This window comes from Cryptomeria japonica, chromosome 3 (genome assembly GCF_030272615.1).
Source record: "Cryptomeria japonica chromosome 3, Sugi_1.0, whole genome shotgun sequence".
Lineage (NCBI taxonomy): Eukaryota > Viridiplantae > Streptophyta > Pinopsida > Cupressales > Cupressaceae > Cryptomeria > Cryptomeria japonica.
In genome coordinates this window covers 306,243,517-306,315,605 of record NC_081407.1, presented here as the reverse complement: position 1 = coordinate 306,315,605, position 72,089 = coordinate 306,243,517, and positions in this window count along the sequence as shown.

Sequence of the window (72,089 nt, the reverse complement as noted above, 5' to 3'; positions counted from 1 at the left end):
CTATAAAAACTGATTTGGTCTTTAAAGAATCAACATCATCTGCTCCATCATTTGACAAATCAGACTGGAAAGCCTTTTATGCAAGAGAACTTGAAGAAACCAAGAAGGAAAATGAAGAGCTTGAAGAACTTGAAGCACTATTTGCAAGAAAAATGCCAAAAGGTCCAGTTGGAAGTAAGTATGAAGGTAAAGCACCCTTTAAATGTTTTAACTGCAATAAGATTGGTCATATGGCTTCAAGATGCCCTGATAGACATGCTAGACTAAGAGAAGAAGCTAGAAGAACATACAAGCCTAATCCTAAATATCAGAGATACAGATTTAAGAAGAACAAAGACAAATCCTGTTACATTGTTGATGAAGGTGTGACTGATGATTCTGATGAGGATTGAGCAGACAATGGATGGGTTTTTGTTGCTATAACAGAAGATCAACCGACACCTACTGCTCAACCAGTAGAACAAGCCCTAGCAGCCAAAGTTGAAGCAAAGGATGAATGGATCATTGACTCAGGATGCTCACATCACATGACAAGAGACAAAGGTAAATTCTTGAACTTTCAAGAATACAATGGAGGTTTAGTAAGATTTGGAGATGACAAAGCCTATTCAATCAAAGGCAAGGGTTCAATATCTCTTGATGGTAAGCATAACACTGAAAATGTCTACTATGTTGAAGGATTAAAGCATAATCTTTTAAGTGTTGGTCAATTAGTTGAGAAAGGATTTCAGTTACAATTTAAAAATGGAAAATGCAAAATCATGAATAGAACTAGTTTGGAAATTGCAACCGGTAATCAGACTAGAGGTAATATCTTTCATTTGAATAACAGTGAAAAGGCATGCTTAATTGCACATATAGATGAAAGTTGGTTATGGCATAAGAGACTATGTCATGTAAACTTTGATTGCATGGTAAAGATCAGTACTTCTAAGGCAGTTAGAGATCTACCTAAAATTGTGAAACCTCATAATACAATTTGTAAGGAATGTCAATTTGGAAAACAAGTTAGAGCTAGTTTCAAAAGTATTCCAGAAAAATCCAATAATGCTCTTGATTTGATTCACATTGATTTATGTGGTCCAGCTAGAACTAAAAGCTTACAAGGTGATAGATATTTCATGCTAATTATTGATGATTATTCTAGAATGTGTTGGGTTACTTTTCTCAAAGAAAAATCATAAGCACTTGGAAAGTTCAAACTGTTCAAAGCAATGGTTGAGAATGAAACCGGTAAGAAAATCAAATGTCTAAGATCAGATCAAGGAGGATAATTCACATCTAAGGATTTTAATACATTCTGTGAAGTGAATGGAATTAGAAGACAGCTATTAGCACCTCAGACACCACAGCAGAATAGAGTTGTTGAAAGGAAAAATAGAACTATCTTGGATGCAGCAAGAAGTATGTTATCTGAAGCAAATCTACCACATGTGTATTGGAGAGAAGCAATTAGCACTGTTGTCTATACATTCAACAAAGTTCACATCAAAGGTGAAACTGGTAAGACCCCTCATGAACTATGGTTTGGTAATACTCCTACTCTTAAGTATTTCAGATTTTTTGGAAGTAAATGTTATATTAGAAGAGATGAGTATATTGGCAAATTTGATCCTAGAAATGAAGAAGGAATATTTCTTGGTTATTCATCTAAGAGCAAGGCATATAGATGTTTTAATAAGAGATTGCAGAAAATTGTTGAGAGTACAAATGTAAAGATTGATGAACAATTTAGAGGAACTTCAAGGTATATAAACTCTGAACCGGTAACAGAAATTGTGACAAATGAACCTACACCAAATCCACCAGTACAGAATGAAGATCCAGTTACCCCGGTATCATCAGAGGATTCCACAATAATTGAAGAACAACAACAAACTAGGACACCCCGGTATGTAAGATTGAATCATTTTGAAGATCAGATAATTGGAAACCAATTTAAAGGAGTTATGACAAGAGGAAGATTGGCAAATGAAGAGGTATGTCTTATTTCTCAAATTGAACCATCATCTATCAATGAGGCATGTGAAGATAAATTTTGGATTAAAGCTATGGAAGAAGAATTAGGACAAATTGAGAAAAATAATACTTGGACATTAGTTCCCCGGCCTAAAGATAAAAATGTAATTGGAACCAATGGGTATTTAGAAACAAACTTAATGAAGATGGTAAGGTTGTCAAAAATAAAGCAAGACTAGTGTGTAAGGGATATTCTCAAAAAGAAGGAGTTGATTACAATGAAACCTTTGCACCGGTAGCCAGAATTGAGGCAGTCAGATTATTCTTGGCTTTTGCAGCTCACAAGGACTACAAAGTTTATCAGATGGATATTAAATGTGCATTTTTGAATGGAGATCTTGAAGAGGAAGTATATATTGAACAACCTGATGGATTTTCTTTGACAGATGACAATGATATGGTTTGCAGGTTAAGAAAATCTCTATATGGATTAAAACAAGCCCTAAGAGCTTGGTATGCAAGGTTGGATAAGTATCTTTTAAAGATTGGTTTTACTAAAGGAAATGCAGATAGCAATTTATATTACAAAATAACTAATGATGACATCTTGATTATTGAAGTATTTGTTGATGATATAATATTTGGAGGAGAAGATGGATTATGTAAGGAATTTTCTATTAAAATGCAACAAGAATTTGAAATGTCTATGATTGGAGAAATAAAATTATTTTTAGGATTGCAAATTTCACAGACTAATAAAGGTATATTTTTGAGTCAATCCAAGTACTTGAAAGAATTACTAAAGAAATTTGGGATGGAGAACTCTAAACCAGTAAGCACACCTATGACTACAAATGACAAATTATCTCAAAGGGATGAATCTACACCTGTAAATCCAACTAGATACAAATCTATGATAGGAGGTTTACTGTATTTAACACAAACCAGACCTGATATTATGAATGCAGTATGTATTGTTTCTAGATTTCAAATTAATCCTAGGGAAAATCATGAATCAGCAGTAAAAAGGATTTTCCGGTACTTACAAGGCACAACAAATCTTGGATTATGGTATCCTAGAGATGAAAATTTTGACCTATGTGCATACACAGATGCAAATTGGGCAGGAGATGTGGATGATAGAAAAAGAACCACTGAAGGGGCATTCTTTCTTGGAAAAAGATTAGTTTCTTGGTTGAGTAAGAAATAGAGTTGTACATCTTTATCAACAACAGAATCAGAATATGTTGCAGCAACAACTAACTGTACACATGTACTATGGCTTAAGCAAATGTTGAAAGACATAAAGGTAAAATGCAAGGAACCCATTACTATATATTGTGATAACACTGTAGCAATTGATATATCTAAGAATCCGGTATTATATTCTAAAACAAAACATGTTTCTATCAAACTGAATTTTCTAAGGGAAAAAGTTGAAGAAAAAGAGATAAAATTGGTTTATGTGAATACTAAAGAACAGCTTGCAGATATTTTCACAAAACCTTTGCCTAAGGAGACCTTTGAATATCTCAAAGATCAGCTTGGAGTCATACCACCACTGGTAGAGACTTAGATAGTTGATAATTATCATCAACCAGCAGAATAGAAAGACAAATCTTTTACTTTGGTCTTTGATGAGGAAGCTACTTCTCAGGGGGAGTAGTTGGTATTTTGTATGAACTTGATTTTTGTAACTTTGGCATTTGATGTCAAAGGGGGAGAGATATCTATGGAAAAACACATTATCTTTTGAGGAGAGATTGGTATTAAAGATCAATCTTTGGATAAACACATGTTGCTCCCAGGGGGAGAAATTGTTGTTTAAAGGAGATTGTTGGTTTTTGGTATTTGGCATTTCTGTTTTGGCACTTTGATGGTTTTTCCATCTTGTGTTGCCATCAATGCCAAAGGGGGAGATTGTTGGTATTTTGGTATGGTTTTGTCATTGATGTCAACACCTACTAAAACACTAGCACTTTGGAGATCCAGCAACATTCACCGACAAGCAAGTAACTATTGCACAGTTACTGGTATATGGTTCACCGGCAGGATATAATGTTCACCGGCACCTGGAGTGATATGGAAGACACTTGATAATGTTGAAGACATCGTATGGACACTTTGTTTTGAAGAATTGATCATTGGTATATTCATATTTGCATATTTGCTTTTACCAGCAAATAGGTCCAGGGTTATCTAGGGTTACACCGGTAGGTTTATCTTTTCCAGATCAGCGTGGCACGCTATGGAGATGATTTATTATTGTTGTAAATGCATTAAGCTGACATGTTTAATCGGTTATTGCATCGGATATTATATTGCATGTAAAATGTTTTTATTGTAATATCTTGTAGAGCTGACCTACTAAAATTGGTCTTAGGTTATGGTATAAATGTAAGATCTTATTTGTAAGATCAAATGTGGAATGCGGAAAAGAATTGTGTGAAGGTATATGCAAGATTAAGCAGAGGAATACACGAAGACATCATTTGAAAGTGAAGCATGGTTTTTGTAGAAGCATATCAGCATTACACCGGTACTGAATCCAGCATATGAAGATGCTATTTTGTGTAGTACATTCTTATTGGATTTAACCATCCAACTGTAGTCAGAGTGACTCCCATTTTGTGATTGAGCAGTGAGCTCTAGGCTATTGGCCTTTCTGCATGTGCAGACCCCATTTATGTACACTTACTATCTGCAGTAGTATCATCTAATTGTGGGTAAGGTTTCCCATCGTGGTTTTTCCCCTTACAGGGTTTCAACGTACAAAATATTGGTGTTATGTGTTGTGGATGACTCTATGTTTATGTTTCATGCATTAATCTCTACCGGTATAGCAATTTACTGTTAACATTGTCTACCGGTACACTTAACGGGTTTACCGGTATTAAGCATTAAGTTGGTTAATTGGTTTTTGGTTTAAGTTCATTAGACAACTGATTCACCCCCCCCCCCCCTCTCAGTTGTCTCTGGGACCTAACAATGAATACTAAGAAGGGGGGGTGAATTAGTATACCAATAAACACTGCACTTAAACACTTAAACAGTCTAAAGATAAACCGGTAAAATAGTTTAACAGACAAACCGGTTATCACACATGCAAACCAAAATGCAAATAACACATTCACCCACAAAAGAAATACAACCATAACACAAGATATTTGGTGTGGAAACCCAAATGGGAAAAACCACGGTGAGATGGAACTCACAAGTCACTATCTGCAGAATAGAAACCAGTCCGGTTAAGGTCTTACAATGTTCTTCATCAGAATAGATCCTGTTAGGAATCTCAATCTCTATTAGGAGATAAGTCTAATTAAAGACTACCTTGCTAGAGGATTTTAGATTCACAGAGGTGAACCACCTTGTTAGAGGGTTTTACAAAAGGCTTTTGGGCATACCCGGTTAAGGGCTACAGACTTGTCAAAGATGTGAGTAATCAACAAGTGTTTGATCTATCTAATAGCACAAACTGCTTGGTTAGATCCACTATAGCTCACAACTAATCCATTCCAGCATTACTTCAGTCTTCTCTATCTCTCACTCAGTTACAACTTGATCTTCTCAGATAAGATCACTCTTACAACAACTCATCAACCACCTTAAACCCTAGTCACAACATAAACCCTTTTAGCAACAACTTAAAACCCTAGACATGATGTCTTTTTAAAGGAGTTCTGATTTCATATCGGTCCAATAGGATTACATTTCAATTTCCTAGGTTCAATGAATCTAGACATACTCAGTAACACGACACAAGAAGCACCGCCAGTGTGTCGGCACCGTCAAACAGTTGGTGGATCGGTAACTCATCACAGAGTATTACCGGTTCATACAAAATACCAGTTGTCGGTTTGACAAAAATGAAGACTGGTAAGAATGTGTTATGTTGCTTTTCTCCCTCATACCACTTGAGATCTACGAACCACTTGGGGTCGACATGCCGCTTCAGACCAGGAAACACATTCTGCAAAATCACCAATAGTCTAAAGACTAGAATACAACATACCGGTTGGAATAGATACCGGTTGAGCTCTAGCTCATACATGTAAAGGGGATCTCAATGCAAGTGTGTGTCCATCAATGACAATCACAACATAAACATCAAAAATGCCAACAGTCTGGAATATCTACGATGAAGAGTTATTTGTTGATTTTGTAGTTGTTCTATTGGTTGTTCTAGAAGTGCTTGGTTCCAGAATCTATTGTTGGTGTTGAGTGTTGTTGTTATCTTCATTGGATATAGTTTTGGTATTATGAATATGATGGTTATGTGGTCTAAAAACATCTTTGTGTTCTTTGTGTGTTGTGGCAATGATTGTTGTTGGTTGTGAGATTCTATGTTAGACCTATCCTTAGGTTCGGATATGATTTGTGGAAGCATATCTAATATATAATGGACCTCACCATAGCATGTGGAGATATGGATTTGAGTCATTTGCATTGGAAAGTATGTTGTTGATTGTTAACTTCTTATATGGATGTGTAGCGTGTCGATATATTGTTGGTTATGTTGAACTAGTGATTGCGGATAGGTGAATTGATCTTTGGAAGTTGTGTTTTGGCCCCATCTTTCTCCTGGAGTGGATCAATGTGTGTATTTTTGGTTCGAAAAGTGTATTTTGATTCAAGACAACTTAGTTTAAGCTTTGATGATCTATTTTTTATATAAGGATGTGTATGATTGAGTTGTGTAAGAGGCAGTGGAAGGAAAGTGTGATGAATATAGATGTGAGGACAATCAATGAGGTTCGGTAAAGAGAAGAAGAAGAGTTGTGTTCGAATGATATGCAAGTTGTGTTGAGACTACCACAAATATTTGAGACAAAGTGTTGGCAATTGAGATTATAGTTGTATGTCATGATGTTGGTTGCTTGATGCAGAGTTCAAGGACAACTTCATGATCAGGAGTTCCTTCTTTTCATATCATTTATGTATCTTGCCCTGAGTGCAATTAACTTCAAGTTTTGCAAGTCCTATGTGTATCTTGCCCCATGAGCAGTTAACCTTAGTGTGCAAGTTCGGAGTAGTTATCTCTTTTCTTTGTAATCTAATAAACATAGTGGATATATTTTGTGGGTAGGTGCTCACCATGGTTTTTCCCTATTTGGGTTTTCCACGTATAAATCTTGGTGTTCATGTGTTGGATGAGTGTTGTTGATTATTTGTTTATGTCCTACATTTAATTTTTGTTTTCGACTGATTCACCCCCCCTCTCAATCATGCTTTGGGTTCAACAATTGGATCCATGGAAACACTTTCCCAAGGAAGGGTAAAAATATGAAAGGAATGATCAAGTCCAATTTCCTATTAGTGGGTTTGGAACAATAAAAATTTGAACATTTTAAAAAATGAATAACATAATGCCTTGTGTGAGACTACTAGTAGAATTATTGTAGATAATGAATGGCCTTTTACTCGCCAAAATGACCACCATAAAGAAAATAGTGAGCTTCATTCAGAAGAGCATTATGATGATTACAAAGAACACATAAATTGTTAATCTTTACAATAGTCCTTCCTTGGTATGTAAATCATTAATGATGCTAAGTTTGAGTTTATATTTGAATACTTGTGTAGACTTGATCAAAACCAACACCATCTACATATTAATAAGTCCAATTAAAAAAATCAATATCTAAAGTAGTGATAATGAATTAGGTGGAGTTAAAAGAGGATGAATAAAACAAATAACAATAATATTGATAGTTCCCTTTTTGTAATTGATGAATGTGGTATAAAGCTCATTAAATTTAGACAAAATATATATTATCTATGTTGTGGAATGAAAATTATCAAGAGAGAAGAAAATTTGAAAATTAGGTGAAAATTGAATCTAAAATGTATATTTCACCATGTAGTTCTATGAATGATCTTTACAATGACCATAGAAGTCAAAAAGAAAATAAATAATTATTTCTATAAAATCACTTTTAGAAGTATAGAAAAATGAGCTATATTAGCATTATTGTGGTGGCACTCTCATGGAGTGAAGTTTGTGGCAACATTTTAGTGGTGTGCTAGTAGTTGAAAAGTAGTGTTCTAGTTAAGGTAGTTAAAGTGTAATGGTAGGGTGATTATTAGTCAATCACTAGAACAATGACTACCAATAATCAATTGATGTTATTAGTTCCTGCCCCGCATGGAACTTTTGGTAAGGGTTTGCATTAAACAATTATTAAGCATATATTTGAATGACCAATAGCATAGCTTGTTTTGTGTTGTGTTAAGGCTATGCTAAGTCTAATTCACTGTTTCCCAAATAAATGTGATCGGACTTTAGCCATTGCCTGTAAAGTTGGAACATTGGCATGTTGTTGTTGGTGGACGCAGAGGTATCTCAGACCCCATCGCAAAATAATGCACCAAAAACAATGCTTTGTCAGTGCATTGCAAGGCATTTATTCAACAACCTAGACGTGGCGAATGTCGTGGATATAAGGAGTTGCGTTTTAGACTCTTCAAGGACTTTGTTCTTTGTAATGGAATTTCTGGCAAGAAATTTGAGCCTACATTAGACAAGACAAGGAGTAGGTAGGTGGAATTTGAAGGGGACGACATCTTCGAAGGTAAAAATTTAAATGCTTTGATAAGGTTTTTGGTTTAGTTAGTTGTTTGTGGAGAGAGGGTAAACAACAAGCAAAGTTCTCGACAAGAACATTTGTTGTTATTTTTATTAGATGTGAAATCCCTTACAACATTTTTTGTTGCCATTAGCAGAGGAGAGAAAACATAGTGGGTGTGGTGTGAGCAAATAACATAATTTAGGGTTCATGCACAACCAACTTCGTTTGGACATGGGTGTAGGGTGTGTGGAGGGCAGCATCAATTATGGAACGATATCATGTATGTATATAAGGAGTTACGTGTTAACTCTTTAGGGAATTTGTGCTTTGTAAGTAAAATGTATAGCACATCCTTAAACTCACCTTGCCCACAAAATGCCTCAGATTGAGAAGGGCAATAGATGTTATTGGCATTGTGTCATGAAAAACTGGAAAATTGCATTGTTGGTCAATCTATTTCTACCATAATTACAATTTTTAAATTTTCACATGTATTTCATATAAAATTCATAGATTTCAAAGTTTAGAATATCATGCATTCCGATATGATTGTGTAACGTTCCTCCTTCTGATCATAGGATTTTCCTCAAAACCCTTCTCTAGGAAAATTAGAAAATCAGTAATGTAACTGCAATCTCAATCAAAATTAAACACAAACACTTTGCTCATTCTCTCAAGTGATGTTGTGGCCATTTGTCTATTTTGTGGATGACAGTGAAATGGCACTTTCTCTCTTCAGGAGCATTTCACTAGCTTTCCAGTACTAAATTCTAGACAGAGTAATGGTGTTGAAGCAAAATCATACAATACAATTGATATGCTAATCAAAGAGGTGGAATAGTTTAACTAGATAAAAATTCCATACACATGTCAAAATAAAACCCATCACAATGTTGTGAAGCTTGAGCATGTTAATCCAAATTTGGATTTTTGCAATGTTCTATCATTTTAAGTGGGTGTATCAACATTCTAAGCTTCCCGAGTAATCACTAACCATCACATTTTCTGTGCAATTTTTGGAGTTTTCATAGTAGTTTTAATTTTTTATATATAGCTTTTCTTGGCTCATTTTTACAATTACTTACTTAAAAAAATGGACCAAAGTCATGCTTGGCATTTTTGGTATAGGGAACGATTAAGGATAGGGTGTTTTAAATCTTCTTTAATCTTTACTTTGAATGGGTTTTTTCTCATAAATCATTTTTAAACCATAATGAAGGTTTAGGTAAAACATACAGGGCTACCCCTAAAATAGTAGACCATGCTTATTGACATAATAACATATTGGGATAGCCATATGCTTTTAGGATAAAATCCCTTAAGTGAAAGTAAAATGGAGATTTTAAGTTTTGTGCAATTTTTATGAGTACATCTTATTTTTTATTTATACAAACTACATTTTACATGAAATAACAAGATAACTTTTTTTTTTCTGTTTTCATAACTAGTAAATCGTTGTTTACTTACAAAGTTTTTTGAAGCTTTTCCCATTTTAAACCCAGGCAATCAAGGTCAACACAACGCAGGACATTAATTCTCTTCCCTATTAGCAAATTCTTCAGAGCAAGATTAAGGACATTCTTGAGATGGTTCACATCTTCAGGTACAACTTAAATGCTCTACTTCATTTTTTCTTCTCCCTGCTGGGTTTGAAACCAGTTTTTCTTTCAAGCTTCGGCATGGCGAAAGAATAGAAAAAATCCCATGCAAACTTGTTCCACCATTGTATTGTCCTCTGGGACTGTGCATGCATTGGGCAGGTTCTACGTTGAAGACATGAATGCTCAAACAGGACTACATCAATAATTATTTAGAGTTTTGCACATGTAAGCTCACTCAAGAATGCAAAATAAAATCAGATGTTTTCACTTCTATCTACTGAAATTTCAGGCTCATATCAAAAAAGTTATTTTACACTTGATGAGTTTACAACTCGAGGTTTTCCAAATGTAAAAACTTCATAACAGATATCATTACAGATCATTCCCAAGCTAGAAATCTCACATAACTAAAGCATCATCTTAAAGATGAGAATACCTACAACTTTTCATAAGACCTCCTTTGCTTCAACTAGAAATCCAAGACCATTTTTATTATGACAAAGGAACATGATAGTATACATAGTTGGTTTATCAATATTTGAAAATTAGACATGCTAAAAAATGTGTATGCATGTACATCCTCTAAGAATCCACTGTTGTCATTTAACATGCCACGACCACCTTTGCACTATTGGGCAGGAACTACGTTGCCCTTGCAGCCCTGGTTAATAAAGTGAAGGTGGTCCCAATAGTTATTGACATTAACAATATCAAAGGCAAATGGTGTGGTAGTAGGCAGCACCAATAAGGAAAGCTTTTGAAAGTGACTAATAGAAGCCATAGTAAGGATAGTAATAGGGATATGATATGGTGAGTATGTGAGGGTATTAATGAACATATAAATACATGTAAGCATATGGAATATAAACCTTGAATTATGTGTCTTAAAAACCAAAATGGGGTTTTTTGTTCTATGCAAATTAGATACAATGATTGTTGATTTGTACAATTATTCTATCAAAGCATTCAAATGCAATGATGTTATCACAACCTTCAAATACAATAGTGCTAGCAAAAATAGTCATCGATTCTCTATTTTTTTTAACAAAATAAATTTATCAAAAATAAAACCTAACCAAGTAGTATGAAACCAAGCAAGCAACATTGTAGTCAAAAGTCTACACAAAAATATATCATAGGAAAATATTTAAAAGAAAAAACTATAAACGTCATTCCACAGCTTAAAAAATTAAAAAATACATATTATAAAATTATAATTACGTCCAATTACTATGAAGCTTGACAAAAAAATTAGTTATATATTAAGCTTGAAAAACATGGGTATAATTTAAGAGCCCAAACTAGAAACAACCTCAAGTATCACCTAATATGATGACTATTGTGATGACTCAACTATCCTACATTGTGCCTCAAATTGGGAGACTACAACTAAGGTGGAATATAGAATATCCAATATTTATACTCACAATTACAAGAAATAGGGAAATGAAAGTATTCTAAGTATTATAATATATGTTATGTACTATGTATCATTTATAAATTCGTATCACCCTATCTTATCGTGGTATTCTTAACTAGAGGTGATAGAAGAGTGCAACCATATGTCTATGATTTACTCCCCCCCTCTCTACACAAATGGAGTTTAGTTGTGGAAGTTTGATACTTATCTAGTTTGTGATTTTATGAGAGATTGTTTTGTAGTTATACATCCATCACATTGTCTCACTTGCTCGTGTGGCTCAAGTATCACTTTCTAGTGTCTTTTGTCATATATTTCTAATATTGTTCTTCAATGTTTTCTTTTTCTATAGAACATATATTCCTTGTTTTCTTTTCAAATGTGGTGTTTCCTTTTCCCTTCAATTACAATTTGGTGCCTATTGAGAACTATCTATTTCCTATTAAGTTGATTTTTTTCAATTTTCATAACATAGTAGCAGCAAAATCACAAGGTTCTAACAACTTGGAATATCATCTCCACTCATACATTGAAAATGAAGGATAATAAAGTATTTTAAAATCTCAGTGTTTATTAAACTCCTAATGCAAGATAGTAGATAGGGAAGGAAACACAATGTTACAGTCTTACACTAATTAGTCCTTTTGACATAATCATTATCAGTACATGAAACTTTATTTGTATGCATCCTTTATAAAGGATTATCCCATAATTGTCTTACATGAAATATTCCTCCACATGAAGTTATCCTTCCTCTCAAAGATGGAAACTTCTCGTATCTCCCCTTCTATAAAGCAAGCCTTATAAGATTTTTGAATGTAAGGATTATCTTTCAAAAGGGTCATTGAGAAACAATTTAAAAGAAATATGTTTTTGAAATGCAAAATCCAAATAATAAGTCCATTAAATAAAAAAAATTATCATGTATGAATATCACAATTTACTTAAACTTTGAGAATAATTGACCAATTAAATGGCCTCCATGTTTGGGTTTATGATGTATTTGAGGTTTATTGGAGGACTCACACAAACTAGATCATAATATCAACCCTTTTCTTTTTTAGATGTATCTCAAATAAAACCTAAACATGTGTGAAGAGTCAACTTCTTGTTATTTGATTTGCAACCACTTGCATCTATTACAAATGTAATTAGATGGACCTCTCATTTTCAACATAAGTTCATGAGGTCATAATTGTGTTTAATAAAAAATTGATGGAAAAAATATGCTCTAATACCACTAATGTACATTAGTGGTTACAATTTGAGAAAAAACACGCTATGGATATAATAAGTTTGATATAATTCATGAAATGTGAATCCCACAAGCCCAATTATCTTTTGCAAGAATACCTATCACACAAACAGAGAAAATTGAATAGCAAAATAATTTAAGACAATAACAATGAAATTGATTGAATTGCTTAAGTTACAATGAAGGATATGACATTCTTATAAAGAAATCTAACTCTAAAGATAGAAACCCTAAATGGTGGAGTTTATAAGATAGACTGAGAGTTAAACTAGAATGCATGAATTAGTCATGTATGCACAAATAGTATAATAGACAAATTAAATTCATGAAACTCTCGAAACCTAAACATAGTTTTCTTTTCCTAGTTTGCATTATGCATGGAGATAAATATTAATTAATTAACTAAATAATAAATGTCAATAATTAATTACTAATTAAGGCATAGATTATTTAGTGAATTAATGCAATTAAGTGAATAAAAAATGTATGAATTATTTACACCAACACCCCCCCCCTTAATGCACAACTGGGAAGAGAGGCAAAAAAGATGTAGGAAAAAAAGCATACAAAGATGAATGCAAGATGGGTCTCGACATAAAGCCTAATGAGGTACCCATGAAAAAACATGCAAGTTTCTCACAAATGGAGTAAAGGAGAAAAACCAGTGGGAACAAAACGCATCTCCAAAAGAGAAACAAAAGATGACCAAGATCAAGAAGACTTGAATCTGCATGAGTGCCTTCAATGACACTACTCGAATCTGAATCAGATGGCAAACACAAGCAAAACATCTGGAACCTAAAGATACAGATGACACAAGTACCAATAGTCTGAACAATTTATCAAGTGAAAAAAATGGAAGGTCGCCTCCAAAAATAGGAATGCAAGAGTGTCCATATGGTAAGTGTTCCTTCTCATCGAAATGCATGGGTAACCAGCCGTTGCATCTGCCTAGTACATAGGAACAAATACGTAAGTGTTCCATCTCACTGAGATGCATGGGTTACCAATTGATGCATCTTCCTAGTACATAGGAACAAATATTGAATACATAGCTCACTACAACAAAACCAAGGAAGCATTAGCACTAACATTACTAGAAACCCCCCCATAATGTTGACAAGGGAGAGGTATGACAAGTACATTGAATCTGAATGCTTTTCTCCATGATGATGGAAAAAGTATAGATCCGAAATAAGAAAAATATAGTAATATAGCCCAAAAAAAATTCCTCTGAGAACAAGAATTGTGGAGCTCGGATCATAGGAAGGCAGAATAGGACCAAAAAACACATTTTTGACTTTGGAAGGAAAAGACAACAATCTAGTAAACAATTTGCAAAAATGGACCTGAAATCTAGATAGAGATCTGAATTAGTTTTTCGACAATATCTCGTTTGTGAAAAACGGAGTCCAAATGCACAAGATATGCCCCTGGGAGTGCAAACAACAACTTCTGACTTCAACTGGAAAAAAAGGCCTACAAACTGAAAAAATCAAAAAAAAAAAAAAACCTAGAAAAATAGCTTTGTCTCGGAAAGAGCTTTCCAATGATATATGGTTTGCACGTTTTCGCCTCTGTATGCTCAAGATATCGCAAAAAAACCAACCCCCTGTCAAAAAATTTCAAAGTGGAGCTGGGTGGTAGGTTGGTGAAGGTGGGGCAACAACTCAGCGGCTGGTGAAGCTGAGGAATGTAGTTGGCAGTGGGCTAGGGAGTCGATGGTGGTTTACGGTTAGGTGGCGGCGATTTGAAACAAGTCGCTAGCAGCTAGCACTGTGGCCGTTGCGATGACTACTGCTGCTGGTGGAACCGCAAGCGGTTTTCCTAACTGCTCGGCCCCGACAAGCCATTAAACCGCCTACAAATTTTATTTTATTTTTTTGACGAAATTTCATAGGGTACAGTGGAGAAAGAGCACAAAATTGCGTCAGAGGTCCCTGTCACCCAAAATAGTCAAATTATATATCAAAATTCGTTTGAAAGGCCTTCTGAAACCAATTGCGATGTCCATTTGGGCCCAAAATGCTCTAAATTTTTTAGTACTCTCTGGAACAAAGAAAGCGCTAGAACTTCAAACCCTAGCAAAATGGACTCCATGAATCCGATTTCAGCAAAACAAAAGGCGATTCTAACTTTCTCGAGCCTTTTGGAACTGATGGTGTGCTCGAAATTAACCCAAGATGAATGATTTTTTGTATATGCAAATAATCTCTAAAAAAAGGGAACAAGAATCTTCAAATCTGGAGCTCTGATACCATGTTATAATTCGTGAAGTGTGAATCCCACAAGCCTAGTTATCTTCTGCAAGAATACCTATCACACAAACAGAGAAAATTGAACAACAAAATAATTGAAGACAATAACAATGAAGTTGATTGAATTGCTTAAGCTACAATGAAGGATATGACATCCTTATAAAGAAATCTAACTCTAAAGATAGAAACCCCAAATGGTGGAGTTTATAAAATAGACTGAGAGTTAAAATAGAATGCATGAATTAGTCATGTATGCACAAATAGCATAATAGACTAATTAAATGCATGAAACTCTCGAAATCTAAACATAGTTTTCTTTTCCTAGTTTGCATTATGCATGGAGATAAATATTAATTAATTATCCCTTATTAATTAATTAATCAATACCAATAATTAATTACTAATTAAGACATAGATTAGTTAGCGAATTAATGCAATTAAGTGAATAATTAATGTATGAATTATTTACTCCAATAACATTATATACAAAAAGGTAAAATAATACGAAAAAAAAAATTCAATACTAAATTTGTTTTGCAATAGAAATTTATTGCAAAATAAATATTATAGAATCCATTATTTTATAATTAATTTTAAAAAAATGTTGTAAAAAATGGTATATAATTGGTTATTCTTGAATATAGAGATTGTCCTTAACGAGACCAAGATGTTTTTTTTTTAAGTAAAATAAAAATGTTTTTCTTAAGGAAATGACTTGGAAACTAAAACTTGCATTTGAATTAAGATGTCAATTCAAAGGACAATATACTATTTAAGGAAATTAATGTATTACAAATAGGAATTGAATTAAAAATTATCGAGTTAAATATATAGTTTTTTCAATTGAATTCTTACACAAAACTAGGAAAGTACATTAGAAAGATGTATGCCCTTTCCTTTACTTACATGATTTGATTTTAGTTATTATATAGCTTATAAGATAAATGGAAATCTTATGAAAAATAGTAAATTATAGAACCAAGAATCAAAACTTTGATAATGATTTATATTCTTCTTGGAAGATGAAATGAAAAATAAGATATTGTCAAACTCATTAGAAAACTAATATTTTTTATTTAAATTGATTAAAATATTTGGTGCCACTACTTATTGGGGTTATAACTTTTAGTTTGTTATTTTGAATTCAAAGTTAATATGTACATTGAAAAACTTAGTTCACATGCTAATTAATTCAAGTTAGATCATAACATAAACAAGGTCTAATTGTTGCATCACCCAATTCTACTTTCAAGAGCCTCGAGAATGAAATAAAATATGTAAAAATACCAAAAAGATGTGGTTTTGAAAAACTTCATTTTTTTTCTTAAGCAATTGCTTAAATGACATGAGATGTTCTCTAAATTAATCTAATCATTGGAGTGGTCTTATTATGCTGATAATACATAACTCCTTGAGTATAGCTTTGAAGTCAAAATTCAAATATGTATTTGAGCTTAGGTTGTGAACTTGTTTTGATGTCTCAAAAAGATAGTTCCACCACTCTTCAGGGACATTTGGGCGAATTCCTGAAAAAAAATTTCATTCTAAAGGACATTAAAAATACAAGTTAGAAAGTGTACAAAATATACAAAAAAATCATTGTCTACAATGTTCAATCTTCTATATGAAATAGTAACTTAGTAGAGCCAAAAAAATCCACACATTATCTCTAGAAAAAAAAAAAAAAAAAAAAGCATAATAAAAGATTCTTTTATTATATTAAGCAAAAAAAATCAATAATAGTTGAAGAGACCAATTGCAAAAACAAGAAGGGAAAGGAAAGAAAGATTTAGCAACACCACTACCCAAAAAAAATAAGGAGAATTAACACGGGCAACTATAAAAAACAACCAACCAAACTACCAAGCACATCATAAAAGGACCAATGGATAGCAAACTAAACATCTTGACATCTTCACTTTACAAACAATCAAAAAGCCATAATAAAAAGTATTAGTGCTAGAGTCAATAAAAAATTATACAATAGTAGTAAACATAGCCAATAAAATCATAATATAGTACAAATTGAATCTCCAATTGGAAACCTCCAAAGTAGCAGGCAAGTGGTGCAAAACCTCTTCAAGGGGTTGTTGAAGAAAACTATATGAAAGAATTATGAGAATTATAAAATTAAAACCACCTTATTGAAACTAAAAGTTTATAGTCTTGTCAAACATTTGTCCTTCAATGAACTAGAGTTGTGCTTTAAGATTAAGAATAATTCTTTTAAGATCATGTTTGGTTTGAAAATATTCTTGAAGGATTATTGACAAATTCATAATTTGTAGCAATAGATTTTAAAAATCATTTGAATTTTGATTTGGAGGGACAAGGAGGTGCCAAAGAAAACAATAGAGCAACTTTACTTCCAAATGAATTTGAGGATAACCTACCTACACAATTCAATGAGAATATTGTAAAGATGGGAGATACCAAGAAATGTAGTTTTTAATGACCAATAATGTCAAAGGAGAGTAAGAAGCAAGGAGAAAATAAAACACCAAAGATTGTGAGCATGAGGGAAAAGCTAGAAAGCATGTTTTATGGATTGAAATTTAGCATAAAAAAGACATCATGGCAGTGGATGAAGGAATTTGAGACAATTATCAATGAGTAGCTTGACATGAAGGATTTTCCATGCCATAAGTTGAGATTGAGTATTAGCTTTGGACTTTCAAATTTGTAGGCTAAACTCACTCCATTTTGTTCGACTAAATTTGCAATCCCACTTAACATTGAGATGAGGCAAGAGCAAGATTGAAGGGAGAAGTTGTTTATAAATAGTTTTAAGAGGAAAGTAGTGGATGTTGCACTTATTAGGCCATCTCCAATCTTTCAAAAAGTTAGAATGGCAAGGGGATGATATTAGGTAATAGAGTTCAAGAGGAACAAGCTATTGGATTTTGAGAAGAGGTTGTTAGAAGAGGCAAGGTTGAACTAGGATTGAAGTTGTTACCAAGAATTCTAGTTGAAGGTGATTGGGCCCCACAAATCTTAAAACACTTGAATATCTTTCAAAAAGGGTGTTTTTCTTGAAAACTCTTAATAGAGCCAAAGGGTTTTCTCTCTTGCCAAATTAGGTGGTTCCACCAAATGGAGGTCACAAAATTAATACCATGACTAAAAACTATCATACAAAATCAACTTCTTAAAATCCATTTGTGAGGCTTTTCAAATAGATTAAATGGCATGGACCCATGAGTTTTAAAAAAAGGAGCCACAAGTATTTTATCATTCGAATTGATCGTGTCTTATTAGTGGCCAACAACATCAAATTGAATGTGGAATCATACAAAACTTTTCCAAGGGGCCTCATCTTCCAATGCATGCACAATCCATTTAGTGGCAAGGTAAATTCCCTAGGTGTACGAGTCAATCATCCACAAGCCTCCTTAGTCCTTTGGCTAACAACAATGTAACCAAGATGTGGAAGGAATACATTTCTTGTTTCCCCATTTGGCCCAAATATAGCTCCTAGTTAATTCATTTATTTATTTATTTAGGTGGATCATTTTATGGAGGGAAACCAGCATGGTGAAATGTAGACATGGCTACCTAGGAGGAATTTATCAACTTAACCTAGATGCATCCAATCATGGGTAGGAACTAATTGATCCATCTCATAAGTTTACCTTGAAATTTGTCACGAACCAAAGGGTATACCAAGATATATGGTTATTGTGGCATGCTCAACTTTGCACCATTTACTAGGTATCCAAGGGGGATATGGATTAGGGTGAATCATGATGAATTCAATTTTGTGTGTGACAAGCTCAGACCTTGAGATAGTATAAAAAAATTCTAAAATATGTAGATTATGAGTCACTTCATGAGTTGAATTTTGAATAAACAACATGCTATCATCAACAAAGTGTGAATTAAGTGCCTTAGCATTACTAGGCAATGAAATACCATGTATAAGTTTAGAAGAGAGCATGTTCAAAGAGGTAACCAAGGGCATTAGCTACTAAAACAAATAGAAATGGTGCAAGTGGTCAACATTGTCGAATACATTTTTGTGAGGAGAATTGGGGAGAAAGGGATCCATTGATAACAACTTTAAAATTAGTATTCAATGAATAACATTTTAATTTTCTCACAAAATTTGGGTCTTAATCCTAGCCATTTAACTTATTGAGAATGAAGGGCTAACAGATGTAGCTATATGCTTTATCAAAATCAATTTTGATATTTAGAGTATCTTGGGTAGATTGTTGTGCATATTGTACAATCTCCCAAGCAAGAACCAAGTTATCTAGGATAAATCTGCCATGCCCAAGAAACATATTTGTTTTGGCCACACAATCTCTTGGGTTATATATTTTATTCGACAAACCAAGGCTTTAACAATGATTTTGTAAAAGGTATTAGGTAATAGGCCATCATCCATTCATAGTGACTTCATATTTCCTTTGAGGATAAGCTTAATGAATCCTTGGTATATGGTTGCCCTCAAGGATACCATTTTAGCACATTCAAGGTAAACATGATAGAAGTCTTCACAAATGTGATGCCAAAGAGTTCTATAAAATTTAATTAGAATCCCATCAATTTCTAGACTCTTTTTAAAGGTGATACAATAAAGAGCCTCATCTATCTCTTTGATGGAAAGGAGGTAATTAAAGTAATTACTACATTTGAGGTCTATTTTATAAGGGATATAACTTGCAACACATTCTTCAATGATGAGAAGATGGGAATCTCCCATAGTTTCATCAATAAAAATATATTTGAAGTGCTCATAAAATGTTTGCAAAATGGTAGATTGGTTGGTTTTCAAGGAACCATCAATGGGTTTTATACTAGAAATTTTCTCCTTTTTATGTGTGTTGTAGGAATTGAAAGAAAAAATTTATATGCTCTATCCCCATCCTTGATTCATTACTTGGGGTCCTTTTCCTTTGTATGCAACCAGTTTTTAAAGTAAGTTCTTAAACTAGCTTTCAAAGTAAGTTTTTTAATTTTAGCTATTGATTATTGGCATGATACATTACGTGGCTTAGAAACTATAAGAGAATTACCATGTTTTAGTTGACCTTTAAGGGATTTGTCATCTCGTGGTGTTTGGAAGGAGTTCTTCATCCATAATCACAAATAAATAACATACAACATGAGATGATTCTCTCCCACCAACTAATTTACCTAAATTGTTGGGGCTTTGGATTAGCTTTCCATATTACTAGATGGCCATCAATGCAATCCTATTGATTTAAGTGGGAAACATTCAACTTGTAGGAAATATCATTCAAAAGAGGAAGGTAATTAGTTAAGACAAGGGTGATAAAGATGGGAAGATGATCAAAGAGATTAGCCAATAGATCAAGGTCAACCAAAAGACAAACATGGGAGGGTACAATATGATAATTAGGGGAAATAAGGAAGTGGTCCAAATGACTCATTTTCCTTAAAAAGTGTTCATGACAAGTGTTCCAAGTAAACTAGTGTGGCATTTCAATGCTAACTTTACCCAAGAGGGGGTGAGAAACTCTTAAGGAATTTCAAGCCAATGTCCAAGATTCAACTTTGATATGGAATAAGGAGGAATATTTGTCCTAGCTATGGCTAAATAGGTATTCAACCATGTTGAAGTCACTCCTTGAAATCCACTCAATAGTTGGAAGATGAAGATGAAGCCACTTCCAAAGAAATGTTCTCTTTAAGGGGGAATTTAGAGCATAAATTGAACAAAATCCATATAAAGTGCCTTGAAAAATAATAGTAATCTAAACACAACAATCATGTATTTGTTGGCCATTTAGAGGAATTGATTATGTGTTGAATTGATGTTTTGTCATTGATGTCAACACTAGCTATTTTGGTTGCTTTACTGGTATCCTTTTGGTCCTGCTAGGTTGTTTGGTTTCTGGTTAGATTGGATCATCACAATCTGGTATGCTTCGGTATGTTTGGGTTATGAAATTCGCTTATTCATGCTACTCAGACTCATGTTCAGTCAGTTGGTTTGATCTGGTGATCGAATGCCATCCTGCTTGTTGGCTAGCTTGGTTTGTTGTTCCGACGAGGGTTTCACTGGCAGAGCTTTGTTGAAGATATTTGATGATGTGCATGTGGTGTTGGTGCAGCTTCTAGTGGAGATTCAGGATGTTGATGGTGATCATGTTCAAGACTTAGTTGATTGGGATCATTGCGCTAGCATGTGTGGACCTATATTGGGTCTCGGTATTGTCTAGGTTGTTGACCGGCTTAATGTAACGTGTGGATTGGACCTCTCGATGTGTTTCTGGGATGTCTTATGGGTTGGATATTATTTGTTTGGTCTCAGACCGACATGTTTTGTAATTATCTAATTGCTTTATTGTTTGGTGGCCAACCTTATTGTTTATGGTTGAGGGTTTGTATATATATATGATGTAAGATCTCATTGTAGATCATGTGGTATGGGATATGTGAGGATGTGTATGAGCGAATAATGTAATAATCATTCAGGCAAATGATTTGGTCGATCATTGGTGATCAAGTTGGGTTTATGTAAGAGGATTTAGTCCTCCGGTGTTGAGCTTAACCGGAACTGTATTCAGGCATAGGAGATGCTATCTTTGCGGTTCATTCTTTCCTCTGGATTGTAGTCTGGATTTCTATATAGTCTGTCAGACTCCTTTTGTGATGAGCAGTGTGCTCTAGGCTATTGGCCTTCCTACAAGTGCAGGCCCCTCAATTGTAATTCACATACTTACTGCAAAATTATTACATGATTGTGGGTAGGCTTCCCACCACGGGTTTTCCACGTGTAAATCTTGGTGTCATATGGATGGTATTTATTCTCTGATTATTGTTTATGCTTAATTGGTTTATCTTCTATTTTGGTATTTAGTTTATGCATTTCGGTATTGATATTTTGGGTTTCGGTATTAAAGTTTTAATTGCTTAAGGTTCCGGTAATCTGGTGACAACTGATTCACCCCCCCCCCCCCCCCTCTCAGTTGTCTTCTGGTTATTTGAATTGTCTAACAATTAGTATTAGAGCTCTGGTCCTCTCTGCAGAAGCTTACCTGCTTGAGGAAGATCCTATGGTGACTAACAGTTCAAGTTCATCTAGTTCATATGTTGCTATCTTTCGGAGAGATATTCCTAGGCTTGATGAAACAAATTACAGAGTATGGAAGATACAGATGGAGACTCATCTGAGTTGTCTCGGTAAGGAGATTTGGGAGATCACAGAGAATGGTGTTACACCTCATAATATGATATCTAGCAATCCTCCTCTGGAAAACTTAGATAAGGAGCTTGAGAATGATTGTAGAGATAGAGAAGCCCTCTTGTGTGTACTTTCTAATCAACAAATAATGGGATTATCTGACAAATCATCTGCAAAGGCTATATGGGACAAGTTGGAGACTCTTAATGAAGGTGACCCTACTATGAAGATTCCTAAACTTGATGGTTACCGGGTGAGATATGAAAACTTGAAGATGGAAGAAGATGAAAGAATTACTACATTCATGGAAAGGGTAAATGAGATTGTTATGGGAATTCAATATTGTCGTGGAACTTAGAGTGAAGATGAAATTGTTTCTAAATTTCTGAGAGCTTTACCACTGGCTTACAAGATGAAGGCTACTACAATTAATGAATTGAGAACAATGGCTAACACCTCTATCAATAGAGAAACCTTGGTTGGGAAATTATCTGCTTTTGAGCTTGAAGAATTTGGACCTTCTGGAGCTGTGAAGTCTAAACCTGCTTTTCATGCATCTACATCATCAACTAGAAAGAAAGATTGGAAAGCTTTATATGCAAGGGAATTGGATGATATGAAGAGAGAGGATGAATAATTTGAGGAACTTGAAGCCCTATTTGCTAGAAGAGTACCTAAAGGACCAGTAGGAAGTAAGTATGAAGGAAAAGAACCTTTTAAATGTTTTGCATGTAATAAGATAGGTCATTTTGCATCTAGATGTCCTGAAAGGAATTCAAGATTTGAAGAGAGAGCTAAAAGATCTTTTAAGCCTAACCCCGGATATCATAACAAGTATAAGTATAGGAAAAATAGAGATAAATCATTCTAGATAGCGGATGAGAAAGGTGTGACTGATTTTGATGATGAATCGGCATAAGATTCTGCTAGTGGTTCTGACAGTGGAAAGGAATGGGTGTTCTTGGCTATCAAGGAAGATGTTTCAGCACTGAAAGAGAATGTACTTGAAGAGAAGGCACTTGCTACTAAAATTGAAGATAAGGATGAATGGGTAATTGACAGTGGATTTTCACATCATATGACTGGAGATAAAAGGAAGTTTCTATCTTTGTAAGAATTTGATGGCGGTCTTGTTAGATTTGGAGATGACAAAGCATGTATGATCAAGGGAAAAGGAACTATATCATTGGATGGTAAGCACAATATTGACAATGTTTATTATGTTTAAGGTTTAAGGCATAATATTTTGAGTGTAGGACAATCGGTGGATAAGGGATTTCAATTACAGTTCAAGGATGGAAAATGCAAATTCATTAATAGATCTGGTTTGGAGATTGCAACCGGTACACAGACAAAAGGTAATATATTTCATTTGAACTCTGGTGAGAAGACATGTTTGATTGAACAAATTGATGAGAGTTGGCTATGGCATAAAAGGCTATGTCATGTGAATTTTGATTGCATTGTAAAGTTCAGTTCAACTAAGGCAGTTAGAGATATACCTAAGATTGTGAAGCCCTATAATCTGGTATGTAAAGAATGTCAAATAGGAAAACATGTCAGAACCTTTTTTAAGAATAGACAAGACAAATCTAATGATGCTCTTGATCTTATTCATACTGATTTGTGTGGTAGTGCTAGAGTTAAAAAATTTCAAGGTGATATATATTTTATGCTAATCATTGATGATTATTCTAGAATGATGTGGGTTACTTTTCTAAGGGAGAAATCTGAGGCTTTTGAAAAGTTTAAAATCTTTAAGGCTAAAGTTGAGATAGAGATGAGATTGAAGATTAAATGTTTAAGGTCAGATCATGGTGGAGGATTGACATCTGGTGAGTTAAACTTTTTTGAGAAGCATGGCATAAGGAGACAATTTTCTGCTCACCGGACACCTCAACAGAATGGAGTTGTGGAAAGGAAGAACAAAACTATCTTGGATGCTACTAGAACAATGATGATGGAACCTAGTCTACCTCATATCTACTGGAGAGAAGCAGTGAGAACATAGGTTTATACATTCAACAAAGTACATATCAAAGGAGAAACCAATAAGACACCTTATGAATTATGGTTTGGCAATACACCTACAGTTAAGTATTTCAGAATCTTTGATAGTAAATGTTATATCAAGAGAGATGATATCATTGAAAAAATTTATCCTAGATGTGATGAAGGCATATTTCTTGGTTATTCTAATGAAAGAAAACCATATAGATATTATAACAAGAGATTGCAGAGAATTGTGGAGAGTGCTAATGTCAAAGTAGATGAGCTGAACAAGAGTCAAATCAGAGTTTATGAGAAGGAACCAGCAGTGGAAATGCTTATATCTAAACCAGTAGCACCTTTACCTGAATAGAATGTTGAGCCAGTTACTCTAATAGTATCAGAGAATTCTACAATAACTGAAGAACAAGGAAGAGGAACAGAGAATGAAAGCAAAGCATATAGATGTTATAACAAGAGATTGCAGAGAATTGTGGAGAGTGTAATGTCAAGGTGGATGAGCTAAATAGAAGTCAAATCAAAGTTTATGAGCAAGAACAGACACTAGAAATGAGTATAACTGAACCGGTAACACCTTTACCAAAATAGAATGTTGAACCAGTTACTCCTGCAGTATCAGAAAATTCAACAGTAACTGAAGAACCGAGAAGAGGAACATAGAATTAGAAGACTCCTAGGTATGTAAGGATGAATCATTCAAAAGATCAGATCATTGGGGATAAGAACAATGGAGTGATGACAAGAAGGAGATTGGCATCTAATGAGGTATGTTTAATTTCTCAATTTGAACCGGTATCAGTAATTGAAGCATGTAAAGATGAATGTTGGATGAAAGCTATGGAAGAAGAATTAGATCAAATTGAGAAGAATAACACGTGGACTTTAGTTCCCCGACCTAAAAATAAGAATGTTATTGGAACTAAATGGGCTTTTAGGAATAAACTAAATGAAGATGGACAAATTGTAAGGAATATAGCTAGATTGGTCTATAAAGGATACTCTCAGAAGGAAGGAATTGATTATGCTGAAACTTTTGCACCTGTAGCTAGGATTGAAGATGTAATATTATTTCTTGCCTACGCTGCACATAAGAACTACAAGGTTTATCAAATGGATGTTAAGTGTGCATTTTTAAATGGGGATCTTGATGAGGAAGTTTATATTGAGCAACTTGATGGTTTTTCACTTTTAGATGATAAAAACATGGTTTGTAGGTTAAAGAAAGCTTTATATGGACTGAAACAGACACCTAGAGCTTGGTATGCAAGGTTAGATAAATATATTTTGAAGCTTGGTTTCACTAAAGGTAATGTTGACAATAATCTATATTATAAATTCATTGATGATGATATACTGATTATTGAAGTTTTTTTTATGACATCATTTTTGGAGGTGAAGATAAGTTGTGCATGGAATTTTCTAAGAATATGGAGAAAGAATTTGAAATGTCTATGATTGGGGAAATGAAATTTTTCTTAGGTTTGCAAATTACTTAAACTAATAAAGGTATTTTCATCTGTCGAACTAAGTATGCTAGGGAATTGTTGAAGAAATTTGGTATGGTAGACTCTAAACCGATAAGTACTCCTATGGTTACAAGTGAGAAATTGACAAGGAAAGATGAATCTACACCGATAAATCCTACAAGATACAAGTCTATGATTTTAGGTCTGCTATATTTGACTCGGACTAGGCCTAATATAATGAATGTTATTTATATTGCATCTAGATATCAAAGTGATCCTAGAGAAAATCATGAGAGTGTGATGAAAAGAATTTTTAGATACTTACAAGGTACATCTGAATATGGTTTGAGGTACCTGAGGATGATGACTTTACTCAATGTGCATATACAGATGCAGATTGGGTAGGTAATATTGATGATAGGAAAAGTACTTTTGGTGGAACTTTCTTTCTTGGAAAGAAGTTGGTTTCATGGATCAGCAAGAAACAATCATGTACTTCTTTATCTACTGTTGAAGCTAGGTATGTTGCTACTACTAACTGTACACAAGTTCTATGGATGAAGCAAATGTTGAAGGATATTAAAGTGCATTGCATTGGACCGATAGTTATTCACTGTGATAACTCTATTGCTATAGACATATCAAAGAATTTGGTATTTCACTCTAAGACAAAGCGAATATCTATCAAGTATAACTTTTTGAAGGAGAAGGTGGAAGAAAATGAAGTTAGACTAGTTTATGTGAACATTAAAGAGAAGATTGCAGATATTTTGACTAAACCTTTTCCTAAAGAATCATTTGAGTACCTGAGAGACAGATTAGGGGGTTCTGCCCCTCCGTTAGAGAACTGATTGATGTTATTTAGCATCAGTCTGGTATGGGTTATCAGAGATATCATTCATTCTGGATTGATGTGGGGATGCTACTGCTCAGGGGGAGTAGTTAGCCTTGTGATTCAGTGGTTTTTTGTTTTTGCTTTGATATTTTTGTCATATTTCTAATATAGATGTCAAAGGGGGAGAGATATAAGTGAAAAATAGATCTTTATAGAGATCATTCACAGGGGAATTTTGGTCTTTGTTTCAAAACTTCATTGCTATATCTTGGTATGGGAGATTGTTGGTTGTCTTCCACTGGGGGAGACTTGTTTGGCATTTCTTGGCACTTGGATGTTTTTTACATATAGTGTTTCCATCAATGCCAAAGGGGGAGATTGTTGTCCATTTGGAGGAATTGATTATGTGTTGCATTGATGTTTTGTCATTGATGTCAACACTCGTTGGTTTGGTTGCTTTATCGGTATCCTTCTAGTGCTAGTAGGTTGTTTGGTTTTTGGTTGGATTGGATCATCATGATCCGGTATGCTCTGTTATGTTTGGGTTATGGAATTTTCTTATTCATGCTACTTAGACTCATGTTCAGTTAGTTGGTTTTGATCTGGTGATCAAATGCTATCCTGCTTGCTCTCTAGCTTGGTTTGTTGTTCCAGCGAGGGTTTCACGGCAAAGATTTGTTGAAGATCTTTGATGATATGCATAAGTGGTGTTGGTGCGGCTTCTAGTGGGGATTCAAGATACTGATGGTGATCATGCTCGAGACTTGGTTGATTGGGATCATTTATTTAGCGTGTGTGGACCTATATTGGGTCTCGATATTGTCTAGGTTGTGGACCGGCTTAATGTAACGTGTGGATTGAACCTCTCGATGTGTTTCTGGGATGTCTTATGGGTTGTATATTATTTGTTTGGTCTCAGGATGACATGTTTTGTAATTATGTAATTTCTTTATTGTCTGGTGGTCAACCTTATTGTTTATGGTCGAGGGTTTGTATATATATATATATGATGTAAGATCCCATTGTAGATCATATGGTATGGGATGTGTGAGGATGTGTATAAGCGAATAATTTAATAATTATTCAGGTAGAGGAATTGGTTGATTATTGGTGATCGAGTTGGGTTTATGTAAGAGGATTTAGTCCTCCTGTATTGAGCTTGACCAGAACTATATTTAGGCATAGGAGATGCTATCTTTGTAGTTTATTCTTTCCTCTGGATTGAAGTATGGATTCTATGTAGTCAGTAAGACTCTTTTTGTGATTAACAATGTTCTCTAGGTTGTTGGCCTTCCTGCAAGTGTAGGCCCCTCAATTGTAATTCGCATACTTACTGCATAAGTATTATCTGACTGTGGGTAGGCTTCCCACCGTGGTTTTTCCCTTTACTGGGTTTTCCACATATAAATCTTGGTGTCATGTGGATGGTATTTATTCTCTTATTATTGTTTATGCTTAATTGGTTTATCTTCTATTTCAGTATTTGGTTTATGCATTCTGGTATTGATCTTTTGGATTCCAGTATTAAAGTTTTAATTGCTTAAGGTTTTGGTAATCCAGTGACAACTGAGAACTGATTCACCCCCCCCCCCACCCTCTCAGTTGTCTTCCAGTTATTTGAATTGTCTAACAGTAGTTTCAATTCAAAATTGACAACGTGATTGGTGAGCCAAGGGGCAAGACCAAAAATACTACCACTACCATCAATGTGGTTTGTGTGAAAGAAAAGAGCCTCTTGCCAAATAAAGGCAAGAATGGCATCCGATCACAACACATTTACTTTCACTTCTTAAAGCATGATCATATTAGCTTGATTATTCTAGACAGAGTGCTTCAAATGAAACTTCCAAGCAAGAATTTATAATCCTTGAACATTCTAAGATTGAATGTATGGCATTGCATTATCAAGAATTAGGAAGAGCTTATTCATCCATCATCAACACAGTGAACCGATTCGAGCTAAAGTGTAGGTGTATACCTGAAAAGATGTTAGTGATCAATTAAGAACTAAGTGAACAAGCATACCAATGAAACATTACATATGAAGGATAAAACAAGTTAAACCAATATCCTCTCAAAATAGTTACATTGTTCTCTATCTCATAGGATTCCTTGAATCATGATTGCTCTCAAATCATTGAGAAATTGACTCTTGGAATGATAACTCCAAGAACGAGTGATGTGTGATAAGATGATATATATGCAAAGCAATTAAGATCTATATGATGATTAACAAAGCTTGCTAATATGAGATATTATGCTATGATAATGAAACTAACTATGGTATGGTATGGATATTAAGCTATAATAACATGAATATACTATGATAATGATATGAAATGCTTCTAAATGTTAAAGATTATGATTAAACAAAGAGAGGCAAATCTTAAGACTTGATGAAATAGACTATAATATGGATTCATGAAACTTGGATGATTGATAAAGAGGTAAATGAGGTCTATTTATAGAAGAAATGGGAAAATGGATGGTTAAGATTGAGTAATGTTAGCAAGGGCTAGGATTGAATAAGCTTCAATCCATATTTACAATTTTTACCAATGAAATGGTGACAATTGTCAACAAGAGATGGCCTAAGAGGAGAGAGAAGAGGCATTAAATGCCTAAGAAGACATGATGGTTACCCTAGGGGGGTATGGTTAGAGTTGACTTAGTGAATAATCCTTTTATCCAAAGGATAAACTCTTGTGCAAGGGTTAAAGGGATAATTATGGTCAAAGCAATGAATGCTTGAAGAGACCCATGGGTTAAAGGATGGTTAAGTTAGAGAGAAAGTCTTTAACCAAGGGTTGAGTTTGAGTTGACCATTAACGGTTATTGAAGACTTTAGAGTTTAACTTGTTGAAGACATAAACCCTTTAATGGTTTATGAAGACTTTGGAGGCTTTTGAGAAGTAACCCTTTTCTTAAGGAATGTACAAATGTTTAAGGGGTAATTAGGCTAAAATGGAAGTGATTAGAAGAATCTAGAACGAGTTTAGGCATGCAAGTGGATTTTGTAGGAGAATGCAAGTGGGATGATTTTTAGGATTTAATTGAAATAAAATTTATTTATTTCAAAAAGTGGGTTGCAACTTGCATTGGGTTGATTTAAATAAATATTAATTTATTTATATGTCAAAAGGGGTTTTAATTGTAATTAATTAAATGGAAAAGGTGTATTTAGTTAAATAAATAAGATTTATTTAATTAAAAGTTAGAATTTGTCCAAATCAAATAAATTGAATAATTTATTTAATCACTAGAGGAAGGGGGTGAACTAATTAGATATTAATTTAATTAATAGAAGAATTGTTAGTGAATTAAATAAACATTAAATATTTATTTAATTTGGTGGTCAGATTTATGTGTCTACATTTTGCCCCTCTTTGAAGTGATGTGTGTGCATATGTTGATTCAAAGAAAAATCGCCTTATGATGTTGATTAAAAAAAAAATCGATTTGCCCCAGATGATTACCAATTAATGGTACGCTGGTTATCGAATGATGGTATGATTGATGTCTCCTCGGGAGATTAATTGAGAAAAATGATGTTTCTTGGATTTTTTAAAAATTTCAATTTTTTTTTTAATTTTTCGATATTGATCTCCTGAAAAAAAATGATTTAATTTTTGAAAATACAATGTGAGCACAATGCCCACATGCCCCACACATCCACCTATGTGGCATGTCCCGCTTGCATCACCACTTTGCTATATAAACCCCTAGGGCTCACCTTCCAGCTCATTTGTGCATTTGTCATTTGGTGATTGGAGCTTGGAGAGAAGAGGAGAGCTTGGAGAAAATGTTACCACCTTACCACACTCACCGATTTGAGAGGGTTTGTCGATTTGAGAGACTAGCAGCATATGGACCTTCGGTAAGTGGATTCTTAACCTCCCTTGTGTGATTTCAAAATGATTTTGTTACGTTTTTGTCATTTTTTGTGTGTTTTGGCATGTGTCCTAGGTTTTTTTTTGTTTTGGCGCATTTGATTTTTAAATAGAACTTTTGATTTTTTGTTTAGTGCATACGATAACTATCAGTGTGCATTTGATATTTATTATAGCACTTTTGATGTTTAGTTTAGCACATTTGGTGAGGGTGTATGTTGTTAAACAGTTCAAATAACCGAAAGATAACTGAGAGGGGGGGTGAATCAGTTGTCACAGATTATTGGAACCATTAGCAATTAAAAATTTAATACCAGAACCCAAAACATTAATACCGGAATAGCAGTTAAAACAATTAAGTGTAAACAATAATCATAGAATAAATACCATCCACATGACACCAAGATTTATACGTGGAAAACCTGATAAAGGGAAAAACCATGGTGGGAAGCCTACCCACAGTCAAATAATACTTCTGTAGTAAGTATGTGAATTAAAATTGAGGGGCCTGCACTTGGAGGAAGGCCAAAAACCTAGAGCGCACTGCTCATCACAAAAGGAGTCTCACTGACTACATAGAAATCCACACTACAATTAGGAGAAGTGTTGAACTGCAAAAGATAGCATCTCCTATGCATGAGTACAGTTCTGGTTAAGCTCAATACCAAAGGACTAAATCCTCTTACATAAACCTAATTCTATCTCCAATGATCGACCAAATCCTCTACCTAAATGATATTACATTATTCGCACATTATATTCCTTGACCATGACCTCTAACATAACCATGATGATCTACAATGAGATCTCACATCTATATATCCAAATCCTCGACCATAAACAATTAGGTCGGCCACCAAATAATAAACCAATTACATAATTACAAACCATGTCGGCCTTGGACCAAACAAATAATATCCAACACATAAGACATCTCGGAAACACATCGAGAGGTCCAATCCACACACTACATTAAAGTCGGTCCATAACCTAGATCAACCGAGACCCAGTATAGGTCCACATGCTACAACAATGATCTCCATTTGCCAAGTCTCAAACATGATCACCAACAACATCCTTAAACTCCACCAGAAGTTGCACCAACACCACTTATGCAATTCATCAAAGATCTTCATCAAAAGCTCTGTCAATGAAACCCTCACCAGAACCAGAAACCAAGCTTATAAGCAAATAGGATAGCATTCGATCACCAGACCAAAACCAGCTCACTGAATATGAGCATGGGTATCATGAACAAGCCAATTCCATCACCAGACTATAATGGAGCCTATCGGATCATGTCGGATCCAAATCAACCAGAAACCATTCAACCTACTAGGACCAGAAGGGTGCTAGTAAAGCATCCAAACAGCTAGTGTTGGCATCAATTACAAAACATCAATGCAACACATAATCAATTCCACCAAATGGCCAACAATCTCCCCCTTTGGCATTGATGGCAACACTAGATCTGAAAAACATCTAAGTACCAAGAAATACCAAACAAGTCTCCCCCAATGGAAGACAACCAACAATCTCCCACATACAAATCTAAAATAAAGACCAAACTCCCCCTGTACATAATATCTTTGTAAAGCTCAGAATCTCTCCCTTTTCTTATTCTTTTTCACTTCCTTTTTCACATCAATATCACTCCCCCTTTGACATCAATGTCATAAATCTAACAAAAAATATCAAAGCAAAAACATAAACCACTGAGTCACAAAGTTGACTACTCTCTTTGAGCAGTAGCATCCCCACATCAGTGTCAGAATGAATAGTATCTCTGATAATGCATACCAAACTGATGCCAATCTGCATCAGTCAAGTCTCTATCAAAGGGGCAGAAACTCCCAATCTGTCTCTTAGGTACTCAAATCATTCCTTAGGTAAAGGTTTAGTGAAAATATATGTAATCTGTTCTTTAGTGTTTACATAAACTAATCTAACTTCAATTGCTTCCACCTTTTCCTTCAAAAAGTTGTACTTGGAAGATATGTGTTTTGTCTTAGAATGAAATATCAGATTCTTTGATATATCAATAGCAACAGAGTTATCATAGTGACTAACTATCAGTGCATCACAATCCACCTTTATATCTTTCAACATTTGCTTCATCCATAAATCTTGTGTATAGTTAGTAGCAACAACAACATACTCAACTTCAGCAGTAGATAAAGAAGTACATGACTATTTCTTGCCGATCCATGAAACCAACTTCTTTCCAAGAAAGAAAGCTCCACCGGAAGTACTTTTTCGATCATCAACATCTTCGGCCCAATTAGCATCTGTATATGCATATAAAGTAAAGTTACCATCCTTAGGATACCACAAACCATATTTTGATGTACCTTGTAAATATCTAAAAATGCATTTCACCGCACTCTCATGATTCTCTCTAGGATCACTCTGAAATCTTGAAACAATACAGACAACATTCATTATGTCAGGCCTAGTCTGAGTCAAATAAAGCAAACCTCCAATCATATATTTGTATCTTGTAGGATTTACCAGTGCAGAAACATCTTTTCTTGTCAATTTCTCACTTGTAACCATAGGAGTACTTACCAGTTTAGAATCTCCCATACCAAATTTCTTCAACAATTCCTTAGCATACTTAGTTTGATAGATAAAAATACCTTTTTCAGTCTGAATAATCTGCAAACCTAAGAAAATTTTCATCTCACCAATCATAGACATCTCAAATTCTTTCTCCATATTCTTAGAAAATTCTATGCATAACTTATCTTCACCTCCAAAAATAATGTCATCAAAAAATACTTCAATAATCAATATATCATCATCAGTGATCTTATAATATAAATTATTATTAGCACTGCCCTTAGTAAACCCAAGTTTAAAAAGATGTTTATCCAACCTTGCATACCAAGCTCTGAGTGCTTGTTTCAATCCATATAGAGCTTTCCTTAACCTGCAAACCATATTTGTATCATTTGATAGTGAAAAACCATTAGGTTTCTCAATATAAACTTCCTCATCAAGATCCCCATTCAAAAATGCACATTTAACATCCATTTGATAAACCTTGTAGTTTTTATAAGAAGCATAGGCAATAAATAATCTTACAGCTTCAATCCTAGCTACAAGTGCAAAAATCTCTCCATAATCAATTCCTTCCTTCTGAGAATATCCTTTACAAACCAATCTATCCTTATTTCTTATAACTTGACCATCCGCATTCAGTTTATTCCTAAAAACCCATTTAGTTCCAACAAAAATTTTATTTTTAGGTCGGGGAACCAAAGTCCATGTGTAATTTTTCTTAATCTAATCTAATTCTTCTTCCATAGCTTTCAACCAATATTCATCTGTACATGCCTCAATTACTGATACTAGTTCAACTTGTGAAATTAAACATACCTCATTAGTTGTCAATTATCTCCTTGTCATCACTCCATTTCTCTTATCCCCAATGATCTGGTCTTCTGAATGATTCAATCGTACATACCTAGGAGTCCTTTGATTCTTTGTTCCTCTTCCTTGTTCTTCACTTACTATAGAATTCTCTGATACTATCAAATTAACTGGCTCAACATTTTGTTCCGGTAAAGGTGCTACTGGTTCAGATATAAGCATTTCCACTACTGGTTCCTTCTCATAAACTCTGATTTGACTCTTGTTCAACTCATCTACTTTGACATTAGCACTCTCCATAATTCTCTGCAATCTCTTGTTATAATATCTATATGGTTTTCTTTCATTAGAATAACCAAGAAATATGCCTTCATCACATCTAGGATAAAATTTGGCAATGATATCATCTCTCCTGATATAACATTTACTACCAAAAATTCTGAAATACTTAACTGTAGGTGTATTGCCAAACCATAATTCATAAGGTGTCTAACTGGTTTCTCCTTTGATATGTACTCTATTGAATATATAAACTGTTGTGCTCACTGCTTCTCTGTAGTGGATATGAGGTAGACTAGCTTCCATCATCATTGTTCTAGCAGCATCCAAGATAGTTATGTTCTTCCTTTCCACAACTCCACTCTACTGAGGTGTCTGGGGAGCAGAAAATTGTCTTCTTATACCATGCTTCTCACAAAAGTTATTAAAATCACAGGATGTGAATTCTCCACCATGATCTGACCTCAAACATTTAATCTTCAATCATGTCTCAGTTTTCACTTTAGCCTTAAAGATTTTAAACTTTTCAAATGCTTCAAATTTTTCTTTTAGAAAAGTAACCCACATCATTCTAGAGTAATCATCAATGATTAGCATGAAATATCTATCACCTTGAAAACTTTTAACTCTAGCAGGGCCACACAAATCAGTGTGAATAAGATCAAGAACATCATTTGATTTATCTTGTATACTCCTAAAAGAGGTTCTAGCCTATTTACCCATTTGACATTTTTTACATACTAGATTATAGGGCTTCATAATCTTAGGTATATCCCTAACTGCCTTAGTTGAACTAATCTTCACAATGCAATCAAAATTCACATGACACAACCTTTTATGACATAGCCAAGTTTCATCAATCTGTGTAATCAAACATGTCTTCTCACTAGAATTTAGATGAAATATATTACCTTTTGTCTGTGTACTGGTTGCAATCTCCAAACCAGATCTGTTAATGATTTTGCAAATTTTCCATCATTGAACTGTAATTGAAATCCCTCATCTACCAATTGTCCTACACTCAAAATATTATACCTTAAACCTTCAACATAATAAACATTGTCAGCATTATTCTTACCATCCAATGATATAGTTCCTTTTCCTTTGATCATACATTCTTTGTCATCTCCAAATCTTACTAGACCGCCATCAAAATCTTGCAAAGAAAGAAACTTCCCTTTATCTCCAGTCATATTATGTGAACAACTGTTGTCAATTACCCATTCATCCTTGTCTTCAATTTTAGCAGCAAGTGCCTTCTCTTCAGGTACATTCTCTTCCAATACCAGATCATCTTTCTTGATAGCCATGAACACCCATTCCTTCCCATTGTCAGAACCACTAGCAGAGTCTTCTATCGGTTCATCATCAGAATCAGTAATGCCTTCCTCATCTTCTATGTAGCATGATTTGTCTCTATTTTTCTTGTACTTATACCTGTTTTGATATCCAGGGTTAGGCTTAAAAGATATTCTAACTCTTTCTTCAAACCTTGAATTCCTTTTAGGACATCTAGATGCAAAATGACCAATCTTATTACATGCAAAACATTTAAAAGGTGCTTTTCCTTCATACTTACTTCATCCTGGTCCTTTAGGTACTCTTCTAGAAAATAGTGCTTCAAGTTGCTCAAACTCATCATCTTCTCTCTTCATATCTTCTAATTCCTTTGCATACAAATCTTTCTAATCTTACTTACTGGTTGTAGATGTAGATGCATGAAAAGAAGGTTCAGACTTCACAGCTCCTGAAGGTCCAAATTCTTCAAGCTCAAAAGCAGATAGTTTCCCAACCAAACTATCTTTGTTGATAGATCTATTAGCCATTGTTCTCAACTCATTAATAGCAGTAGCCTTCATTTTGCAAGCCAGTGGTAGGGCTCTCATAACTTTAGAAACCATTTCATCTTCACTCAGAGTTCCACCACAACATTGAATTCTCATAAAAATCTCATTGACCCTTTCCATGAATGCAGTAATCCTTTCATCTTCTTCCATCTTCAGGTTTTCTTATCTCACCCGGTAACCATCAAGTTTAGCAATCTTCACTATAGGGTCACCTTTGTTAAAAGTCTCCAACTTATCCCATATAGCCTTTCTAGTTGATTTGTCAGTTAATCTCATTATTTGTTGATCAAAAAGTGCACACAAGAGAGCTTCTCTTTCTGTACAATCATTCTCAGGCTCCTTATCCAGGTTTTTTGGAGGAGGATTTCCAGATCCCAGATTATAAGGTGTGACACCATTCTGTGTAATCTCCCAAATCTCCTTGCCAAGACATCTCATATGAGTGTCCATCTCAATCTTCCATACTGTGTAATTTGTTCCATCAAGCCTAGGAATATCTCTCTGAAAGATAGCTCCAAAAGAACTGGATGAACTTGAACTGTTAGTCACCATAGGATCTTCCTCAAGCAATTAAGATTTCTGCAAAGAGGACCAATGCTCTGATACCAATTGTTAGACAGTTCAAATAACCGGAAGACAACTGAGAGGGGGGGTGAATCAGTTGTCATAGATTATGGAAACCATTAGCAATTAGAACTTTAATACCGGAACCCAAAACATTAATACCAGAATAGTAGATAAACCAATTAAGTGTAAACAATAAGCACAAAATAAATACCATCTACATGACACCAAGATTTATACGTGGAAAACCTGGTAAAGGGAAAAACCACGGTGGGAAGCCTACCCACAGTCAGATAATACTTTTGCAGTAAGTATGTGAATTACAATTGAGGGGCCTGCACCTGCAAGAAGGCCAATAGCCTAGAGTGCACTACTCATCACAAAAGGAGCCTCACTAACTACATATAAATCCACACTATAATCTGAAGAAGTGTTGAACTACAAAAGATAGCATCTCCTATGCCTGAGTACAGTTCTGGTTAAGCTCAATACCGAAGGACTAAATCCTCTTACATAAACCCAATTTGATCTCCAATGATCAACCAAATCCTCTGCCTGAATGATATTACATTATTCACACATTACATTCCTTGACCATGACCTATAACATAACCATGATGATCTACAATGATATCTTACATCTATATATACAAACCCTCGACCATAAACAATTAGGTCGGCCACCAAATAATAAACCAATTACATAATTACAAACAATGTCGTCCTTAGACCAAACAAATAATATCCAACACATAAGACATCTCAGAAACACATCGAGAGGTCCAATCAACATGCTACATTAAAGTCGGTCCATAACCTAGATCAACCGGGACCCAGTATAAGTCTACACGCTACAACAATGATCTCCATCTGCCAATTCTCGAACATGATCACTAACATCATCCTGAAACTCCACCAGAAGCTGCATGAACACCACTTATGCAATTCATCAAAGATCTTCATCAAAAGCTCTGTTGGTGAAACCCTCACTGGAACTAGAAACCAAGCTTCTAAGCAAACAGGATAGCATTCGATCACAAGAGAAAAACCAACTTATTGAATATGAGAATGGGTATCATGGACAAGCCAATTCCATCACCAAACTATACCAGAGCCTACCGGATCATGTCGTATCCAAATCAACCAGAAACCACGCAACCTACTAGGACCAGAAGGGTGTCGGTAAAGCATCCAAACAGCTAGTGTTGGCATCAATGACAAAACATCAATGCAACACATAATCAATTCCACCAAATGTCCAACATATTATTGCATGTGGGTGTGGTTTTAGCGAGTTTGATTAATTTAATGGTGCATTTGATAAAATTTCTAGCGCTTTTAAATTTTTTGTTAGCGCATTTGATTATTTGTTTTCGCGTCGGTGAAAATTGTTTTGGCGCATTTGAAACAGTGAGCCTTTATGGATGGTTTTTTCAAGTTTTGAATGATCAAAATATTATGTTTCTGATTGTGTTGATGTTTGATACTAGTTTTAATGATCGATAGAGTTTGATTGATCAAATAATTGATGCATATCATCATTTTTAAACATGAGATTTGAACAAGATAAGATTATTTGATTGCATGATGTCTTTACTGATAAGATAGGTCAAATTGACCTTCACGTTTGATAAGAGTATATGATAACTCCAAATGTTAGATAAATGCATGATCAGCATCATAGATAGGATAGGTTATATTAACCCTTCTTTTTGATAAGAGTATATGATAGAAATTCTTGATTTGATGATTGTGAGACTTGTGTCATTGATAGGACAGTTGTGATGAACCCTCTTGATTGATAAGAGTTTATGATTGTGTGACTTGCATCACTGATAGGATAGGATAGATTAACCCTTCTTTTTAATAAGAGTTTATGATAGAAACTTCCAATTTGATGATTCTATGACTTGCGTCACTGATAGGATAGGTGTTGAATGACTACTTGACAGATAGGATAGGTGTTGACTTATGTCATTGATAGGATAGGTGTTGATGATGTCATGACTTTCATCACTGATAGGTTAGGTGTGTTTAACCTTTTGATAAGAGTTTGTGATAAAAACTCCATGTTTGATGATATCATGACTTGAGTCACTGATAGGTTAGGTAATTATAACCTTTTGTTTTGATAAGTGTTTGTGATATAAACTCCAAGTTTTGATGATGTCATGACTTGAGTCACTGATAGGTGCTCAAACAGATTGGTTAAGATCTTACATGAGTGAATAGGATAACTAATTGATTGATTGATTGATTTTGAGTAGATGATAAAGAACTTGACATGTTGTTGATATCATGGTGCAAGAGTATCTTGATGTTTTGATGTCTCGGGAGAAATACCTGAAGATGTTTTCTATGAGAGGAGACCTTACTAATGCTAACAGGGTCATTGTTGATTCTTGTGGCTTGTTGCATGTCCTGTTCATGCCTGATTATTGGACAAATAGAGCTTTGTTGACAGCACTGGCAAAGAGGTGGCATAGTGACCACAACACCTTCCATCTACTGACAAAAGAGATTACAGTGACCCATGAGGATGTATATAGGATTCTCTAGATTCTGATCATAGTTGAACTAGTGCAGTATGACCATTAGTCAGCAGTAGGTGTAGCGACTTTGCGTCAAGTTTTCAAAGATGAGGAGATTGATCGACCAAGTATCATGTGGGAGTACATGGTGGAGGTTTTCCTGCAGTCATCGTTGATATTGGCAAGTTTGATAGGAGGCTTCCTCTGTCTAGATAGGAGGTCTCATGGGTTTGCAGTGGGATGGTGTCATGTGCTAGAGAAAATGGTCACATGGGGGACCCAATATTCTTGGGGGATTTGTGTGTTGGCCCATCTCTATCATGATTTGCACCAGGTGGTATATGACAAAGTTGCCAGCCTATCCACGGGGGTGACATTGTTACAGATCGGGGCGTGGGAGTACATAGTAATGACATGACCTATTGTGGAGAGATCTCAAGCACTAGGGAATCCTTACTTGTACGCATACAGGAATGAAGTTTCCCAACGTATGCTTGGGAAATTGGATTACTGGAGATGAGTACTAGATGATCTAGATTAGGTGATTTGGAGGCCATACCTTGATTGTGAGGCATGGTAGGAGGATGTGACTGAGATCCCAATCTTTCTAGAGAGCTGATAATTGATTGGGAGGACCTCATGTGTGATAGAGAGATTCATTCTAACTCATGTGTACCAACTATTTGGTCAGACCTAAGGGATGCCTCTGGTTTCTGCCATGTATGCCCATACGCACAAGGAAACGAAAGATTGGGGTCCTACACTTGATTTTGATATAGCTCATGCAGATTTCTATAAACTACTTTGGGTAGCATGGGATATGGCATTGGGGTGTTGGCATATGATGAACCGGCATGTTGATATGATAATAATGTATGTTGTCATTGATGTCAATAAGTGTAAGTGAATCGGTATGCAGATTGAAAGAAGTTGGTGAACCGGTATGCAGAAATGTAGTGAACCGGTGTTGGGGTTTCACTGAGTGTGACTACCAGTTGGTAGTCTCAGCTCTAGGGTTTCCAGTTTGGAAATCTCGCTTGTGCGATGCAACCAATGACATCCTGTGATGAGTTAGCTAAGAGATGAGGATGAGATCGAGGTGCCATGTCAACTTTGTGCACGTGAAGGATTTCCTTGAGGATCTTGCATGAGAAGATCAACTACATTAAATGTCTACCTCAGGAATGAACATTCTTCTTAGCAGTATGAGAAGAAAGCGTGATCAGTTACTGATTTCTATGTGCGGTGAATAATGGACAATGCAGATTGTCTTGTGATTTGTTTGAAATTGTATTGCTCTATGCAAAGTGTTTGGACGGTCATGATGGGACTGCTTGTATTGTAAACCTAAATGCTTAGGGTTTAGGGTTTATGCTACCAACCTAATTGTTGTCTATAAGTTCAATGATGTTTGTTATTGTAAGTTGTTGGAAAATGTTGTGTGTGTGTATCCGAGTGATGAGATACTTGCCAGACCAGTAAGAGAAAACTGCAGAATGTGATTGCAGAAGTAGAGGAATTGAAAAGGATCTACCTTGGCATGTAGTGTTGTTATCAGATCATAGTTTTTACTTGTTGTCTTCTAAGCATTTTAACAGTTGGAAAATCCCTTTACCGGGTAGCTTTAACAGGCTTATTTTAAATCCTTTAACCGGGTGACTCAAGATCATTGAGTTCTTCAAATCCTCTAGCGGGGTAACCTTTAATAGGGTATATAGCCATCCCTTAACCGGATGATCTTCAATAGGATCGGTTCCTAGAAAAACCTTTTTGTAAAGTCTTTAACCGGACTAAGCTCCTAACAGAGCGAGCTTCAAAAGAGTTCAAAACAAACTTGTGGGTATTCATCCCCACCACGGTTTTTCCCATTTAGGTTTCCACGTGAAAAATTTGTGTGTCATGTGTTGTGCATTTTTCATGTGATTCTTTGTTTGAGTAATTATGCATGTAGAGCTAATAGGTTACGGTATTACTGGTATACCATATGCATATGTTTATGGGTGAAGTTGTTATCAAGTATTGAATGTATTTGAAGTGTTCATACTTATCAGTTTATGTTGTCTGAAGTCTTACTGTGTTTAACTGGTATTGCCATGGTTAAGTTCAGTATGAAAACAACCGGTTGGTATTGCTTTAACTAGATAAGTTGTTGAGAAAGTTTTTGTTTGTACTAATTCACCCTCCCCTCTCAGTACCAGTTAGGGTATATGTTGTTCATCATTATTCATCAATTGGTATCAGAGCAACTCCAGGTCCTCAGTGATATGAGCTTAACCACTTGAGGTAAAAGATCTTGCCTTAATGATGAAGAGGGAAGGTCCTAAGTTCAATAGAGATAACTTCAAAATATGGAAGGACAGAATGAAGATCTATATCAAGAGTTTGGGTGCTCAACACTGGAGCTATGTTGAGAATGTCTATGTGATTCCCACTGGCACTCTGATCGATGATTAGAAGAGAGAGATTCAAGAAAATGGGCAAGTCATGGAAGCTCTTATTAGCAGTTTGTCTGATATTGAGTTTATTGATGTACAAGATAAGACACTCCTAAAGATGTATGGGACACATTGGAAACAATTTATGATGGTGATGAACATGTAAAGCAAGCTAAGGAAGAGAGCCTTAGAAGAAAATTTGAAGACATGAGGATGGTTGAAGGTGAGACCATTCAGCAATATGGCATAAGAATCAAGAGCACTGGTGGAATGATTGATGATGCCACCATTGTCAGTAAAGTCTTGAGATAATTTTTACCAGTCTGTACAATCAGAGTTATTGTTATTCAGGAACTAAGGTCTATTGACAAAACCAAGGTATCCTTAGACTCTATCATTACAAAGTTAACTGCATATGAGTTGAATAGCTATGATGGCAGTGTTTAGAAGACTGATTCAGATTTTAGAGCATCTATTGCACCAACCAAAAAAGGAAAAGAAGAAAGTACTAGTTATGAATCCATGCAAAGCAAAGGTATGGATGATGAATAAATTTTGATGGATTTTGAAGCTCTTCTTGCCAAGAGACTTCCAAAAGGTATTGGAAAATACAGAGGTAAGCTTCCTTTGAAATGTTTTTCCTACAATAAGATAGGGCATATAACTATTAACTGTCCTAACAATGAGAATAAGGATAAACTGGAGAGGTTTAGAAAGTATAAAGGAGGAAATAGAAGAAATTGTCTTGTTGCAGTGGATGAAGAAAATGAAGACATAGTATTTGTAGTTGTAAAGGAAGAAGTGTCTGACAAGAAAGCACTTGTCTCTCACATTGACAACTCTAATGAGTGGATAATTGATAGTGGTTGTTCTCACCACATGACTAGTGATAGGAGAAAGTTTTTGTCTCTAGAACAATATGATGGAGGTGTTGTCAGATTTGGCAATGATGCGCCATGCCTGGTGAAAGGTAAAGGATCCATCTCACTGAATGGAAAGAGCAGTGCAGATGATGTCTACTAGGTAGAAGGTCTTAAGAATAACCTATTGAGTGTTTCTCAGCTAAATGATAAAGGACTCATTCTAGAGTTCAAAGGTGGAGTCTGCAGTATAATTGGAAAGAGTGATGAACTTATTGTCACCTGTACGCAAACCAGAGGTAACTTATTTTAGTTGAATGCCAAGATAAGTCGGTGTCTAATGGCGAAGTTTGATGATAGTTGGATATGGCATTGGAGACTTTGTCATATGAACTTTGATAATATTGTAAAGGCTAGTAAGATCAAGGTAGTAAGAGGATTGCCTTTACTGAACAAACTGGAGAATTCCTTGTGTAGAGAATGTCAACTTGAGAAGATATCTTCCTCAACTTTCAAAGGTAAGTCTTTTTCAGCAGAAAACTTACTTCATCTTGTGCATACTGATCTATGTGGTCCTATGCAAACTAGAAGTATTTAGGGAGATAGGTATTTCATGATTCTTACTGATGACTACTCAAGAATGATGTGGGTCACATTCTTGAAAGACAAGTCTGAGGCATTTGGAAAGTTCAAAGCCTTAGAGCATTAGTAGAGAACGAAAGTGGTCAAAAGATAAAATGCCTAAGAACTGATCAAGGAGGTGAATTCACTTCTGATTAATTCAACAAGTACTATGAAGATAGCGATATCAAGAGGCAGTTGTCTACCCCAAGGACACCACAACAGAATGGCATAATAGAAAGGAATAAAAGGACTGTAGTTGAAGCAGCTAGAACAATGTTGATCCAAGGAAAGGTTTCTCACACTTTTTGGAGAGAAGCGGTGAGCACTGCAGTCTTTACTATGAACCGGGTACTCATCAAGAAAGGTAGAGTTAAAACCCCTTATGAGTATTGGACTAGGAAAACTCCCATTGTGAGTTATTTTAAAGTGTTTGGTAGTAAGTGTTACATCAAGAGAGGTGAGCATTTGAGCAAATTTTAAGCTAAAACTAATGAAGGAATACTTCTAGGATATTCCACTAAGAGAAAAGCTCTCAAGTGCTACAACAATAGAACACAAAAAATTGTTGAGAGTATCAATCTCAGGGTTGATGAATCCCCTGATAAACCTGAGGAAACCTGCAGTGAAGAAGTGGAAGATGAACTTGGTATAGCCTTCTAGGAACCAGTTAAGAAAGAAACAAGTAAAGATCTCAGTGTTCCTGTACCGGTAGAAGCTGCATTAGGAGAAGAAGAAGAGGTAAGTGAAGAAGAAGAAGAAAAACTAGTAGATCAAGCTAGAGTCATTCCTAGATATGTGAAACTACATCATGATCCGAAGCAGATCATAGGAGATAAAGATGCAGGGATACTCACGAGAAGAAAAGTGAAGGAGAACTCTTGCATGATCTCTAAATTGGAGCCCAAGACTACCAGAGAAGCACTTACAGATGAAGACTGGATTAAAGCAATGGAAGAGGAGCTAGACCAAATAGAAAAGAATGTAACATGGTCTCTGGTACCCACAACAGAAGACAAAAATGTCATAGGTACCAAATGGATCTTCGGGAATAAGCTAAATGAAGAAGGTGCTGTTGTAAGGAACAAGACAAGACTTGTATGCAAAGGATATTCTTAGGAGGAGTGAGAAGACTATGGAGAAACCTTTGATCCTGTGGCTAGACTGGAAGGTGTCCAAATGCTACTTGCATTTGCAGCATTTAAGGGATTTAAGGTTTATCAGATGGATGTGAAGTCTATGTTTTTTAATGGAATCCTAGAAGAGGAAGTGTATATTGAGCAACCAGAAAGGTTTGCCTTATCAGAAGATAGTAACATTGTGTGTAGATTACACAAAGCCTTGTATGGATTGAAACAAGCACCTAGGGCATGGTATGAAAGGTTACACTCTCATCTTGTGAAGATTGGATTTCAGAGAACAAGTGAGGATAGCAACATCTATCTAAAATATGAAGGTGATCAGATTCTGATCTGTGAAGTATTTGTAGATGACATAATATTTGGAGGAGATGATAAAATGAGTCATGCTTTTGCAGATGAAATGAAGAAAGAGTTTGAGATGTCTCTGATTGGAGAGATAAATTTCTTCATTGGTTTACAGATTCAGCAAATGAAAGAGGGTGTCTTTATTACCCAGTCCAAGCATGTCAAAGAGGTATTGAAGACCTTTGGCATGGAGGAGAGCAAATTGGTTGGTACACCGATGGTGACCGGCTATAAACTGACTAAGGAAGATGATTCAGCGTTGGTGAATGAAAAGGAGTACCGGTCAATGATCGTTAAGTTTCACTATGTGGTACATAGTAGACCAGATATTGCTCATGCAGTGGGCATAGTAGCTCGTTTTCATAAAAGTCCAAGAGAATCCCACTTGGTAGCTGTCAAGCGGATTCTTAGATATCTGAAAGGAATAGTTGACTATGGATTGTGGTATCCATATAATGGTGACTATAACTTCAAAGTATATACCGATGCTAATTGGGCAAGTAATGTGGATGATCGGAAGAGCACAACTGATGGAGCATTCTTTCTTGGTGGAAGACTAGTCTCATGGATGAGTAAGAAGCAGAGTTGTATTTCTTAGTCTACAACTGAATCAGAATATGTGGCAACATTTATGAATTGTACTCAAGTAATCTAGATGAAACATGTATTGGAAGGTTTCAAATTACCTGAATCTGAACTGGTGAATATATTTTGTGACAACACATGCAATAAATATTTCCAAGAATCTGGTACTGCATGCTAGAACTAAGAACATTGAGCTTAAATATCACTTCTTGAGAGAGAAAGTTCAGAATAAGGAGGTTGTACTACAACATGTTTCCAGTAAGGAGTAGCTAGCAGACATATTCACTAAGCCCTTACCAAAGACTACATTTACGTATTTAAGAGGTGAATTAGGGGTTCTACCCCTTCATGATGTTAACTAAAGTTGTGTGCTCCACATCAGTGAGGTACTACAGTGTCAAATCTTTCAGGATTGATGTGTTGAAGGATGCTACTCCATAGGGGGAGCAGCATAGTAGAGAATGGAAGCTTTTGCCTCCACTTTGGCATTGTTGTCAAAGGGGGAGAAGATATCTGATGTATGGGGAGAAGATATCTGATGATGAAGATACACTGGTCTATGATGTCTACAGTTGCAATGCTACACTGAGTATTGCCATCAATACCAAAGGGAGAGATTGTTGGCATATGATGAACCGACATGTTGATATGATGATAATGTATGTTGTCATTGATGTCAATAAGTGTAAGTGAACCGATATGTAGATTGAAAGAAGTTGGTGAACCGATATGCAGAAATGCAGTGAACCGGTATTGGGGTTTCACTGAGTGTGACTACCGGTTGGTAGTCTCAACTCTAGGGTTTTTGGTTTGGCAATCTCACTTGTGTGATGCAACCGATGACATCCTATGATGAGTTATCTAAGAGATGAGGATGAGATCGAGGTGCCATGTTAGCTTTGTGCATGTAAAGGATTTCCTTGAGGATCTTACATGAGAAGATCGACTACATTAAATGTCTACCTCGGGAATGAACATTCTTCTTGGCGGTATGAGAAGAAAGCGTGATGAGTTATTGATTTCTATGTGTGGTGAATAATGGACAATGTAGATTGTCTTGTGATCTATTTGAAATTGTATTTCTCTATACAAAGTGTTTGGACGATTAGGATTGAACCATTGTAATGTAAACCTAAATGCTTAGGGTTTAGGGTTTATGCTACCAACCTAATTGTTGTCTATAAGGTCAATGATGTTTGTTATTGTAAGTTCTTGGGAAATGTTGTGTGTGTGTATCTGAGTGATGAGATACTTGCCATACCAGTAAGAGAAAACTACAGAGTGTGATTGCAGAAGTAGAGGAACTAAAAAGGATCTGCCTTGGCATGTAGTGTTGTTATCAAATCAGAGTTCTTACCTGTTGTCTTCTAACCATTTCAACAGTTGGAAAATCCCTTTACCGGTTAGCTTTAACAGGCTTATTGTAAATCCTTTAACCGGGTGACTCAAGATCATTAAGTTCTTCAAATCCTCTAGCAGGGTAACCTTTAACAGGGTTTCAACCTTTAACAGGGTATATAGACATCCCTTAACCGGGTGATCTTTAATAGGATCGGTTCCTAGAAGAACCTTTTTGTAAAGTCTTTAACCGGACTAGGCTCCTAACAAAGTGAGCTTCAAAAGAGTGCAAAATAAACTTGTGGGTATTCATCCCCACCGTGGTTTTTCCCATTGGGGTTTCCACGTGAAAATTATGTGTGTCATGTGTTGTGCATTTTTCATGTGATTCTTTGTTTGAGTAATTATGCATGCAGAGCTAATAGGTTATGGTATTACTGGTATACCATATGCATATGTTTATGGGTGAAGTTGTTATCAAGTATTAAATATATTTGAAGTGTTCAGACTTATGATTTTATGTTGTTTGAAGTCTTACTGTGTTTAACTGGTATTGCCATGGTTAAGTTCAATGATGAAGACAACCGGTTGGTATTGCTTTAACTTGATAAGTTGTTGAGAAAGTTTTTGTTTTTACTGATTCCCCCCCCCCTCTCAATACCAGTTAGGGTATCTATTGTTCATCACTATTCATCATGGGGGTGGTGGATGTGGGGATTAAAACACAATATGCATAGTATATGGTCGAGCATCCCTTCCCATGGTTGACAGGGCCAAGAGAGTTGATACCACACTTAGAGGAGGTGATGATGATGAGTATCAGCAGATGGTTGGGGCCATGGGAGAGGTGGAGGTCGGGGTGGAGGAGTAGGAGGTAGAGGTGGTGGTGTCTGAGATGCAGGTCGAGCTGGTGGTCGGGTTAGATGGATAGGTGTAGGTGGTGGACCCTTGAAAATTGGAGGGGAGGATTCTGAGTTTGATTCAGAGACTAGTGGCATCAAGGATTATGGAGGAAATGAGTTAGACTCAGAGGAGACCAAGGAGGAGATACCATTGCTTCAGAGGAGACAGATAGAGATGCCTCCTTCCTCGGCTCCCCTATAGGATATCTTGGTACAAGCAGTTTAGGATCCCCAACCATCATAGTGGCAAGGAGTGCAGATTACAATCCCACCCCATCAGTAGTAAGCCCGGATAGCAACACTTCATTCGATGGTACATGGGTTACAGGGACAACTTAGACAGGGACAAGCATAGATCACTCAATTGACGACTGAGCGGGATACAACGAAAGAGACATATGGTTGCGTTGAGGCGTTGGTATAGACTCGACAACAAATAGCCGCCCAAGGGATGACCAAAGAGACAATGAGAGAGTTGGTATATCAGACAGGACGAGCTAATTATTATAGGGCTCTCTACTTCCAGGTTGTTCATCCAGAAAGATGGGCACAAACCTATGCACAGAGATCGAGGCATGGGGGACCATAGTGAGGTATAGAGAGTTGAGGTGTTACGGACCCCAAGAGAGATCCGGGTGGTGGTAGTGCAGGTGTTGGTACCTCGGGTGCAAGTGGAGCAAGGTGTACAACCTCTGGGGATAGTCACGCGTAGATTAGTGTGCCCTGATACTGTATCATTTTTATATAGACACTGATTTATTTTTGATAGTGATGGCTCCAATCATTTTGTTATTTACATTTTATTTTTATATGATATCTGCGTACTTTCGACATTTACTCCTCTTTAATGTTTATGAGATGCAGCAATGATTTTCCTTTGGATCCATATGTGTCACCTATGCATGATGATATGATGTTATATGTTTGATATGTGATGATATGTGTGTGTGTGTGTGTGTGTGTGTGTGTGTGTGTGTGTGTGTGTGTGTGTGTGTGTGTGTGTGATATGAATGCATTTAATTGCTGCTCTATATGTTTGTAGATGCTTTGCTTATGAATTTCATACTTGTATGGATGGATGCATTTGATTTTATGATGAGTGCTTTCATAATGTAATGTGACTTACATGATTTTATTGTGATGGTGTGATTATTCTACATATATCATGAGGAGACACTTTATGGATGCCTATGCATGATGTATGATGATGTGGATCTTCAATGTAATTATGATGATGATTTCATGATGATGTGATCTATATGTTTTGAAGGTGATATATGATGAATATGCCTATATGATCATTTTTTATTCATGTTTATGTTTATGTATCATGATGGATTATGCAATAATAATTTTGTATATATGATGATGTTAATTCATATGGATGTGTATAATTTTTTTATGATATGATTATTTACAATTTTATGAATGAATGCAATGTGATTATGCTTATGTTATGTGATGTGTTTGGTTATGATGATGCAATGTAATGGATTTAATGCATATGGATGTATGGATGCAATGATCTTTGAAATGTGCATGATTATATGATAATACACCTTATATGCAAATGATGTTATGTGAGATGATATGGATAAATACAAATGTAAATGTGATGTAATGAATGCATTTGACGATAATGTGATGGTATTGATATGAAGGATGTCATAATATGAAACTATATGTAAGGTTAATGATGTGTAATTAAATGATATGCAATGATTATGATATGCAACTAAATACAAGGATTAAGTGATATGTAACTAAATACAATGATATGCAAATACATGTAATGATTAAAATATATGGAACTAAATGCAATGATTAAACCATATATGCAACTAAATGCATTGATGAAATGATATGCAACTAAATGATAAAGGAATGTAGCTAAATGTAATTATGATAAATGCACCTATGATAATGATCTATGCAAGTCTAATTGTGCCACATTGTCATTTTGTCGGTCAATTGTTTGTGCTCTTTTTTATCATCATTGAGCTTTTAAAGTATTGAAAGTCAGTACAAGCATCGATGGTATAATTGAACCAAGACGACCTGAGTGTTTCTTGCATAAAAAAAGGCAAGAGTTAACCTTTATCTTATGCAAATCTAAAATGTCCTCGATGATGTGCTTATGATCGTTTCTTGAAACAAATTTGCATAGTATAAAGCATTCACTCACAGACAGCATACAAAGAAAAATATCAAACTCCTTCCTTGCTTCTCCAGTTCAAAACATCCTTGAGTTGCTTAGGAGATATGATAACAAAAATAAAACTACCACAGTTGAACATTTACACTTATTCCTTCCACTTGTTAGAAAAAAACATCTTGCTAATGGATTTTCGTTTGGTTTTGCTTTGGATTTTGCTTGTGAGTGTTTGGGAACTTAGTTTCAAATGTTCACTATTGATTTTTGTGATCCTTGTTTGATATGTGTGTTGCCTTAATGTTTGGTTGTTTGCATGTTGTTAGCTCAAAGTGAACTGCTCCCAATGAGGTCAGGATTTTGCCCCTAGATTAGACACAACCTTTTATTATAGACACATACGATGATTACGAAGCCATGGTGAGAGATGACTACAACGCTTGAGGTATATACAAGGTCTCCTTACAGATATGGATAATAATAAGAAAAATGGATATATGATATACGTACTAATATATAGAAGACCTGATCAATCACAAATAGGACCTGTTTCCAGGTTTTCACTACTTTCTTTTATTGTACTTTTTGATTTTTTTCCTTTTTTTTGTATGTTCTTTCTTTTCTTTTCTTTTTCTAAAATTTTTCAGTTTTTTAGCTTTTTCGTGCATTGGATGACTCATTTGTAGAACCTTTTGAGATGAATGTTGTTGATAGATTTGTCAAACAGGTCTCCTTCTGATGTATATAATTGATATGCCCCAGATCCATAGGCTAATATAATGATGAATGGACCTAGCCAATTTGGTTCAAATTTTCCCTTCTTTTCTCGATCCCGTTGATTGCAAGGATTCTCTTTTAGTACCAAGTCTCCAACCTGAAACATTCTTGGCTTCACTTTGTGATTATAGCTTCTAGACATTCGTTGTTGATATGATTTTAGATGATCAAAAGCATGTTGATGGTGTTCATCTAACAGTTCCAATTCTTGTAATCTATTTACCCTATATTCCTCATTTGGGATGAGTCCTCTTAATGATAGTCTAAGTGAAGATATCTCGACCTCGATGGGTAAAATGGTTTTTGATCCATATACAAGTGCATATGGTGTGGCGCTTGTAGGGGTGCAGATACTAGTTCGATATTGCAGTGTCATAAAATTGTGACCCTTGCAATTTTGGACCACATTAGGGTCTTTACATTGGCGAATTGAATCCCCAAGCCTAATCGAAGACCTGAGACTCAAACAATCCCTGAAAACTGCACTTTTTTTGCCCCTCGCACTACTTGAACCCGCTTCTTGTCCTGAGATAAAAACAAGATAGGGGCATGATGCCCCTATCCCCCCTAGGACAAGGGCGTGGCACCCATGTCCCTACCCTATTTTGGAGCCCCCTATGTCCTATCTTTGCATTGGTCTTTGCATTTTCAGCGGGAAAAATTCCCCTATGTCGACCTATGATGAAAAATCACTCCAATAACCTTAATTGATGAATATATAAGTTACCTTTGCCCTCCCATTTGCAAAAAGTTGGAATACATGAGATCATGCATTCAAGCATTCAAGAGCATTCAAGCATTCCTTTCAAACAATGAGCATTCTCAAGTCTCCCTTCAAGGCTAGGTGTTGCATTCAAGTCAAGGATTCAACCATTGAAGAGGAGATCCCTTTCAACATTCAATTCTATAGACAACCTCCCTTGAGGTGATTTACATTTCAGTCTTTCATTTACATTTACTTGTAAGTACTTTCTTTCATCATTTGGTTAATTCCAAAACTGGGGTTTGACTTGAAGGCAAACCCCCAATCCCAACCCCTTTTCCTCTCTTTTCTGTGTGTAGGTTGCAGGTGCGTAGTTGTATTTGCAGATATGGACTCCATTTACAGAGGCAGAAAAGCCCTTTTCATTTCACGGATTTTTCGGAGGACTGTGTGCACTTTCAGTACGGTCCTACCAACTTTTCCTCAAATTCGTAGGGCAGCTTTATCTTGATATATTATAGCCAGATCTAGGTGCACATATTCATCTTATGCTTCTATTTCAAGTTATAATCAGTCATTTGCTACTTTTACACTTAGTCTCACAACACATAATTCAACCATTACTCATTCTAAAAGAGGGGTTAGCTTGTCATCTTCACACCATTATCAATTCATTTAGTATTTAATCTCTTTCCTAAGAGGTTGGATCTAGTGAATTCCACCCCTCTTTTAAATGTAATGTGGATAAAGTGTTTGAAGGTAAATCTGCAGTGAAACTTTCATCTCTCCTCGGAGGGAAGAAAATCTTTCCTCTTGATCTCTCCATCATTCACTTTTTACTCCATTATAGGTATGCCCACAAGGCAAGATTTAATTGGGCATGCCAATCATGACCAACATCATTCATAGTTTTCTTTAAGATTTTTCAAAATGGTTTTATTTGAAGCTTCTTCTTGTCCATCCCTTAAGGATAATAAGGTGTGGAGAAATGATGCTAGATATGGAATCTTTCGCAAAGTTCTTGCACATCTTGGTTTTTGAAGGGTCTAACATTATCAGTGATAATAGAACTAGGAATGTCATACCGACAGATAATGTAGTTTAAGATAAAGAAGGATATTTGCTTGTCGGTAAAAGTAGTTGATGGAAAAACTTCAATCCACTTTGTGAAATACTTAGTGGTTGTGATAATGAACCTGTGTCTGTTTAAGGAGGAGGGATGGATCTTACCCACGAGGTCGAGTCCCCATTGACAAAATGGCCATGATGTTGTGAATGGTTGCATCTCCTGTATCAATGCATGTATAAGATTCCCATAGATCTGGTGTTTCTAACTCTTACCAAACTAATAGGATTCTTTTTCCATGTTTGGCCAGTAATATCCCAGTCTCAGAATTTTCTTGGCTAGAGTAGGTCTGCTTGAATGTGTATCACAAATACCCTCGTGAACTTCTTGGAAGGTGGTTTCATATTTGTCACTTTCAAGAAATATAAGGAGAGTACCATCAAGACCTCATCGGTAAAGTGTATCAGTTGTTAGAGTATAATGGGTTGTTTGACGGATAAAGTTTCGTTTCTGATTCTAGGATAGATCAGGTGGAAGGGTATTGTCTTTCAGGTAGGTATAGATCTTCCCATGTATTGGGGATTCAGAACCAACGAGGTAGCATATAACTTGGGTATTGGGATTATCATAGGCAGAAGAAAACAATTGTTCCACCAGAAACTCATAATGACTCTTCTTTTTTGGAATTTGTAGAAGAGAGGCGATGGATGCCATGGCATCTGCAACTTTGTTGTCGAGTCTCGAAATTTTCTCAAACTTGATCTCAATAAAATATTTCTTAAAGGACCATCCATCATTTTCTTCTATGGTGTCAGCTTGTCATCCTTTGTTTGATAGTCATCATTTACCTAATTGATGACCAATTGAGAGTCTCCATAGACTAATAACTTTATGATGTTCCATTCTATTGCCACCTTGATGCCAGTGACCAGTGCTTCATATTTTGATACATTGTTTATGCAATTTTGGGATTATGTGTCCCTGGGGAGTGACAAATAGGATTCCAGCACCTGATCCATGTTGGGTGTAAGATCCATCAAAGTACAATACCCATGATTGTGTTGAAACTACTAGAAAATATGTATCTAGGAATTCAATGTGTAGTGGATGATCGACTAACAATGGTGCTTCAGCTAATTGATCTACTATTGCTTGGACTTTGATGGCTCTTCTGTCCATCTAATGAATGTCAAACTCGCTCAAAATCATCACCCATTTTGCAAGTCGGCTAGTTAAAGTGGCCTTCCTGATTAGATATTTCAAGGGATCTATCTTTGATATTAGCTTGATTGTGTGAGATACACATAATGTCGCAACTTCTGAGATGCAAACATTACAGCTAGATAAGCCTTTTCAATGAATGTGTAGTTAAGTTCATAACCACTTAGTGTTATGCTGATGTAGTAGTCAGCCCTCTCTTTGCCTGTAGAATCCTCTTGTGATAGAAAAGCTCCTAAAGATACTTCTGTAGTAGATATGTAGAGTAGAAGTAGTTTTCCATCCATTGGTGGCACCAATATGGGTGGATTCATGAGATATTGCTTTAATTGTTCAAAGGATTCTTCACATTTGTTTTCCCATCTGAAAGGTACATTTTTGTGTATTAGATGAGTGAAAGGTAGGCATTTGTCAGCCAGTTGTGCGATGAAACTTCTGATGGACTGCAACCTTCCTTGTAGAGATCTTAGTTGACTGATATTTCTAGGAGGTGGCATCTCCATGATTCCTTGGACCTTTGTCGGGTCGACTTTAATTCCCTTGGCTGATACTATGTATCCCAAAAGCTTTCTTGATGTGACTCCAAATACACACTTCTTTGGATTCCGTCACACATTGAATTGTTCTAGCTGCCAAAAGATTTTATCTAAGATCTCCAGATGTCCTTCCCTTGTGAATAGTTTGGCTAGCAGATCATCTACATAGTCTTCCATGAATGTGTGCATCATATCATGAAAGATTGTGGTTATTTCTCTTTGATAAGTTGCTCCTGCATTCCTTAATACAAAAGGCATGATGTTCTAGCAATATGTACCCCATGGGCAGGTGAACATTGTCTTGTCTTGATCTTATGGTGCTATTTTCATTTGATTGTAGCCTGAAAAAACCATCCATGAGTGATAGCATGGTGTGTCATGCTTTTAAATATACAATCGTGTTGATGCTAGGTAAAGGAAAATCATCCTTCAGACAAGCCTTGTTAATATCTCTGAAATCTATGCATATTTTGATGCTTTTATCTAGTTTGGATAGAGGTACAATAGTTGAAATCCACTATGCATGGTCGATTGGTCTGATGAATCCCACATCTAGTAGTTTCTTTAGTTATGCTTTTACCAAAAGCGCAACATATGGATTCATCTTTCTTAGTTTCTACTTTACTGGCTTAGCTCCAAGAGATATGGATAGGTGGTGCATGATCAAATCTGGATCTCTCCATGGCATATATGTGTAGGACCAAGTGAAATTGATTTGATTTTCTTTGAAGAACTTAGTGAAATGAGGTCATTCTTGTTTTGTCAATGATTCGGCCAAGTGTATGGTCTTTGTTGCCTCTTTAGTGCTGATGTTGATTGATTGAGTTGGTTCAATCAATATTGGTGATCTCTCCTATTAATATTCCAGAAGAGTGTCAAGTCTCTCATCCGTCAGTGCCTAGGAGAGGTTTTCATCATTGGATATGCCCTTTCTTTTTACTTGTTTATACTCTAATACTGCCATTGAATGGTTTTCACCATTAGATTGATTTTTTACTTTATTCATTTTGTGACTAAGAGACTTGGCACTCACCTGGTTGAGAGATTCATTACGAAATTTCCTAGTGGAACATGTTTCTGGATTTATTGAACAAAGGTAATGGATAATGGCTTCATCATCTTGAAAGGTAGGGATGCTAAGTGGTTCTGCCTGTTCCCAGTCAACAAGTTCGGGATGTATTAATGGTAAGGGATCGTTAGGTGGGTTAAGATATAAAGCAGTGAAATTCATGATAGATATATTATCAAGGTTTGTGATAGAAAATTCAAGGTCTATGATACTACTCTCCTCATTATTGTCTCTCTCACTTGGAGTCTGACCATCCTCACTAGAGCCATCGATAGGTTGTGATCCAAATTCAATCAGTCTAGATCTCGAGCTTTGTCCTTCATAAATTATGGGTGCATATGTATGAACCACGTCTATATAAATGTCACAAGTTTCCTCTAAATAAGAGTCTCATTCCCACTCATTTGCGTTTGTTTCAGAATTGGCTTGTAGTTTATGGATTTGTTCATAGAGATTTTGAGTAGCTTCCTCCTTTTTTATGGCAAGTTCTTCTTGTTTTTTTTCATATTCCTCTTGTTGTTTATGGATTGCTTCTTCTTCTTGCTATTTGTGGACTGTTTCCTTGTTTTTTTGTTGTCAAGCTGCTTCTTGTTCTTGTTGTTTGTGCATTATTTTTGTTTCTTGCCTACGAACTGGAACGTCCTAACCAAAACCCAGTCCTAATTTGTCTTTAGCACTTTGAGTAGGAAGGTGTATGGGTTCTAGAATACCTTCTTTTTTTTCCAATAGGACCATAACCATCATATCCCATGTTTTGCATGATTTTGAAACCTTTACCATATTATTTTGTGGGTAATTTGATGTTAAGAACGACTGCTTTAGATTGCTCATCATCTTTTTAGAGCCAATTGAGTACATCCTTATCCTCTATTTCATCAACTAAGGTTCCTGCTTGAACAAATGTTCCACCAAAGAGTTTGATGGGCTGTGAATATTTTTGTTTGGATGTTGGTGGTTGTCCATGAGATTTTGGTGAAACTGGCAATTTTGATAGACATAAGGATGGTTCGAAAGAATATTCTCCCATACCTTTATCTTTTAAATGAATCTTATTCTCAAAATCTATTGATAAAGATTTGAGTTGGGTTTTAGTGCTTGATGACGTAGAAAAAAGAGCTTCCCGGTTATAGGATACAAGGACATTCTGAATTGCCTTGATATTGTTGCAGTAATGGAAAGGATTATTGTCCGCTAATATGGAAATTTCTTGTCCATTGTAGGGGAATTTCACACATTGGTGGTATGTGGATGGTACCGCTTGCATTTCATGGATCCAAGGTTGACCCAATAGTATGTTTTAGGTCAAGTCTATGTCCAATACTTGGCAAAGGGTATCCTTCTGAATTGGTCCCACTCTGATGGGTAAGACCACTAGTCCTTTTGAGGATCTCTCTTCATCATCATATGCTTTGATGGTTATCTTTCTTTTTGGATCAATAGCATCTTTGGAGAAACCTAATGCACGGATAAGATTTAAGGTACATATATTTAGGTCCACTCCTCCATCTATTAGTATGCATTTGATTCAATGTTTGTATACTAGAACTTCAATACGAAGGGGAGTGTTATGTGGATGACTCAAGGAGACATCATCATGCTTAGAAAATGACAAAATGTGAGGCATAGTTAAATGTCTCATCATGGCTTGGAATCGATCAATATCCAAATTGGTTGGTACCATAGTGTCTACAAGAGCCCTTTCTAAAATGTCTTTGTGCCTCAGTGAAATTTTTAGAAGCTCGAGTATTGATATTTGGGTCAGTGTCTTTTGTAACTGATCTACCAAGTTGTATTGATTTGATTGAGGAATTGTTTTGGATGTGCTTCCTTTCAATACAAACTTGGATTCACCTCGTGTGGTTACGTTGACGGGTTTGTGTTCTTGTTTATCTTTGATCTTGATGACATTTACCTGGTTATCTGAGGTGGAAATGTGATTGATAACATTATCATAGATGTAATTCACTTTCTTTCCTTTGTCATTTGATGGATCTCCCTTTTGACAATTAGGGAACGAATTTTTAAATGCATCATGATCATCATTTGTTTTGTGTCCCTCTACCATTATACCACCTTTGTCGAGTAGATCTCGAACTAGGTTTTTAAATATTTGACAGTTATTAGTTCTATGACCTTTACTTCTATAATACTTGCAACGATGCACGTCATTCCACCATGATGATTTGACTTGTGGTTCAAAATCGCATGTATCGGGTAATGTTATGAGTTTGTTTGCCAAGACCTCTTTGAATATTGACTCGAGTTATTTCCCTAAAGGTGTGAACTTCCTTCGATATGGAGTAAGGGTTGGTTTGGGTTTTTTTTTGGATTATTTGCAGGTGTAGTATTTCCTAATAAGTTCAAGACTGGTTGCTTGGATTTTACATTATGGGTGTCGACTACGTCATTATTAATGATGTTTTTTGTTTCTTGTCCAGAATTTTGATTTGTCAATATTGTTGTTGGTATGGTTATTGTTGTAGTTCTTGAAAGAACTGGTTCCTTCTTTGTAGAGTTTCAATACTCCCTTTTTTACTAAAGCCTCCTCAATTTTGAGACCATTCTGAACCATCTTTTGAAAAGTTGGTGGACATTGTAATTGGAGCTGATAACTCATGTCATCGTTTAAAGTATTAATGAAAATGTCCATCTTTTATGTTTCTGGTACAGGACAAAGATACCTAGAAAACAATCTTCGCCACCTTTGCAAGAAGGTAAGGAAGGTTTCACCATTTTTATATTTAGTATTGCATAAGTCAAGCATGTTAATTTCATGGTGAATGTTGTATGAGTATTGAGACACAAATTTATCTACTAGCTTGTTGAATGTCTTGATAACTAAGGGGAGTTTTCAGAACCATTCCATGCTTGGTCCACCTAAACTTCTTGGAAACAACCTCATTAAGTCTCGTTATGCGCAAGTTCCAGACTCAGTGCAAAATTCCCTCACATGATCTTGTGGGTCAGTTTTTCCATTGTATTTGTCGTCCCTTGGAATTTCACAATTTGGTGAAAATGGTATCATGTTTATAGTTCGATCAAATGGATAGGGGCAAATTTCTTCTAAGGTATATCTCTTTGTTGTTCCCCTTTGCATGTCTTGTATTTATTGTTGAAGAACTTGGATATAATGTGTTGAGGCGTTTAATGGCTCGTTAACATTGTTTCTTGGTCCATTGTTATTATATTGGTTATTGGTATTATAGTTGTATGTTCTTGGCTCTTCTCTTGCTTCATGGTGTTGTTGTGTTAGCTAGTCCATATCAAAATCCACAAGAATCTTAACGCCTTTTCTTGCTAGCATGAGAAAGTATTTTTCCTTGTCGGATTCTATGAGTTTCTGCACGAGTTTTTGGAAACCAGGGTTTTGTTGGGCCTCTTGAATTAGGTTCTTAGTTATTTCATCTTCACTAGCATCCAGATATGTGTAAAAGGGGTTTGTTTCTCTATGTCCCATGATCAGTTGTGATTGTATTTCCTACTCTCTGCGCTTTTGAGCTCGAGTTACAACTGGCATGTGAAGGATGAGTTCGCAACTCAATAGGTGATTAATTGTTGAGGCAAATAAGCCAAGTTGATCTTTCATCCTTTATTGAGATGTTATGATAATGTAGATCTTTGTTGAAAGGCATGTGTTTTCAATGACTCTTCATCAAACGCAATTTCGTGACCGTGTAGATAATTACGGAAATGGTGCAAGAAGGTGTGATGCTTTAGCAAGAGTTTGCAGTTTATATAGAGAAATTTCCTTCTCTTTAAGATTTTCTTTTGACTAAGCTTCTTTCTCTTTAAGTCGGTCTTTTGACTAAGCTTCTTCCTCTTTAAGTGATGAGGGATAGTCATACGAGTGATCAAATTTGAGGTTTGTTTTGATAACAAATACTTTGTTTGATTGACTCAAGTTTACTAAGTCAAAAATATGAGTTTGATGCTTTCCTATTGATATGACTAAATGCGTCAAATGATTAATGAAGTTTCTCGATGGAGGATGATAGATCCTGATATGGAAACTAAATTGATTTGACTAACTTGAATAAATAAGCTAGGTATTTGATTTTGATGTTGTTGAAAGGTGTACTTAGATCACTAGTTGAATTTCAGTCTATTTTTGTTGAACAAAGCTTGTCCGTGATAGTTGAATTTGAAAGAAAACCTAAAAGGCTATTTGGATCAATTTTTGGAAATTTCAAATTCTGCCTAGAAGTGTCCACTGTCTCAAATGAGCCTAAGTAAAAGCGCTAAAACCATTGTTGAATGTGACACTTAAGATGTTGAATAAGCTAGTAAATTGATCAAGGACACTAAAAGATATGTTGAATGCGCCAACAAAAAAATTATATGCGCTAGAGAAATACTCAAATGCATCACATAAATGGTCAAATGTGTTAGTCTGCTAGATTTCCTGATTTTTTTCAGATTTTTGGTGTGATTTTTTATTTGTTGGATTTTTAGCAAGATTTTTTTATGATATCTGACAAGAACACAGTAAACACTCATGAACACAATGGCGGATTTGTTTCTAATTTAAACATCAAGTGTACGTTCCTTAGGATCTTTTCAAATCCCGATTGTTTTTACTGGTTTTGAACAAGAAGACACATAAATCATACTCTTTAAACTCAAGGGTAATTAATAATATTAATATCTCAAACTTGATACTCCTTCAACTCAAATAGCCCTGTCACACCCTAAGGTGTGCCCATTTTTTTGCCATTTGCCAGAAGTTGAACCAAAGAGAATTGCTTCTCAATTGGATCGTTTTCTTGGGAGATTTATGGTGAGTGTATTGGGGGTGGATTCTTCCCCGCCCTTGCTCTATGATATTAGAAATGTTTGGATAACTGACTCGGCAAGGCTTCTACTCTTAAAGCTTTCTAGTAAGGCTTTCATTCGGTCTTCAGTGATAAACTCCCTCGGGAGGCTTCCTAACCTTTAGAACAAAGGCTTTACGTATCTCAAGGATACTGGAGAAAATCTAACAAATGAGAAAAAATGTTGGATGTGATTTTCATCACAATCTACATTTGATTATAGTGGGTTGGAATACTTGGTGTTGGCCATTACCCACTTAGGTCGTTCCCCTCTCATTGGCCTTATGGGCTTCTCGAGAGGGCAGGCCTACTAAAGGTTGTATCTTATTTGCAAGAAATGAAAGAAAGCAAAAAGAGTGATTTTGGCTTTTTGATCACCCAATTAAGGGGAGAGTATATATCTATCACTTTCAAAACACAATAAACTAGGTTTCTTTTTATGCCAATATCGCAATGTGATCTAAGTTTTATTTGGAGATGTTTGCTCCAACAAGAATGGTATTCTTTTTATCCCATATATCAATGATGAATTGTTCCTTTTAAGCCCAAAATCACAATGTTTGAACTTTTGAAAAGCCTTTTGGAAATGAAACCCGTACAACAAAACAAAATCATGAATTAAAGATTGCAATGATGAACTTTTGAGAAAATAAGAACTTTAACTTTGAAAATGTCTTGTTCTTTTTACCTTGCAAAATGAAATGTGAAGTGTTTCTTTTTACCACTTTGTAACAAAAAAAAAATTGTTTTGTTCTTTTTACTTTGGACCAATGAGAAGTGTGAACTAATCTTGCAAGAAAATAAAGGTTTGTTTTGTGGTTCTTTTTAGCCTTTTGCAAGAAAGTAAATAAGGTTCTTTTTAAAACCCAAAAAAGATAATGTGATTCTTTTTACTTGCACCAAATAAAACATGAAGTTATTTTTAGCATTTCACAAGAATGAAAATGTGAATTCTTTTTACAAACTTTCAAAAAGCAAAGAAAAAAATTATTCTAAGTCCTTTAGAACCTGCAACAAAGATTAGTACCTGCAAAACCCTTCAAGAAGTTAGCTAAGATGGTGGGCTCACAAGCCTAATATTTTTCTTGATGTTACAATTTCTGTCTTTTTGTCTATTACAAAAGCGCTAGAACAAAAAGCATATGAGAAACAAAAAAGCTTAAATGCACTCCAAAATAGATCAAATGCGCCACGGAATATATCAAAAGTGCTACAGAATAGATCAAAGGTGCCAGCCTAAAATTCAAAAGTGCTACAGGATATAGTTGTTGGCATATTGGCATAACTGATAGAGATGATGATGTACCGGTAAAGGATTGTTGGTGATGATATATTGATGGACTGTTGGTGATGATATAATTGTGATATGATGCTTTATGATTAGTTATTTGTGTTGTCATTGATGGCAACCATGTTTGTTTATTTTTGGTATATCATCTAAGTTATCTTAGTCTACAAGTATAGCCTAACCGGTAATGAATTTAGTTGGACAGCAAAACTGCTAAGTAACAGTCAACCAGTAAGCAGGAACAGTGAAGGAGATGGTTGCGGTAGTGATCCAAGTTGAGTTAGGCATTGCAGTTTGGAATTTATGCTTATGAAATTATAATGAGTCTATGACTTGAACCGCATCATGTTTGGAGAACCGAAAGTCATGTTTGTAATTGACTGTTATATATTCAATGCAGGGTTTGAGAACCGATAACAGGATCTTTAACCGGTGATGATTTATGGTTTGGCGGTGAATCTTGCCATGTTCATTACTTAGTGGTGGCGTGTCAGAAACCGTGTGTGATGATAAGATTGCATTTAAGCGCGTACAAAGAGAAAATTTATTAGGAAACTACGAAGTGCTTAGCAGAATGTGATAAGGGTTTGACAGCTTATCAGATCGATGTGCGGTGATGTGTTGTGATCATTCAACAGTTGTAATTGTCTTGAAATTTGTTGTAATGATTTGAATGATGATTTGTAATGATTTATAATGATCTGTAATGATTTATAATGATCTGATATGATCTATGATGTAAATTCAATTTATTTTGAATTTGGTTAGGGTTATGTAACTGACCTAGTTGAAAAGTGTATATAGGTCGAGTTTGAGAAGGTTTAGTGTGTCGGTGATCAGAGAAGGAGAGTGTGCCGAACCAGATTGAGATGTCTGCATGTGTGAATCAGATTGGAGCTAAAATGGATTTGTACTAGCAAGTAGAGAGTGCATTGATCAAATCATTTACCTATTATTTCCTAACAGTTCCAGCAGCATTAAAATCCCTTAACAGAGTAGGTCCTAACAGGCCTGATCTTGTAAATCCCTTCATTGTGTGGCTCATTAATTTGGGTTTAAATCCTTTAGAAAGGTTACTCCTAACAAGGTATAGCTCCTAACAGAGTTGAGGTTGAAATCCCTCCACCGATTGACTCCTAATAGGATATTCTCTTAACCGGGCATTATTGTAAAGCTCCTAACCGAGTTAGGCCTTTAACAGGGTGCATTCCAAAAGAGTGCAAATATTTTGTGGGTGCCAATTCCCACCATGGTTTTTCCCATTTGGGTTTCCACGTGAAAAATCTATGTGTTCATGTTGTGTATGGATTGTTGAGTTATTCATTTGATGTCTTTACTATATATGCTTAATGATGAACATTAAGTAGCTAATGGTAATATTTTGGTAACTCTAATTTGAAGACTATTTGATCAACTACTGGTACTGGTTATGAACTGCTTTTGGTGAAGTTTTTTTAGATTAGTGAAAGATTGCAGTTTATTGTTAATATTGATTCACCTCCCCCCCCCTCTCAGTAACAATTGAATCCTCACATTAACAATTGGTATCAAAGGATTAGGTCCTCTTTGTGCAGAAGCTTAAGCACTTGAGGTAAAGATCCGAAGATGATGAAGGAGGGTCCCAAATTCACTAAGGACAACTACAGAGTATGGAGTGACAGAATGAAGATTTACATCAAAGGTATGGGTGTTAAGTTCTAGTAGCAAGTTATTACAAAGTATGTACCTCCTACCGGTCCTTTGACAATAGATCATCTTAAGGAGTAGTAGGAAAGCATTCAAGCATTGGAAGCTATTGTAAGTACACTTTCAGATACTGAATATATTGATGTCCATGGTTTAGAAACTGCTTTTGAAGTTTGGGAGAAGTTAGAATTAATCTATGGTGGTGATAAGCATGTCCAAAAGGATAAAGAAGAAATCCTTAGAGGAAAGTTTGATGATATGAGAATGATGGAAGGAGAGAATATCACTTAGTAGTGGACAGAGGATAAAAGAAGTTGTCGGTGGAATCAAAAGTGTTGGCGATACTATAGAAGAAGACATTGTGGTGAGTAAAATGCTTAGAACCCTATTGCCTGCCTATGCCATTAGAGTGTCTGCTATTCAAGAGTTGAGATCAATCAGTAATGATAAGGTTACTGTTGATTCTTTGATCGGTAAGCTCATTGCTTTTGAGTTGAATAGTTTTGATAACAATGTACCTAAGATAGAATCTTCTTTCAAAGCATTTGTATCTTGTGTACCGGTGAGAAAAGGGAAAGATGTTTGTCATGGTAATGAATGTAGGTCACATCATCATGGCGGTAGAAAAGTTGATGTCGATGATGAAGATAATTTGATGGGGTGTGAAGCTCTATTAGCAAAAAGACTTCCTAGAGGCACTGGTAAGTACAAAGGTAAGCTTCCTCTTAAGTGTTTCTCTTGTAACAAGATAGGACATATAGTTGCAAACTGTCTTAATAGTGATCAAAAGGAAAAGTTTTGAAAATATAAGGGAAAAGGAAAGAAACAATGTTATGTTGTAGTGGATGAAGGTGTTACTGATGACAAATTTGAGGATGAAGACAATGAGGAGATTGTTTTTGTTGTTGTTAAAGAATATATGTCTAATAAGAAGGCTTTAGTATCTCACATTGACAACAATGATGAATGGATTATTGACAATGGTTGCTCACACCACATGATCGGTGATAAGAACAAGTTTATTTCTCTTAAAGAATTTGATGGCAGTGTAGTAAGATTTGGGAACAATTCACCCTATATGGTAAAAGGTAAAGGTTCTCTCTCTTTCAATGGTAAAAGTAATGTTGATGATGTATATTGGGTTGAAGGTTTGAAACATAACTTGTTGAGTGTTGGTCAATTGAATGATAAAGGTTATTATCTTGAGTTTAAGAATGGAGTGTGCAGGATCTTGGGATGCAAAGGAGAATTAATTGCTACTGGTAAACAAACTAAAGGTAACTTATTCCATCTGAATGCTAGTGTAAACAGTTGTTTGGTTGCTAAGGTTGAAGATAGTTGGTTATGGCATAGAAGGTTTTGTCATGTGAACTTTGATAATGTGGTTAAGGTTAGCAAGTCAAATATTGTTAGAGGTATGCCACAGCTTGTTAAACCAGACAATGTGATGTGTAAAGAATGTCAGTTGGGTAAGATGACTACATCTTCTTTAAAGAGAAAATCTTTTTCTTTTGAGCATATTCTAGATTTAGTACACACTGACTTATGTGGTCCTATGAGGACTAGAAGTTTTTATGGTGACAAGTATTTCATGTTATTTACTGATGATTTTTCAAGGATGATGTGGGTTACTTTTCTAAAGGAAAATTCAAAAGCTTTCAGCAAGTTCAAGGCATTCAAGGCCTTAGTAGAAAAGGAAACCGATAAGAATCTTAAGTGCCTGAGATCTGATCGGGGTGGAGAGTTTACATCGGATGATTTTGTGAGATATTGTGATGAAAATGGAATAAAGAGGTAGTTATCTGCTCGAAGGACACCACAGTAGAATGGAATTGCAGAAAAGAGAAACTGGACCATTGTTGAAGCAACAAGGACTATGTTGATACAAGGAGATGTACCGAATATGTTTTTGAGAGAAGCAATCAGCACTATAGTATACACATTGAACTGGGTATTGGTGAAGAAAGGTAATGACAAGACACCCTATGAGTTATGGTATGGTAGAACTCCTAGTGTCAGTTACTTCAAAGTTTTTGGCAACAGATGTTTTATAAAAAGAGATGATTATACTAGTAAATTTGACCCTAAAAGTGATGAAGGAACATTCCTTGGCTACTCTACTAAGAGAAAAGCATTCAAGTGTTTTAACAAAAGGACAAAGAAGATTGTGGAAAGCATCAATGTAAAAGTTGATGAATACTCTAATGAATCTGATATACCAGCAAATCTGATCCAGCAGATGGTGAACAAAAACTTGTGATTATTGAACCGAAAGTACAGAAAGATGTTGAGCAGAACAATGCAGATGAAGATGCTCAACCGGTAGATGAAGAACAAGAAGAGGTTGTTGCACCAGAACAAGTTATACCTAGATAGGTAAGGTTAAATCATTCTGAAGACCAAATAATAGGTGACAAGAATGCTAGAGTACAAACTAGAAGAAAAATCAGAGAAAGTGCATGTTTGATTTCCACAGTTGAATTGAAGATAGTTAGAGAAGCTCTTAAGGATGATGATAGGATAAAGGCAATGAATGAAGAGCTTGATCAGATTGACAAAAACAACACTTGGTCACTTGTTCCTAGATCTGATGATAAAAATGTGATTGGTACAAAGTGGGTATTTAGAAACAAGCTGAATGAAGAAGGAGAAGTTATTAGAAACAAGCCAAGACTAGTATGCAAAGTGTATACACAAGAAGAAAGTGAAGATTATGGAGAGACCTTTGCACCGGTTGCTAGGCTTGAAGGAGTTAGAATGCTACTTGCATTTGCAGCCTTTAAAGGTTTTAAATTTTACCAAACGGATGTAAAGTTGGCATTTCTGAAAGGTATCCTTGAAGAAGGGGTGTATATTGAACAACCAGATGGGTTTACATTGACAAAAGATAAGGATATGGTATGCAAACTGCATAAAGCATTATATAGATTAAAACAAGCACCAAGGGCATGGTTTGAGAGACTTCATGCACATCTGATAAAGATAGGATTTCAGAGAACCAGTGAGGACAACAATATCTATTTGAAGATTGAAGGAGACAAGATGTTGATTACAGAAGTATTTGTTGATGACATCATATTTGGGGGAAATGATGATATGAGTATTGATTTTATAGATGAGATGAAGGAAGAATTTGAGATGTCTCTGATAGGTGAGATTAAAGTTTTCATTGGTTTGCAGGTACAGCAGATGAAAGGTGGTATTTTTATAGTCAGTCTAAGTATGTGAAGGAAGTGTTAAAAACCTTTGGAATGGAAGATTGTAAACCGGTTGGAGCACCTATGGTTACAGGTTGCAGATTGTCAAAAGAAGATGATTCACCCTCAGTGGATGAGAAGGAATATAGATCTATGATTGGGAAACTTTGTTATGTTGTTCATAGTAGATCGGATATTGCCCATGCAGTTGGTTTAGTAGCAAGATTTGAAAAGAGCCCTAAGGAGACACATATGACAACAATGAAGAGAATATTCAGATATCTTAGAGGGACAGTTGATTATGGATTGTGGTATCCATATAAAGGCAATTTTTCTTTGCAGGTATTCATTGATGTTGATTGGGCAGGAAATGTAGATAAACGAAAGAGCACAACTGGTGGTGCATTATTTCTAGGTGGTAGACTGGTATCTTGGACCAGTAAGAAACAAACTTGTATTTCTCAGTCTACAACAGAAGCAGAGTCTATAGTTGCATCCATGAATTGTACACAAGCTATATGGATGAGACATGTCTTGGAAGGATTCAAGAAGGATATGATAGAACCGGTGATCATACATTGTGATAACACTAGTGCTATAAACATTTCTAAGAACCCAGTATGCATGCTAGGACTAAACATATTGAATTGAAGTATCACTTTCTGAGAGAAAGAGTTCAAGAAAAGAAAGTGAGACTGGAGCATGTGTCAAGTAAGGAGCAGTTGGCTGACATATTTATCAAGCCATTACCTAGGGCTACCTTTGAATATCTCAAAGGTAAGTTAGGGGTTATACCCCTACCCAAGATCAACTAAGATGCTAGTGATGCATCAATCTAGTGGACTTCTTGAATATCTTTCATTGTGGATTGATCAGAAGTGGGCTACTCCTCAGGGGGAGCACCGAAGATGAAGCAGCAAATATGAAGACATGAGATGCCTTTCCACCTTTGGCATTATTGTCAAAGGCGGAGAAGAAATGTAATAGTCATGGGGAGAAGAACAATGACAAGGAGAAGTAATGCAAAGGAGGAGAAGATCAAGTAAAGAACAGATCAGTACAGCATGGCATGATGAGTTCCTGGTATTTGTCATCAGTTGATTGTTTTGGTGTTGTATTCTTTTAAGTGTTACCATCAATGCCAAAGAGGGAGAATGTTGGCATATTAGCATAACTGATAGAGATGATGATGTACCAGTAAATGACTGTTGGTAATGATATATTGATGGAGTGTTGGTGATGATATAATTGTGATATGATGCTTTATGATCAGTTATTTGTGTTGTCATTGATGGCAATCATGTTTGTTTATTTTTTCTGTATCATATAAATTATCTTCGTCTACAAGTATAGCCTAACCGGTAATGAATTGAGTCGGACAACAAAACTGCTAAGTAGCAGTCAACCGATAAGCAGGATCAGTGAAGGAGATGGTTGAGGTAGAGATCCAAGTTGAGTTAGGCATTGCAGTTTGGAATGTATGCTTATGATATTATAATGAGTCTATGACTTGAACCATATCATGTTTGGAGAACCAGAAGTCGTGTTTGTAATTGACTATTGTATATTCAGTGTAGTGTTTCAGAACCGGTAACAAGATCTTTAACCGGTGATGATTTATGGTTTGGTGGTGAATCTTATCATGTTCATTACTTAGTGATGACGTGTCACAAACCATGTGTGATGATAAAAGGAGCGAATTTCTTAGGAAATTGTGAAGTGCTTAGCAAAATGTGATAAGGGTTTGACAACTTATCAGATCGATGTGTGGTGATGTGTTATGATCATTCAACGGTTGTAATTGTCTTGAAATTTGTTGTAATAATCTGTATGATGATCTATAATGATTTGTAATGATCTGATATGATCTATGATGTAAATTCAATGTGTTTTGAATTTGGTTAGGGTTATGTAACTGACCTAGTTTAAAAATGTATATAGGTCGAGTTTGAGAAGGTTTAGTGTGTCGGTGATCAGAGAAGGAGAGTGTGTCGAACCAGATCAAGATGTTTGCATGTGTGAAGCAGATTGGAGTTGAAATAGATCTGTACTAGCAAGCAGAGAGTGCATTGATCAGATCATTTACCTGTTGTTTCCTAACAGTTGCAGCGGTATTAAATCCCTTAACCAGGTAGGTCCTAACAGGCCTGATCTTGTAAATCCCTTCACCGAGTGGGTCATTAATTTGGGTTTAAATCCTTTAGCAAGGTTACTCCTACCTGTTTTGAGGTTGAAATCCCTTCACCAGGTGACTCTTAACATGGTCTCCTCTTAACAAGCATTATTGTAAAGCTCCTAACCGGGCTAGGCCTTTAACAAGGCGAATCCCAAAACAGTGAGAATATTTTGTGAGTGTCAATTCCCACCGTAGTTTTTTCCCATTTGGGTTTCCATGTGAAAAATCTATGTGTTCATGTTGTGGATGGATTGTTGAGTTATTCATTTGATGTCTTTACTATATTTTCTTAATGATGAACACTTAAGTAGCTGTCGGTAATGTTTTGGTAAATCTGATTTGAAGACTGTTTGATCAGCTACCAGTACTAGTTATGAACTATTTTTGGTGAAGTGTTTTTAGATTGGTGAAAGATTGTAGTCTATTGTTATTACTGATTCACACCCCCCCCCCTTCTTAATAACAACCGGATCCTCACATTAACAATAGTAAATGCGCTAGAAATTTTGCCGAATGCGCTAAAACTCCTGCATTTCTAGGCTGTGTGAAACCTGCAAAAAAAAATGTTAAAACTAGTGGTTTGCCCCACGGTGGGTGCCAAAAATGTAAACTTGAAAAGATGTTTATTGATCAATTATGAACTAAGTGAACGTAAGCATACCAATGAAACATTACGTGTGAAGGATAAAACAAGTTAAACCAATATCCTCTCAAAACCATTCCATTGTTCTCTATCTCATAGGATTCCTTGAATCATGATTTCTCTCATATCATTGAGCAATTGACTCTTGGAATGACAACTCCAAGAACGAGTGGTGTGTGATAAGATGATCTACATGCAAAGCAATTAAGATCTATATGATGATTAACAAAGCTTGCTAAGATGAAATATTATGCTATGATATGGATATTAAGCTATACTAACATGAATATGCTATGCTAATGATATGAAATCCTTCTAAATGTTAAAGATTATGATTAAACAAAGAGAGGCAAAGCTTAAGACTTGATGAAATAGACTATAATCTAGATGCATGAAACTTGGATGATTGATAAAGAGGGAAATGAGGTCTATTTATAGAAGAAATGGGCAAATGGATGGTTAAGATTGAGTAATCTTAACAAGGGCTAGGATTGAATAAGCTTCAATCTATGTTTACAATTTTCACCAATGAAAAGGTGACAATTGTCAACAAGAGATGGCCTAAGAGGAGAGAGAAGAACCATTAAATGCCTGAGAAGGCATGGTGGTTACCCTGGGGGGTATGGTTAGGGTTGATTTAGTGATTAATCCTTTTATCCAAAGGATAAACTCTTGTGCAAGGATTAAAGGGATAATTATGGTCAAAGAAATGAATGTTTGAAGAGACCCATGGGTTAAAGGATGGTTAAGTTAGAGAGAAAGTCATTAACCAAGGGTTGATTTTGAGTTAACCATTAATGGTTATTGAAGACTTTAGAGTTTAACTTGTTGAAGACATAAATCCTTTAATGATTTATGAAGACTTTGGAGGCTTTTGAGAAGTGACCCTTTTCTTAAGGAATGTGCAAATGTTCAAGGCATATTTAGGCTAAAATGGAAGTGATTAGAAGAATCTATAAGGGGTTTAGACATGCAAGTGGATTTTGTAGGAGAATGCAAGTGGGAGGATTTTTAGGATTTAATTGAAACAAAATTAATTTATTTCAAAAAGCGGGTTGCAACTTGCATTGGGTTGATTTAAATAAATATTGATTTATTTAAATGTCAAAAGGGGTTTTAATTAAATGTAAATTTAATTAAATGGGAAAGGTGTATTTAATTAAAAGTTAAAATTTGGTCAAATCAACTAAATTGAATAATTTATTTAATCACTAGAGGAAGGGGGTGAAATAATTAAATATTAATTTAATTTATAGGAGAATTGTTAGTCAATTAAACAAACATTAAATATTTATTTAATTTGGTGGTCAGATTTATGTGTCTACAGTAGGCTTGAGCATCCATTATATAATCAAGGCAAGGTTGTTCCCAAGATGAGGATTTGGATTGAAATTACATGGGACTATTTGGTTGAGTTGATATAACTGACTTAAAAGTGGTGTTTTTGAACAAAGGGAGATACTCTTTTTGTCTTTTAATGGCTTCTTCCCCAACTTCTGACACATCTTTGAAAAACATAGGACTAACTAGGGAAATGGAGCAAGATGAGGAGGATGCAATGAAAGGAAAAAGAGGTGTGTTGGTGGTGGATGTGGCATAATTATTTGTGGGATGAATGACAATAGTAGATTTTAGGATGTCTTTAATGGGAGTAATAGTGATGGGGATATAATTACTTGGAGGTTCTTATTGTTGCCGTAGTTTACAATTTGGACAGTTTCAAATGAGGTGGCCTTCTCGGCGGCAATAGAAACATGCATTTCATTTGTTTAGGCAACTAATTCATTGTTTAAAGTAAAACCTAGGCTTGTTCAATGTGTTGGTGGTCGAGTAATGGCTACATTAAGTTCATTTTGATGCATGCTCTTAGTTGAACATGTTGTTTACACAATAGAGCTTACTCATTTGAGAGACAATGTCTTGCAAGAAATGATAAAAGGCTAGGTCAATGAATGTAAATTCCACCCACATAAGTTATTTAGATTTGGATATTTATTTTGGATCGAAATTAAGATCTCAAGCCTTGACATAGTGAATTTGGTCATAGATAATCTATGTGTCATATTGTAAGGCATATCAAGCATGGTACATGGGTCAATGAAAGTGTAGGTTACATATCCTCTACCCAACTGCCTAAAAGTTGCTATAGCCCACTCCTCTAATTTCCAATTGTTTTGAGTCAATTTTAAAAACCTACTAGGAAGGGATGCCTTCGAGGAAATAAAAAATAATGGTTTTAGCTATGGAATCAAAGATAACTTCAATGATGTCATCAAGGAGTTCAAAAGAAACAACTTTAACTTAAGTGGAGTAGGTTGGGGATTTAGAGGACTTAGGGCTTTGTGTGTTCACAATTGGGTTGTCCTAATGATATACTATAGAGCTTTTGGTTGATGAGATTAGAGCATCCTAGCACGATTGAGTAGGATTGATGAGAGGGAGCCCTGATGATTGTATCTCCATGGGAGCAACTTATGCCACATTAGTTGTCACATGAGTGCATATTATTCCATTCAATTAATGCCTTTGGATTTGTTACCTTCTAAAAAGTCACACCCTATGGCTTTATTTTTCATACTTAAAGTCTTGACTTCCACGCATGTTGGGCTCCAATTGCCATTAACTATGTAGATTTAGTAGTATTTATTTGATTCATGATGGCAACAAGCAAACAATGGCAGGTTAGGATTTATGTTTTAGTTGAACCCATGTTTGGAGAATTCCCTTGAAATCCTTCATGCTTCATAATAAAGATTTTAAAAGAGCACAAGAATTCATAACATTCTTGGAGTCTTTAATGGAGTGACTTATAAATCTTGTATGTTCACAGTGAAAATATAGAGGCACATGCCCACTTCTTCATATTTTTTATATTAGATTTTTTGGGGGTAAATTCATTTGTTAATTCCTATTTTTATGTATTGTTTTCAATTCTTTGATTTCTTATTGTTGATGTTAAAAAATAAGTATTTTATCAATATGAAAAGGAAGCAGCTAATCTCCACACAAAAACGTAGTACAAAAACTAGATTCTGCAAAAAACGACAGATTTTTATGCAATTCTTACCATTTCAATCCTCATAATCTGCCTCTGCAATGTTGTTAAATTCAAAAAATCATCATGGTATGCAGATTTAATTTTTTGTGTGTCATTTTGTGTGGAGATTAGCTTGTGTTCCCTCTCTAGCACCTCTTCTTGCTCATGCCTCTTATGTCAAAGGGGTCATTATAGGGATTTTTGAGTCGCCCTCATTAGTTGCAGGAACTCGTGTTGGTCCTCTTGTGCAATGTGCATCAAATTTTGTGACAGTAGGGGACTAATTTCTTGTGTTGTAGCTTTGGTTTCTCCTGCTCTTCGTGAACATGCTTGGGACTCTCATGCACATCATATGAAGGTGTCTCCTTTGTATATATTCTTTGTTGCTAATGGCAAGACTACAATTCTTGTTGATTGTTTCTCATCGCCTCCTCTCCCAAATGCATTATGGTGGCCTTTGGTGCTACCCACACCAAAATAGCTA